At 39.0% G+C, this 69,891-nt stretch overlaps 1 protein-coding gene across 1 annotated transcript; it reads left to right on the top strand.

The window, feature by feature from the left end:
- The first annotated feature begins 6,020 nt into the window (after positions 1 to 6,020).
- Positions 6,021 to 56,329, top strand: LOC139730390 (secreted frizzled-related protein 5-like). Its single transcript, XM_071641254.1, has 3 exons — positions 6,021 to 6,892; positions 50,399 to 50,491; positions 55,189 to 56,329. The coding sequence occupies exons 1-3, from the start codon at positions 6,349 to 6,351 to the stop codon at positions 55,872 to 55,874; spliced, it is 1,323 nt and encodes a 440-aa protein (XP_071497355.1). The 5' UTR covers positions 6,021 to 6,348; the 3' UTR covers positions 55,875 to 56,329.
- Positions 56,330 to 69,891: the final 13,562 nt, after the last annotated feature.

A 69,891-nucleotide genomic window follows, 5' to 3' on the forward strand; every position in this document is an offset into this window, starting at 1 on the left:
ACGTTACTATAAACAAGCCAAACTCTGTTACTCTTGTATTGGAGCTCGTACGGCTGGTGCGTATAATGTAAATACAGACGTGTATTGGGAGGGGCTGCGGCAGCTCCTGCAGTGAACAGCAGATGTCGAAACAGCGGTCTTTGGCAAAGACTATCTTTGACCTCTCCATCAAAAGTCACATCCCTCACATACCGTCACGTCTCGTAACCTCTCGTCACCCCCTCCCTGATGCACAGTGGCAAACAATGGAATAGTCCATCCTCGACTGTAACAACTTAGTCTTGTACAATAAGACATTTTATCGCGCGTATACTTTCCCAATAACATATAATTTTGTTCTCAGTTCTTCAAAAGAAGCTAGAACACTAACAAACATTCAAACAAACAAACAAACAAATAAATAAGCAAAAACAAAGACAAAAAAACAAAACAAAACACACACACAGGAAATAACCACCTAACAAAGAAAAATGTGTTTATCATCGGATTTTTTTTTTTGTAGCCCTAAATAATATGTATTTTTAAGAACTTAAGATTTACAGACATAGATCTAATTTGATAGGCCTGAAATAGCGGAGGAAAACCCTGATGTAATGTATTATTGCAGATTATTTTCTCATGCCCTTTTGAGCGTGCACACGACGAGGCAGCTTTGTGTGTCTAGTATCATAATGTTGCGCGTTGTTTGTTTATACGCGTTGAAACAGGCATAAACTTTGATCGACACGTTCGTGCGTGCACACACACACTCTAACTGAACTTGGAGTCGAATATCGTGCTATATTTGGTTATCTCGTCTGCGCGTCTGTCACGGGCCGTCGTGAAACAACGCGGGCTGGTTCTGGCTCCCTTCGCTTCCATGACAACCAATGAACCATTGAGAGATAGAGTGAGTGAGGAGATGGAAAGAAAAGATGATATCAAACATCGATAAGATAGTGATGAGAGTGAGTGAGATAGACATGTTCGGATAGAGAGAGACAGAGAGAGATATATACACACATGGATCGATAGGAAGAAGGAAAATAGATAGATAGAAAGATAGATAGATGGATAGATATAGATAGATAGATAGATAGATAGATAGATAGCTAGATGGATAGATAGATAGATAGAAAGATAGAAAGATAGATAGATAGATAGATAGAAAGAAAGATAGATAGATAGATAGAAAGATAGATAGATGGATAGATATAGATAGATAGATAGATAGCTAGCTAGATGGATAGATAGAAAGATAGAAAGATAGAAAGATAGATAGATAGATAGAAAGATAGATAGATAGATAGATAGATACATAGATAGATAGAGATTGAAAGGTGGAAGGGGTAAATGGTACTCGAGGAGAATGAGAAGGAGGAAGAAATTGGAGAACGAAGTGTACGGGAGGTTGTACAAATCAGATTAAAGCACATTATATCTGCACCTGTATTGCCATGCATACATACGGAAATTATTCAAACAAAAACAACTACACAAACAAGCAAGCAAACAAAAAAGACGTTTGCGTCTGTTTGCAGCTGTGCTCTCCTGTAGCGGACCGCAAACAAGGAGTTAGTGCGGTGTCCATAAACGACACATTTAAAAAGTTTTCTTGCAAAATGGGCCAAGCGCCATTTTAAAACATTTCAAAGTAAGTCCGTCATCAGATAGAGCAAAAATAAGCCCATTCCAGTGATACCTCACTTCTAACAAAACAAGGAATATTCTAGAAGTTATGATTAAATATATCCTGCATTTTCTTATTATTTTCATTTTTTTTTAGCAGCTTTAAACAAATGTCTCAACAAGAATGGATTCAGCTCGTTTTGCGAGGAAACTCTTCAATTGTTTGCTTAACAACTCTGCACATCACCCCCCTCTCGAGTTCGCGCAGAAATGGTACGGTCCGGCCTCCCGTCTGTCAGGACCTGTCAACTCTTGGCCGCAGGGAAGGCATTCCTAGACAGCGCTGAGGGACTCTCAAGAGACAAATTAAACTAACCAATGGGAGTCAATTTCTACATTACATTGTGGTGACGTCTCCCCGCACTCCCCCACAGACTGCCTCGTAGTCTTGATTACATTTGTTTTCTTGCTTCAATCCTCGTCACATTATTTCCATGTTTCCGCCTGCTCTCTTAGAGCCCTTAAAGGGATGATATAGTTTTGGTTGAGATGGGGATCAGGTTTTATTTCCTTTTTCTGAGACAATAATGGAAACCACTTATGAAACTTGAAAGAGCATACAATTCTAACAGGAATTCACAGTTTATTTTTTCCGTAAGTGGTTCCCTACTTGTAATGTTCTACCAGGTATGTACCAATTAAACTTACAATCCTCTCTGTAAACTCATGTGATAGGCAAGAGAGGTAACATGCAAACAACCCATTTCTTTCATATTTGTTCTTGTTATAACTTTCATCTTTGTCATAACTTTCATGTCCTAGCAACATCTTCTTGTAAGAAGAATTCAAGAGCGATAAGGGTCTAAATAATAAGACTAAAACATACTCTCCCCCTCCCCGTCACTCGCGCGCGCGCGCGCGCTCTACTTCCAATGCACCTGTTCAACGCTCCAGTCTAGTTCCGATACTGTACCCCAAGTTGTCTCCCATGTGTTTGTTTGCGATTGTTCCCCTTCATCTTTAATCATCATCAATATCACTCGAGCAAATTATGTTTGTTATGTCGGCTTTTCCCTCCGCTTCTCATCATTTCTCTTCTTCTTGTTTTCTTTTTAATGGTTCCCTTTTTTTTTTCCTGGAGGAGGAAAACAGATGGGAACAATAAACTGCAACGACAACACGAATGGATTATGATCATTTCAGAGCGATCGGTTGACGATTGGTTTATAGTTTGAAGAAAATATGGATAGGGGAAAAAAAGAGCAACGAGTTTTCAAAACAGGCCCTGACTTGGCACGCACACGGGTACGTTGAATGTTTTCAGTAAGTTCGGCCAACCTCTCGCACGGCATTACGTCATACCGTGTTACAAATCAACTGATTTAATGCCATAATGACAATCATCACTTACTAGATAAAACACAAATATAGGGCCTACACACACACACAGACACAAACACACACACACACACACACACACACACACACACACACACACACGTGGAATGTACCCGACTGAACACTAGTGGACTATTATTACGTATATCCCTTCCACATTATGGTCTCGCACGTCAATCTTGTTGAATCTTGATCTGCATTTGAATGACTTTACATCTCTTCTTGAAATAGCAAATATTACATTTTTGACATTATGGTTGTTTTATCCCCTTAGTTTTCTGGTCGAAACGATAATTTTATTTTTCCAATGAAAATTGTAAAACTATTATTAATAGTCGATACTGAAGGCAACGCAGAATAAATGCAGTTGCACGTACTTAAAGGGAAGGCAAACCCAAAATGTGGATTGAGTGAAAGCAACAACATTAGTATAGAACACATCAGCGAAAGTTTGAGGAAAATCGGACAATCGATGCAAAAGTTATGAATGTTTAAAGTTTTGGTGTTGGAATCGCTGGATGAGACTATTAGAAGTTATGACGTATTAGTGGACAAAAGGAAATTCAACAAAAATTCATTTTTCTAGCATAATGAAAGAGCACTTGACTAACCACTTTCACAAAGCAGGGGGAATAACTGCTACCCTTAACATAATTATGTCAATATCAAGTTGATGGAATTTGTCATTTTCATGAAAAAATGGATTTTTGTGGAATTTTCTTTATATATTATTTTCTTTATTATTATTGTCGTCCACTCATACGTCATAACATCTAGAAGTCTCCTCATTTAGCGGTTCCATCCCCAAAACTTTAAATATTCATAACTTTTGCATCGATTGTCCGATTTCCCTCAAACTTTCACTAATGTGTTCTGTCAATGTTGCTGCTCTCACTCAATCCACATTGCTCTTTGGGTTTGCATTCCCTTTAATCTGGAGCATTATCCATGTATCAGATGATCTTTTATAGACGAAACATCGGTAATACCTCGTTTCCCGTAATAACCGCCAGCAGCATTTCTCTTGAGCAACTACCTCCCCTAAGTTCCTACTGAAAGGAAATGCCCCAAGAGGAGTAAAGCGTTGTGCAGTGTCTTCATACATCATGTACGTCGCACATTAACCCTCTGTATGCTTTGAATGCTGATTGTCACAGAAAACCCGCAGAGCAATGTACACAGTGTCCCTCCCCGGTACGGAAAGGATTAGCCTCTATATTCCATCATTCTCCAGGTGAGGTTGACATGATTGGGTGATCATTCACTAATATCAGTTATCGCTGTAAATGCCCAGGAACATCCCCCAATCATATCATTCCTCAAATCTTCCTTCCCGACACGAACTTATCCGTATCTGATAAAATTAGAAATCAGACTTCAATTCAGATTTCATGTCAAAAACCCTAAACTATAACAACAAAGCAAAAACGATTTACATCTTTATTGATGATAATGTTATATCATTTGGAAATGTGACAAATGTATCGATGTCATGTGCTCATAATGTTCTCACAATCACTTTACAATGTATTGTTACATCTATAGATTAAACAGTGAAACTAAGCCACAATAATTGTTGACCGCGCAGTGCTCATTTCAATTTCAGCAACTTGAACAATCAGTAGTCTCTTAATGGCTATACAGTAAATATGGAAACACTACGTACGTGCGTAGTACGTTCCACTGGCGATCTTTGCATATTCTAGCAAAATTCCATTGTATGGAGCTGTAAAGAGTAAAATTTACGCATCTTCATGCACAATTTTTCATGCAGACGCACACACATACACGCACACACACACTCACACATACACACACTTATATCTATATCGACATCTACCTGACAATCAACCAACCAATCAATCAATCAATCAATCAATCAATCAATCAATCAATCAATCAATCAATCAATCAATCAATCAATCAATCAGTCTATCTAGTAGGCCTATATATCTATGCTTACATGTTACACATAAGTATATTTCAAAGAAATTTATTGTTCGACTAAAGAGTCACTCAATCCTCAAATAGTCGAGATGGGCTATACAGGCAGCAAGATGTGACAGTCTTCTTCGTCATTTTTATACAATTTTTTTTTTTAAATTCAGGCTAACTAAACGGGGATTACATACTGAATATATCGTCAATCCTTCACAAGAAATGACTCCAAGATTAATTGACAGCCCATCAGAATCTCCTTCGATGGATTTTTTGGAAGATTTCTCTCTCGAGTTTCTGTGTCCATCAAAATATGATGGCCCTGACATCAACCAGCAACATGCCTCTTCCAGCGAAGGGAGACGTGAATCGAAAAAAAAAAAAAAACACTAAACGAAGGAAAAAGGAAGAGACACGATTAAAACAACAACAGGACAGATGACAGACAGACTTTGCTAGATCGAATTTTCCTAGACTTCAAAAGAGAAATGAAAGATGCTCATTTTCTCTCCTTTTTACTCTCCCTGTCTCTCTTTCTCATTCTTATTGCTTCTTTCTCTTTCTTTCAAGAGACCCCAGAATAGTCTGTCAAAACATTCGTCAAACAGACAACGGTGAACAGACAACGAACATACACGGCGGGATACCTACTTCACGCTTGCTTCCAGAACACTTGTTTGCAAAGTACAAAAAGTAGAAACGCCTCTTCGAAAGACGTTCTATTTTTTTCCTCTTCTTTTTTTTTAGGAGGGTAGGGGTGAATAGGTGCTGAATCCTGGCCCTGTCTTTAATGGTCTTTACGCCTGATTGACACGTGTAATGGGGTGTCCTGCCGCGGTTTTGTGTCATTATGTTTGGAAGAAAAACTATCGTTCCTGTTTGAAAAGCAAGGTCCCGTCCGTCACGAGGGGGACAAATGTACACAGACCGGAGCCCCATTGTTCGCGTGAAAGAGGGGAGTACCGGGTATTTAACACTCGCCGAACAATACGTACCTCACCGGAGGGGCTTTTCTTGTGTGCGTGTGCGTACTTGGCAGATCGCGCAAAACCTCAGCGCAGACGACAGTCCGTCAGTCAACCGCCACCATCGTCTGCACATCAGTCCTGTCCCAGACAGTCGGGCGTGGAGCTAACACATAACACGTCGGCCCGAGGTCTTCAGCATTCCTCATTAGATCTCGCCTTCACGGAGAGAGCGAAGTTTTCCCTAGCCCATTGATGCCCCCTTTCTTTCTGAGGACGATAACTCCTCCAAGAAGATTTTGCTCTCACGATCCCTACAGCACACTTTCGTCGGGACTGAATAGCATCTTTCGGCAGGGCTAGCGCTTTGAGACAACTCGTTGCTCCTGGTTACTTCTACGAGAGTGAAGGAATTAGTGAAAGAGGTCATCGTTTCGTCATGATAATGTGGGTGCTCGTTGCCCTGGCAGCGCTCGCTGCTTCGCCCGTGATGCCCGTCGGAAGCGCAGCCGAAGCCGACGGGGATTTTTCCCCGATGAACTCTCGCAACTATCCCCTCGAGCTGACGGCCCGGATCACCAAGCCGACGTGCGTGGACATTCCCAGCGACCTCAGCCTCTGCCAGAACATCGGCTACTCCCAGATGCGAATGCCGAACCTCTTGGATCATGATACGATGGAGGAAGTCAAGCACCAAGCCCAGAGCTGGGTCCCTCTGCTCATGCAGCGATGCCACGCAGAGACCCAGCTGTTTCTCTGTACCCTCTTCGCTCCAGTGTGCCTGGACCGGCCCATCTACCCGTGCCGGTCTCTATGCGAGGAGGTCCGGGGTGGATGCGCTCCGGTCATGGAATCGAATTGCTTCCCTTGGCCCGCCATGCTGGAGTGTTCCAAATTCCCACCCGACAACGACCTTTGCATCAAGTCTGATATGCGAGACCAGAACGGAACCGCCACTTCTCCAACATTTGAAATTTCTCCAGGTAAGTAAAAATTGATCATCAAAATCTTCTGAAAATACTGACCTGCTAGACAAATTAACATTTAAAACTGCTATTAAAATTCGTTTTCAGGATTGACTGAGTGCAGATTAATTTTCTGTGCTTCATGAAATCAGGGAGGTGGTTCCACCTCCCTGATGAAATTATGGTCATACTCCAGGAAGGGGTCCAACTCCCTGGCCATACGTCTTTTAACCCTTTCCCATGGCCTCCCAACAATCACGACAATGTCGTATATTTATACCTTTGCTCTGCTACAACTCTTCAAGCTCTCTGCACAATGAAATCATTCGCTCGCGAGAGCAACTGTGTGAAAATCTCACCGCCTAATTTGTGATTATCAAAGGATTGATGTAAGTCGGTATTACCCCCCCCCCCCCCAAAAAAAAAAAAAAAAAAAAATCTGTGTATGAATGCTGCATTCTTGCGAACGTATTTGTATAATTCCACGGTTTCTGTATGCTTCGAAGAGTAAGCGATTCTTATCTGTGAATGTACTACCGTAATATCATTAATCATTTTAATACATCCACTACGAGCGTTCTGTGAAATATTTAGAATCACTGCCTTAATAGCATGGACACAAACAAACTTCAAAGTTTTCTTGAACGAGTCCCAATTTCTGTCAGGGTCTCTGATAAAATGCGGCGCTCCTGCGCGCCGGCGGGACAGTAAATTACCGTCGAATGAGTGATGGCGTAAAATCATCGAGACCGAAAATCGGCCTTTATTCAGCGCTCTCACGCAACAGTAATTGATTTCTTCCACTTATCTTCCAAAATGGGTGAATTTAATTGAATGTCTCTCTTTCTCCGTCACTCGTCCTTTCCCCTCTGTTACTTCCTTCCTCTTCTCTTCACTTCTCTACCCCCCCCCCCCTCTCTCTCTCTCTCCTCTCTTTCTGTGTATACACAGTATGTTAGGGCTGCACATGATTTTCCCCGTAAAACTCATTTCTCCTGAAAACAAATTGGATTGCAATTAAATTGTCGTTGGTGGCGGTATATTCCTGACCGTATTGCACTGTAACAAGCAAAATGATGGCTTGGGAGGTCGTGTCGACATCGCTTGATTCATTTCTCAGGGTTTGAGCAGGTTTATTCTACCCTCCCCTTCTAAAAGCATGAGAGAGTATTAAAGGGACCGTGCAATGCATTGTTGATTGTATTGATTCATAATAACTTAATCATCCATTGTGTGGCCTAAAGAATATCTGAGTATGTGTCAAATATTTTATAATAATTTTTCTACTATTTCTCTTCAGATTACTTAGATACCCCCCCCCCCCAAAAAAAAAAAAAAAAACAAAACAACAACAACAACAACACTTCTTATAGGCAAATCTCGATAAGATATATGACACGTAATTAGATATTAATTTGGCCCCATAAGTGATCTTGAAGACCAGGTATCATGAACTTACACACCTCAATCATGCTTTTGCATTGTATATTGGCCTACAGTAGTTCACTTAAAATATAAATTACATCATCGTTCCAGCTTGATCAACGTGGTGGCAACCACTAACAACGATCCCGGAAAACATTTAATATATGTAAAGTCCCTCAATTTTCTTATACCGAGTCCGATTTGGACCTAACTCCTTCTATTCCTTTACTTTTTTATTTTATTTCTGATTTCACTACGCGCATTAAAGTGAATGATGTGGGGACAGGGCGTAAATGCGCTTCCAGGTTGTGTCTTTTCATTTTACAAACCTGTACTTTCGTATTCATTTGAGCTACAGTGATATAGGCCTATATCATTATACTTAATGCACTGTGATCTCCCTTTGTGCTTCGTGAATGAGGGCTGATATCCTTTAACTGAAGAAAATTTTGCCCTTGTACGGAGGACTTGCAATTTAATCGCAAAAATCTATTTTGCAGATCGACGCCAGTTTCAAACTTTCGTAAGTTATATCCAAACCACCTGTTACTCTGTAATCGAGAAACCAAACGACCACTTTATAGCGTCCCTATTTTTACGGGATCTTCAAGACATCTTCAAGGCAATTATTCACACAAACACACACATACTTCTTCCCATACACACAAACACACACACACTCACACACGCACGCACACATGTGCCTACACTCTCACGCACATACTCGTAATACACGCATCTGCAGTTCATGAATCCCATCAAAAGTGCAGTCGGATGGCCGTAAATCGATTGTCGCCAAATGACCTAATAATTGCGGGAACCAATTTTTACTCGATAAAAGCCATCATGCATCTTATACCATGTATATAATGTTGGTACGACCATGGTACGTCGACCACTTATGGTACGACCATGCAGCTACAGCGCCATGGTCACCCTGACGGGACGACAGATACCTTATGCAGAAATCCGACATATTCTTAAAAATGGCTTCGGAATTGTCGCGAAAATATTACTCTGTGCGAAAGATGCTTGGGAACAGTAAACCTCGTTATCATCACACAACAGGGAGTTGCAAAAGTAGTGAGAAAAAGGTCACCTAAAGTACATTGAGATATTTGTTTTATTGAGACAAAAGCGGAAGAGTTTGTTACGTCACCTAGGCATATTTCGTTACAAAGATATATCATAATACTAATATCGGATTTTTTTTTTTTTTTTGTCCTCTTGCGTTCACGAGGAAAGCGTCGGCATGATTGAGAGTATTCTGAAGAATTTAATCACAAAACAGGTTAAAGGGATCGTATAGTTTTCGTTAAGACGTAATTCAATGTTTTTTTTTAACATTTTTTTGTGTGAGATAATGAGAAACCACTTATGAAATGTGAAGGAGCATGTAATTCCATGAGGAATTCAACGTTTATTTGATGGAAATTGGTTTTGAAATGGCAGAGATATCCAAAACAGTGATTCTAATAAAGTGTGGGACCCACATTTTATTACGATCGCTTTGTTTTACTTTGTTTTTGGATGTTTCAGTCATTGCAAACCCGATTTTTGTCAAATGTGACAGTGCACCTCAAAACAAACATAAAGTCGCACACACTGATTTTGCGTGAGGACTGAAAATAAGTGAAATGGGTCAACCTAGCCGAACTTGACTTTTTCATATTTTCTGAAAGAGCAGGTCTTCTTTTACATTATGCTAAAATTGGGTATCATAAAACGGGCAGGAAAGTGTGTTTTTTAGCAGTTTATCTCGAACATTTTTGGTAGAATAGTGTGATTAGGTGTGTCTTTAGAATCCCCTTTTCATTTCTGAAAAAACCTTGTCCACACTCTTCACTTTCAACTCTAATAACTTTTAAAAGAATAGTGCTACTGCTTTGAAAGTTGGTATTGATTATGGACAGAATGTGTTAATGAGCCATGCTTAATTTCAGTTTAATTTGATAATAGTTTCATTGTTGTTACTCTGGTGGTTTACTTCCTGTTTTTTTGTCCCATTCATCACACAGCCAGTACGGTTTGGTAAAGATTAAGCGCTTGAATAGACACGGTACTTCAGAGCATCTTTTCTCAGTTCACGCTTTTCCTGAGTTTGTGCTTTCTTTCCAATATTTAGATAGGTTAGGAGAGTCCATTTGATTTGAGTTATACATCATTTTAAAGCTTAAAGTCTGGTCTTTCAGAATATGGTCTTGACTAAAAAATCATGTCTGGCGACTTTTTGTTTGTTTTGAGGTGCATTGTCACAAATAAACTTTGAATTCCTCTTAAAATGGTATGCTCTGTACTATTTCATAAGTGGTTTCTTGGTATCTCGCAAACAGTTAAAAGCCCAATTCTCATCTCCACAAATACTGTACCATCCCTATAAACGACAATATTAAAGTTTTTAAAGGAAGTCTACCGTCAAAATCTGATAGAGCAAAGTAAGACCTTTCCATGCAGTGATATCTTACTTGTTACATATGACACAAAGGACTCTTCTTAAAGTTGTGATTAAAAATGTCCCCCATTTTCGTAACATCAGATTTAGCAGCCTTAAAGGGATGGTACAGTATTGGTGGAGGTGAGAATCGGGCTTCTAACTTTTTGCGAGATACCAAGAAAACACTTATGATATAGTACAGAGCGTACCATTTTAAGAGGAATTCAAAGTTTATTTGATGAAAATCGGGTTTGGAATGACTGAAACATCCAAAAACAAAGTAAAACAAAGCGATCGCAATAAAGTGTGGGTCCCACACTTTATTAGAATCGCTCTTTTTTGGATATCTCAGCCACTTCAAATCCAATTTTCATCAAATAAACATTGAATTCCTCATAGAGTTACATGTTCTTTCATGTTTCATAAGATGTTTCTCATTATCTCACCAAAAAATGTTAGAAACCTGAAATTTGGTCTCAACCAAAACTGTACGATCCCTTTAATCGCAGATATCTCAAATCAATACGAATGGAATTAGCTCGTTTTGCTAGAAAACTCTTCCGAACGATTGAATTGTGCGGTTTAATGAACGTGCCATAAAAAAAACAACAACAACAGCCGAAATTCAGGGACAGAATGAAAACAAGCAAACATATCAACTTTAAGTCCGTAATTAATAATCCTTTGGGCTGAGGATGAAGAAAAAATGGTATGATTCAAATCAAGAGCTTCTATTATGATTAAGTAAGCTCTTTGAACTCAAATGACGTGCACGCAATGGATGTGGTAATCAAAGACCGGAAGTGTAATGTTTAGGTGTAATATTGTCACAGCAATACGCACCTTCACATCCAGTTTATATTGAATGAGATATCATAGGCGATATGCGATACGTTGGAGATGAGGTGAGGTGTGAGCGTGAATGGAGGAGAAATGCAAGATGAAAGAATCGCGTGTGCCGTGCACGAGGTAAACGAGAAGAGAGCGTTAAGATTAACTCGTTCATTCTCCCCTCCCACCAGTATGTATAGGCCTGCATATCACAGTATTAATCGCATTCTACGTGGCCGTACTGGGAGAGTTAATAACGAGATACGCAGGCCATGGATTATTATGGATATGTGTGTATGCGTGCCCAAATGATTTATATGTATAATGATTCAGAATTTCGTTATTTGTGCGCTTAATGACTTGAAACCCTTAATGAGCGAACTCGACAATGACGCAATATAGTTGCGACAAAAAAAAAGAAAAAAAAAGGAGAAAGAATAAGAAGGGAGAAAGAAAAAGTAAAAAAAAAATCATTACCCAAGAGTCAATCGAAATGTAATGGTTCGCTGAGAGTAATGAGTAGGCCCTAATGACTTTAGAGTGATATTGCAACTCATAAACTGAAGTACATCTAAGTATATATATTTTTTATTCATACGTTATAATCTCGCTTCTTTTCATTTTTTTCCTCTCTTCCTCTCCATTTACTCGTTTTCTTTCTTAAGATGATGGCGGCGATGTTGATGATTATTATTTTTACTGTTATTATTATTATTATTATTATAACAATCATTATTATCATCATTGTCATCATCATCATCATCATCGTCGTCGTCGTCATCATCATCATCATCATCATTACGTTCCTTACCACAAACACTCAGTTCAACCTTTATTTCCTTACACACTCTCTTTATGTGCTTTGTTAGCAAAGAAGAAAAATAACCGTGTCGCAGATAACCCCCAACGATCGAACATGGTTAATAGTCTAAATAAACGAAAACCTTTGTTAAATACTCCAGGTTTGCCTGACGTAACGATTATTGCTTGTGAATTAGTTTCCAACTCCAAGTATTGGAAAAACAGACCCTATTTCACACAACGATTTAATTGAAAACGATATCTCGTGACTATAGGTTCCCACGGGGGAAATTATCCATAAAGTCGATTTGAAAGCTGAGCTCCGATATCATTTCTATTATGCCAGAAGTAATAATTCGCCACAATGTTAACCAACAATTGGAATGTGTTCCCGAGCGATTGTTTTCGCACGTCACTTCAGCAGAATAATTGTGGTTTGTCATTTCATTATTATATTTTCCCCCAATAATAAAACAAAAGTAATAATCGGAATATATAAGAAGAGAGAGATGAAAGGGACAAGACTGCAATTTTGTTTGTCGTGATATTTGAGCTGTACAAAGTCGATCACTTCCCTCTCTCACGAGGTTGTTACGAGGTCGCATTTTATGGTCGGTTGGTCTGTCTGTCGCTCCTTGTTGCATGCTTCCGAAACAAGCTCCAAGTTTCGAGATCGTACCGGCGTAGTTCATCATTGCTAGCAGTGTAGTAGCATAGTCTTACATACAGTTATCTATGATTGTATATCTATAAATCCATCGACAATAATATTCCATCGGTTATCGATTGTAGAGCACTGCGGTCACAATGGGACAGTGGATAAGTCTTGAAACACTTGCAAGAGGAGATCCTGGGTTCGAACCTAACCTGGAGCATATCTCCGCGAATGAGGAGACCCACACTGTTTTCGACGCAGTGTGTCCCTCCAGAGAGGTGAAAGCTAACTTCCACCTAACTGGTCCCTCCAACGACTTAGCGGGCATACAAAATGATTTTGTGGGAATGCTTGAGGTATAAGAGGAGGGTGTATAGTTGTCTTCATAGTGAACAGTGTAAACATAGAAAAGGTTTCTCTTGAAAATACCAACAGTATCATTACTGTCAATCTCCTCGGAATAATACACTTCTTCGATAATGATAACGATGATGATTATGATAACGAGAATGGATTATCATAATATTAGTGATAATGATAATGATGCATGTACTCTCGCAATTCAGTGTTATCGTAATCATTGTTGTATTTCACCTGCAAGATGACTACAAAGAAAAACTTCATCGTAAGTGTAGATATTTTTCCTCTTTCGCTTCCTCTTTTCTCACAGATTGATTCGATTATGATTATTTTTGCCTGCAGATTTAAGAAAATCAACACAAACAATAGTCACGTGATCAGTCATGGCAGGTATTTTATTTATTCAAATAGACAGGCAAATTTTACCTAACGCAGAACTAGTAAAAAGGAATGAAGCATTTTCCAGTAAGGCTCTAAGCATTAGCTCAAGAGTAGAAGCTTATTCATTTGGAGCTAATCTTGAAACGGAAGTGAAAAAAGAAGCAAAATACGGACATTTTTGGCTCCGTTTGATTCCTTCCATTGTTGGTTGAAGCTCTTCACCATGCAGCTGTGATATCGGGTCTCTTCTGTGGTCAGTTTGGGATGACACACTCTTCTGTGTCTGTCTGTACATCTGTCCGTCTGTCCATCTGTCTGTCTGCCCTTCAGTCTGTGCTTTGTTTGGTAGGCCTATATTTCGGGCCTTTTCGTCACTCGTAGAAACGTACTCTTTATTCCTGTTACTTTGCAAGTAGAAAGGCTAGGAATTCTAGAATTCTTTAGTAACAATGTGAACTTTCCTTGCATTACAATTATTTTTTTTCCTGAGTTGATGCTCGATCAATTACGTCGAGGTTGTGTTGGTGCTGGAATCCTTATTGTTAATAATATCTGGATCTTATACTACTTGAAATCATATAATGAAATTGAGATCCAAGACGGTAAAATATCTGTTTTGCATTGATTACGTAACAGTGACGCACATTACTTTCGAGTGTATATAAACGAACATATGGGAAATTTGATGAGGACGTGACATTCAGTAGATAGGGGAAAGAGAAGTTAAGATGCAAGGGGTAGGGTTGGGTTGGGGGGGGGGGGTCTTGTCTATTTCCCAAATTTCACATCACAAAATCACGAATAAACTTTGGTGCATGAATGAGATGAACTAATGATAAATGTCTCTCTGTACGACATCCTTTGTTGTTGTCATCCTTCACCTACAAGATAATTTAAGATTGGATGACCCCCCCCCCCCCCAACCCATGCATGATTTGGGAGCTTCGCATTGTATTTCGTTATGGAGGGGCGTCAGTTAAGTTGACAGCTTGTCAAATTGAAAAGATCAAAAGAGTGATGAACATTAAATAAGAAGATCGGAAACGACTCTGTAAAGGGTAGGCTTCAAGATAGGATTCGATGCACCACCCCGCATCACTGGTAGGAAAAGAAAATGTGTCACTTGCCTCAAGAATATCAAACGAGCAAAAGGGAGACTTTAGATTAATGTCTCAATCGGCAACATTCCTTTATATTGTGTCCTGTAACAGTATCGTCGAACCAGTGCCACTGGCGATGTATGCGTTTGTGTGTGTGTGTGTGTGTGTGTGTGTGTGTGTGTGTGTGTGTGTGTGTGCGTGTGTGGGTGTGTGTTGACTTTGATTGGTTCTAGTGAAACCCTATGATGAGCTGGTTTATTTATTATTTTTTTTACTGCCTTTCTCTTTCCAAGCACGTCTGTGGTTTTGTGAGGTTTGATGAGGTTCAACAGTCTGTGTCCTCGTAGGATTGTGTCATTGCGCTCTTAGTTTGTCAAAGGCAGAAAGAGACAGACTCGAGAGGGTATGGGGGGGGGGGTAATTAAATGGGGGCAATTAAGAAGAAGGTACATGAATGGAAGTTATGTATGCACGTGTTCTGAGTTTAGGATGACAGGAAAAATTGGCATTCCCGCCACGTAGACTTCGTGTCGGCGGGGGATTAAACTCGTCCTCAATGTGGCCAGCACTGAATCACATTTTGGGGGAACATTTCCAAGGATTCGGATCGTGCCGCAGGACAAACTAATGATGAATCGGGAATAGACAACATCCCCCTCCTCTCCCCCACCCGCAAAAAAAAAAAAAAGTTTATAAAATGAAGAATCTACCTGGCCAATCCACCTGCCACAAAAAAAAAAAAAAAAGGCCGCGAGAGTTCCCTAATCTCTGCAGAATTTCACGACAATGTCCCTCGAGCAAAATGCAGATTGTCCTTTTTTCCACTATCACACACACACACACACACACACACACACACACACAAACCTGATTTTGTAGAGTTTCATGGCAAAACAAGTTAATTTCATTCTTGTTTTATTATAATTTATTTTCGTTTAAAATGCCAACAACAAAGAAAATATTTAGAAAAAAAAGGTAGGAGTTTATGAATCAAAACTTCAAAATATACTTTGTTTTCTAATAAGTGAGGTATGACTGGAAAGGTTTTATTTTGCTCTGTTATATTTAATGATAGACTACGTTATTGAAGACGACGCATAACCCGTTTTTGCGCTCAAACTTTTCTGTTTAGTTTGGTTTGTACGTCGACACTTTCTAATACGAAAAAGGAAACTGTTTGTGCAAAGCATGTTTCTATGTGTGTTTACGGGGATGTTTTGTTGTGTGCATTGGTTGTGTAAAGGTCATTTTATAGGCCTACATGACGTCCATGTATTTGTTTGTGGCGTTAAGGTGTAAACAAGTGTAGTGAACACCAAGGAACAGGTGTTAAAAGCACGCCGCTAGGTAAGATAATTAAACGGAGGTTCAAAAGAATATCCGATTTTGAGAATCTTAAAACAATCAAGATGAGTAAAAATAAATACTATTAACTATGATGATTTCTTTGGACGGAAGAGTTTTCACTTGCTAATTCCTGTAGACCAACTCTTCTAACATAATATAGTTTGTTCGCAAAAACTGATAAGTCCATATTTGCCAAATGGAAATATTTGCGATTAAAGATCAAGAGAAATAAAGAGAATAATAAGAAAAAAATTGCTTCTTTTGACCATAACTTCGAAAATGTACCTTTTTATGTAGTGACCAATATGTCATTTAAATGGTATTATTTTGTACTTTATGACAGAGACCGTACTTCAAAATCTTCAAAAATGGACTTATCGGTTTTTGCGAACAAACTCCTCATATTCTTAATCGTATTTATCCCCTGATCGTTCAATGTAGCACTAGTATGGTAATTTCAAGAAGATCGTGAACATAATCAACCTTCATAAGAATTGCGCACACACATTTACGTGTTTTCGAGCTGCGAGAGATTGAATACAAGTGATGTTCCAAGGTGGGAGTGAATGTGGAAAGTGTTACACTCGCTGAAATGTATGTCTTCCCTTTCAATACTCTCAGCTAGAGGAAGAAAAGAAGGCAGGGATATTCATCTGCGTAGACGAGTTTTCCTCAATTGCGTATCTTCACGGTGGATAAGAGTCGGCGCGTTTGAAGTCGCCGAAACCGACCCTCGCTTTATATTCAATTGCAAGGTGATGAGCGGGATTTGATGCGTGTTTAAAGCCCGCTTTCTCGTCTAGCAAGGCTGGAACGAGTCGGCGCCATTTGATGTAAATAGAACCGTCTCCCAGTTTATATCTAATAGTGATTATTCTACTCCATGCCGCTGTTCTTTCTGGCCCCCCTCTCTCGCTATTTCAACCACTGTCTCCCTCGTTCTCCTTCTCACCTCTTCCACTTGTTTTCTAGGGACAAGGGATAACTTGAACGCGACTCACAAAGTGATAAAGCAACTTTGGAAACTTTGTCGTTAAGTCAAGAAATATCGTTTACCTTTGGCTTTTCACCTGACGATCAGATTTCCATAAACTTTCAGCTGGAAGCGATAGCAGGTGGCATTAAATGTAGCCCGTGTGTTAATGTAGGTCAAATTCCTGTCCTCCAGACTAAAGAATTGAAAAAAAAGGCGAATCTACAGAAAAACTTTCCATTTATCTTCTCTTAGATTACAATGAGTCAATTTACGTTTCGTATGAATATCCCAAGTTTGATATTTGACAAATAGGTGCACTGGAAGTGGTAGCGTATTAATAAACCGATTTAGCGGTTTTGTTAGTATACTGTTTTTCTGTTGTTCAAGCTAGTATAGTCTTCAATGAAAGTCTAATATCTATAAACTCGTAAAGCGTCGTCCAGTCGTATGATAAATCTAAATTCACGTTGAATATAGGAAACGACTATTTCATCAGTCGAATTGTCATTAATACGTTTGCTGAACATCAGTTTTTTTTTAATCTTGTTGTTTTTATTAACGTACATACAGGGTTTAACAATATTGTAAGACAAACATAAAGATATATATTTATATATATTTTTTTTATTTGTGAAGTTCGAGGTAATGCTTTATTTGAACTTTTAACCTCACAGGGACGGCAAGAGAATTGTAAGATAATAAGACAGATGAGGAGAGGGAGAGAGATAGAGAGAGAAGGAAGAAGCACACTTATCGACAAGTTCGCACACATATAATTTCCTTCACTATCCTTAATGGACGTAGATACAGGCCGTTGTGTTGAACACGTCGTATAGTGTCACCGACCGCAAAGCATTATCTGAAGATTACGCTATTTGCTTTTTATTTTGGTCAGAAAGCACTTATCTGTTGTCATTGTTTGATTTATCTGTCTGTTGACATTCCGAAGATTACCTGGCTGATTGAATGTTTTCATCTAAATGGTGCGTTTAATCAGTGAATACATGTTTCTTCAGGCTATGTGCAGTGCTACAATGGAGCTTTACCCAGCCCTTTAATGATATACATAATATTCCTGATGGAATGTGGCCCCAACACAAATTCTTGATGTTTAGTCGATGTTTCGACAACGCAGAAGTACACTGGCGTAAATCAATTCTTTAATGGGCCGTCGAAACGAACAGTTGCGCGCCTGTCAAACCAGCCCTGCAGGGAATAAGCGTGATGATAGAAGCGGGAAGAAAAATGGAAAAAAGAGGGGGGGGGGGGGGGGGGGGGAGGGATTGGAACACAAACCGAGAGAATACTACCCTATGTCATGTGATTTCACACTGCTTTGAGGTAGATTTATATTCGAGATACATCACAAAGATGTACATGATATTTACACTTTGAAAGAAGAAGATACTGACACTCAAGACACACAGTATTCATTTAATGAAACACTGAATATCTTGCCCGCGGTTACTATGGCAACATTGGTTTTGCGTAACAGGTTTGCAATGACGTTCGCGCAATGGGCAAATGATATAGCAGCTAGAATATACTTTGCACTATTTGACGCTTACGTCATGAAGTTCAACAAGTCAGAACTACAAACGGTATACACAGCACTGTGAAAACAGAGAATAAATGACAATGAACTGAAGAGATGCGATGTTAAACTGACATAAATGACCAAAAATTTAGGATATCAGTGCAAACTTTCAAATAAAGAAAGTTAGGGAATTATCTCCCCCTCCTCAGCAATTCAGTGCGTAGTAAAGAAGGTAAATATAGACCCTCAATTCTCTCTTCCCCTCTCCCTCTCCATCTCTCTCTCTCCCTGCCCCGCTTCCCCCTTGCAAAATGTACCAAATTTTCTCCGTTTTGTTTAGGTCTGTTTCGCGAGTTTCTACCATTGCCACGTCCGGGTGAGATTGGGGTAAATTGAGAGCACGTGTCGGGCGAGATTCTCGGTCGTCTCCCGGGTCTTCCCCCATGAGTAACCCATTTCCTGTTTGCTTCGACCAACTTCAGAAACTTTTCTGATTCTCTCTCTAAACTTTGGCAACTTTAGCATTCAAGTCAAATGGTCAGACCGTTTCGACTGCTTATTCCTGCATGTAGGTACTACAGTTTATACCGGTTCGTTTTAGTTCCGTTCAATTAAGTTTAGAATAATGGAACTTTAAAGGAAAATAAAAAGTAAACATGAAACCGCTTGAATACCGTCACCCAAATTACAAATCTCGCATTATGAACATTACTTTTTTGTGCATCATGGTATTATAATCATATCTCTAGCCGTATAATAGCAATGGTCAATATGGAGCAGATTCAGAAATATAGAAATAGAGAAACGCGAATATGTGAGAATAATAGGCCTATACACCTGTATAATGATGATTGACGCATGAGTTGGTAATAGATTATCATGTTGCTGGCAACACCTGTATAATGACATGAATGTAATTATGCATGTTTGTATGTTTTCTTTCAAGGTACAAATTGTAGGTCTACATAGACCTGTTTTAAATAATTTGTGTTCTACTCAGAACAACTTTAACAATTTCATAGTCTCAGTCAAATTCTGTTTTTTTTTCATTGATTATCAGTGGCACTATAAAGCAAGTAGGACCTTCTAAATGAAGTGGATTTGGCAAGGAATTTTTTTTCGCGATATCATAGTGTTTCTGCTTTGCTTTGATATAATATGCTTTTCGTTGTCGCTATTGAAGCAATGGATGCTTGAAAACAAGTTACATCGGGAGCGACCATCACGGCTTTAAAGTCTCCTATGAAGGACTTGGTAATAATAACATACCTCGCCTATAGGAGCACAGCAACTGCAGCAAAGCAGGGGACTCAAACCAGGGACCTCACGGTTGCGAACTTCATCGGTTCTTCGTATTATTCGTATGATAACTGCGATCTCAAACATTTTCTCTGCGGTGATGAATGGCTGTTCTAGCCGCCAAAGCCGGTCGAAGGAACGTCGCGTCTCGCCAAACATAGGGCGCTACCTCCAGACAACTGCACTGTTCATCAGGTGTGCGCATGTCAAACCCCTCTTTCGGTAAACCGAGCGGATCCACCTTGTCGTTTTCTCTGTATGTGATGCACAAATGCATTGGGGAGTTCGACACGTGATGCTCGGCGTGTTAGGAGAATTTTTAATAAACTGGCTTTGTCTGTACATCTTCTGTTCTTCTCACGTATTTTGTTCGTAAAGCAGTTGCTTTGCTTCCCTGTTTTCGTCAGCAGAATGACGTCGGCCGTAGGATCTCGAGAGAAGCTCGAGATGAGGCATGTTTAATGTAACATTCGTGATAAGATGAGAGTGTCCTCTACTGCTCTAGAACAAATGGATAGTTAGCATGATTTAGAATTGTAAAGTTGGTGAATTTAGAAAGAAATTTGGTGAAGATCTGTAAAATAGCAATTGATCGATATCTGGATTGATGGTAACGTCACCTAATCGACTTTGCCATTGGTCATTGCTGGTGTGCAGTTTGGACTGATATTGATGCTTCGTGAACACGCGTGAAACGTAATAATTCAATAAACTTCTTTGATGTCCGAGTTTAGTGAAACGTGAGAAATAAAAGCATTCCGTTTGGATGATTCACTTTAATCATCAAATTCACCTTGAAATTAACAAAGTGTCATTGCGTTTTTAAGTCATCGGAGTTAATGGTGAGCGGCTCGCAGGAGCGGATCCAGATATTCCGTAAAGGGGGGCTGGGGCTATCCCCTTCATTTTTAGGGGGGGGGGGGGGGGAGGGGCAGGTGCGCCTCCACCCCCCCCCCCCCCCCCCCCCCCCCCCCCGAGATCCGCTACTGGGTCGCCCATCTCGCCCGCAAACGGGGTTCTGGGAAGGCACTTGTTATTGGCACAATGTCAAACATGTTGTCAAATACTCCGCAGTATGGGGGCAACATGGATGGGTGTGGTCGTCATCTTTCAAAACTTTTAGTGGTCTTTCCAAACTTTTGTGGTCTCTCTAATGGAGTTACGAGATGACCTGGTGGTAGCAGAGGCGGACAGAATGGTAAATGTTTATCATTGTGTGTGTTTGAGCTGTGTGTCAGTCCTGTCTGCTGCCCATTTCATTCCCTTACTCATTACTAAAAGTCTTCCTTGTTTCGAAAGAAGGGGGAGGAGGTCACCCTCCTCTTTCCTTGTGGGTTGTGGTCTCGCTAATGACGGGAGGAGGGTAACTGGCGGGAAGAGAGGATAAAATGATGGATGTTTATTGATCTGTGTGTATGTGTGTGTGTGTGTGTGTGTGTGTGTGTTTTTGCTTGTGTTGAATATTTTCTTCGTCGAAATTTGCCGTTTGGTTTCCTTTCTCTTTCCTTCTTGCGTGTGGAAAAAGGGAGGAGGAGGAGGAGGAGGAGGAGGAGGAGATGTCCACGTGTGGTGGGAGACGACCACAGTATACAGGGCCTCGGAAACACTTTGTTCTCCTTGTTTCGCCTTTTAGTTTCGCGAAATATTACGAGATGTAGACAGAAGTAACATATTTCTGATTGGTTAATGGTCTTTGTTGAGAATAAACCATAACCAGCGTAAGACTGGCAACAGACGACGTGTAATATCTCTGGAATCAAGATGAATAAATCTTCCTCAGTGACGTCGGGGACGGAAGAAAGAACTTCGAATCTTAAAGCAGAGCCATTAACATTGATTAAGGAACTTATTGAAATAATTATTGGAAACTTAGTTATATCTTACATAGGCCTATATTTCTATTTGTGTACATGTCTAATGTCGCTAGTGTTGTTTCTTAAGGTCTTATAGTAGATACGGGGGGGGGGGGGGGGGGTTAATGAATTAGACGGTTGCGATCCCATATAGGCTAGTACCTGCTGCTAGTGAGCTTTAAAATAAAGCTCACTAGCAGCAGCGTACTAAACAGTACAACACAAAACATCGTGTGCATAATGAAACAAATAATGATGCGCATTGAAAGCTATCCACCAAATCAATTGAATCTTGATGCAGTTTAGACCTCTATTTCGTCAACCAAAATAGTTCCCGGTCACTTGTACAAGTGTCACCATCATGCAAATTAGTAAAATGGCCGTATTATTTAATTGTTATTAATATTATGACTGATGATATTATTATTATCATTATATTTATCTTCATTATAACTCTAACTATAAAATATTATCGAGTCATTTGAAAAGTTTGATTGCGAAAGGAGTTAACTCCGTTCTTATCTTTATGAGATACTCCTACACGCGTATGAGCGATTAACTCTTCTAAAATCGAGAATATAATACGATATTATTGGATATTTTTTATCGTTACTTCAGTGATCCTTGATTATTATGTAACAAGTAAGGCACCACTAGAAAGGAGTTACTTTACTCTATCCAATGACGGACCTAATTTGAAATGTAAACAAAAAAAACTCTTTATCTGCTGACCTTTTTGGCATTGGATTTATGCTTGATTGTGCCTTTAATTGCCAATGATTCAGACTGCAAGTTAGACCTCGTCACGAGCGAATGCTTGCGGGGAATGATGGTTGGAACAGAATGTTTGAATCAATCAAAAATTGGAGTTACCAATCAAGGTTGAAATAATTACGCGACTGGTGACTGACGTCTAGCCAGAAACGCTGCAGGGTGATTAGAGAATATGTAGACAGAGAACAGAAATATTCAAAAAGCATTTGGATGTTGAAAAATGATACATGCCAATAATGTTCCCCTCCTCTCTTCCCGCATTCATTATTTGATAAAAGAAGAGAAAAAGAAAATAAATAATGAATAGAGCCGAGTCTGATTTCGCATCGCAGGAAAGTGACTCACATCTTTTTCAAAGGGAAAAGTTTATCTTTATTTCACAAAGGCAGTATAATGAATAAATGGTTACCACCTTATCTGCCCTTCATACATCTTGTCAATTCTCATTTCGCGGAACCGCGTTTTCTCGTTTGAGCGAGACAAAACGAACATGTCCTCAAAAATTGACAAATGAGCAATGTTCTCTCTTCATTATCCCATGGGGCATCACGGCGAGCTCCCTTCCTTCATGTCTAATGTACTGATTCGTTGGTTCCTTTACCCCCTTCACGGAGCTACGTGTAGCTCCATGCCCCCTTGTACTATTTTCCTTGATAACCATGTCAGAACCATGGAGCTACTGACATGCTAGAACGGAGTTGGAGGAGAATTTACTTCAAGGGAACTTCATTTTGACGAAAGCACTCCCACAGAAGACTTTTGCTGGATAGAAAGTCTCGAGAAATCAGTCAGAACTATAGTATTAGAATTTCTGATATGAGTATTCTATGCATGAAAATTAATTTCTCTGGTATAGACTACAGATGACTCAAGTATTTTATCACTGCAATCACGCGACTGTTCATTACCCTTGGATTTATACCCCTTTTCAATAATGAGTTATTTTACTCTTAAAAAAAAATTGATGTGTCAGCGTGCCGTGTGGAAATTGTTTCCTTCATCACAATCGTGAAAGACAGTTAAGTAAACGAAAAAAAAAGAGTCAATCAAAATCATACGTGATCATGTTTAACATTATAGGTCCTACATGCAACGTTTATGCTAAATTGCAAGACGTCAGTCATGTGTTCTGACGTTGATAGGTAATAACAACGGAATTCCGACGATGAGTGAGTGACACGATCATTCTTCGAAATGAAAATGTGACAAATGATCCGATGAGTTTTAATTGTGATCTGGATCGTCACGTGGTTTTCCTTACTAGTCTATGAACGGACATTTGATTACGTCATGTACTCATATCTCTTTCAATGCATTCGTGAAGAAGGCGAGCTCAGTTTATGTAAGATGGTCCTTTTCATACGGGAGAGGCATTATTGTTGTATTAAATGTTACAAGACAAACCCTAGTGAACAAGTAATATTTGACCATTCTCTGCTTTCAGAACTTAAAGTCAAGATGTGTACTTACAATCTCTACATTAGATTTCTCAGGAGCTGAGTCGTGCGTACCACGAGGATTGGTCTCCCGTGGTTATCTCGTAGTTCTCTCGTAGTTTACTCGTAGCTCTCACGTGTATGTCAATCTACATAGAGTATGCCGGCAATTTTTGGAACAATACCTGTCGTTGAGGTCGCCTCACCTACAGCTGCGTTCTGTCAGTTATCAATTTGTGACTACACAAACGCGTTTCAAACGCTGTCACTAATCACACTGTCCTTTGTTTGCGGGCACTCTGTTTTGTCTTGTAATATCTTCATGTGAGATTACAAAATATCGGTAACAACGAGACTTAATTAGCCCAATCGTGCTGGCTATTATCGAAAGGGAATGATTTGTGACGAGTGGAGGGCGCCACCATTGGCCGTCAAAGCACAAATCCTAAATTATTCCCTTGCTGTAGACTGTGATGTACAAATGTGTAAAACGAGGAAGGTGAAGATGTTCCTTTGCAGAACTAATATTTTAAAAGTGTTATCCGTCTTCTCACTTTGGCTCATTTTGCTAAAGTCTATAAACTTGCAGTAACTTCGGTTTTTCTGTTGGACGTCTGCAATACCCATTCCCAGATTGTATCAGTATATATATCTGAAACCTTAAAGGGAAGTGTGTAAAAATGGGGAAAAGAAACAAGAAAGGGGAAAAATGCAAGATGAAAAGTTCTCTCTTTTGTTCGCCTGTCGCCGCCGAGGGCGGTTAAACCCGGAAGGACAGTGTCGAGGGAACGGCGCTCGAGTAGCGGACGTCGCCGCCGCGGAAAGCAAACATTTCTGGCCGGAAAAATACACAGAATCGGCTGCGACTTTGACATTCTGACATCCAAAGAGGTCGGGACAGGAGAGTAGAAAGGGGAAGGCTGATTGGTGGTGGTGGGGGGGGGGGGGGGGGATCGTGAAGTTGAAGTATGGCGTATGGAGGGGGAAAGGAAAGAAAGTTCCTAGCTTTTAGCTTTATGTCAAGGCTGTGTGCAACCTTCCCATAAAAAAAGAAAATACCTCGCTCATTTGTTTTTCCCCCGTTAATCTGTCAAGATGATGCTGGCTCGTTGTGCACCCTCCTTGCCGAAAAAAGAAGAAGATAAGATGAAGGTGAATAAAAGAATGAGGAGGAGAAGGAAGAGAAGGACAAGGAATTGGGGAAGATGAATGATCAAGACGAGGTGGAGGAAAAATAATACCAGGACTGGAATTTACAAGACGGACAGACAGACAGCAGACAGACAGACAGACAGACAGACATACAAACAAACATACTGCATGGAAAAAGAACGTTAATGGCTGGAAGAAGAGAAGAAAATGATATTGATGGAAAATTATTTGAAGAGCATAAATAAAGAGGGAGAGGAGGAAGTGGCGTTGGACGAAATGAAAATGAGGAAAGAGAATGAAGATGGGGAAATCGGATTGCCGAGTGCATTGTATCATTTATATCTATAAGTTGCCATGTTAACACTAAATCTTGCTTTGAACTATGGCGTTACAGGTCCTACACTTACGAAAGGACAATCACGTCTTACGCAGGAATCGGTCGGGAATAATTTGAAAAAGGGATTAATAACTACCCTGATCATTGTAAGATTAACATAATGCTGTCTTGTGTCATAAAATGTGCGATAGACTGCGAATATAGGACACAGACTGGCTCCCATCCCCCCAATCTGACTGGATGTACGTCTGGAATTGAGCCTAACTCGGGCTGAGATGTGACCCCTCGCTTAGTCACGTGTCAGAATGCAGTGCAGAAAACGTCGGGGATTTACCTGTCATCAAATGACAAATGCAGTTTATTTTACTAAGCCCCATCTCACGATGGGACGAAAAGTGTACTCAGCTGTTATTGCGAACCAGTTTCTCCGTCCTCGTCATATGTATACTTTTATGTTCAAATAGTATCGGACGCCAAAGTTTCCCCTGAAAAGGCAGGCCCGTTCAACTTTTGAGCTTCGTCGTAACCCCATGCTACGAGTGCCGATTGGCACAAGCAGCCCCATGCATGGTGTTAGACATGCACACTCTTCAAAGTCCATGGCACAGAACGGTTTAGAGTTCCGAATCGACCGAGTGGAGTAGGTAGCTGCATATCACAGTTCCCTCATTCATTATGATGACGTCAGCCGTAAATGTTAATTTGAAATAAATGTAAACTACCTAACTGAAAGTCACTAAAGCTTGAGAAGGATGAAATATAATTTGTTTTATGCTGTTTGCCTACGTGAGTAAGACCGACATCTTGATAATCATTTCTCATGATCATTTTTAATTGGACCTGAACCCTTCGACAGTAATGTTACATTAAACCCAGTAAAAATAATCACCTTAATCGGATAGTGATATTTGTTATAGATATTTTTAGAGTAGCAGCATAATTCCCGAACGTTTTGTATGATGGAGTTTTACGTTATCCACGCAGACGTCATTTTGCAGCTCATTTATCACGAAGGGAGAGCCACCGCATTTGTTTTAAAGAGTGTCTTTAAAAATTGGTTGAATTTGAATAAGTAAAGAAACACTTAATTTTGCAAAAAAAAAAAAAAAAAAATGCAGGGGATGTATGGCGGCTAGCGTGCTTCACTCAGCGCCGATTTCAATCTTGCGCGGTTCCCCTCGCCCATAAATCACTCGGCCGAACCAAAGGTAAAAGTATGATGGCAAGCCGAGACATTTCAATTATTGTGATAATGAAGAAACGGAAATCATATGTCAGCCCAAGTCGGTCAGTCGAGGCGGCTGATTCGGGATGTCGCGAGCTGTTTTTAAGGTGACGGGGGGGGGGGGGGGGATTTCCTCGCAGATAATGACTGAATATTTGTTTTCCCTCAGGACGCCCTCTCTGATTGGATTGATTTTTGATTAATCCTCTTAAAAACCACAGTCTCAGATATTATGGCTTTGACGTTATCTTGTACAGACAAGCGTGGAAGTATAGCTCCATGAGACAAGTTTCTTACAGTTTCGAGAGAGTCTAACAGTCGTCACGGCAGCGTGCATACTCGTTGCTTTAAAGGGATGATATAGTTTTGGTTGAGATGGGGCTTCATATTTCCAACTTTTTGTGTGATAATGAGAAACTTCTATGATATTAAGGAGCAAACAATATTATAACAAAAATTCAAATATTATATATAACAAAAATTCAAAGTTAACTTAATGCAAATAATAGCTGAGATATCTGAAACAAAACGATGCTAATAAAACGTGGGACCCACCATTTATTAGGATCGCTTTGCTTTACTTTGTTTTTGGATATCTCAGTCATTCAAAACCGATTTTTCTCAAATAAACGTTGAATTCCTCTTAGAATTTTATGAACTTCATATTTCAGAAGTAGTTTTTAATTATCTCGCAAAAAGGCCAATCCTGAATCCTCATCTCAAGAAAAACTAAAACATCCTTTCATGTGCAGTCGTTTGTGTTCGTAGGCATATATGTTAGTCCATGAGGTAAATGAAATTCCTGAAAACTTCCGATGATAATTAGATTAAACTCCATCCGTGTCGCATCATGGGCATCGCCTGTAACCTTACTCCACACTTCATGATTTATTCCAATCAATGACGTCACCCACTACTTTAAATTTGAACACATTTGATTAAGAATATCTCTACAGTTTTCTTTGTACAGACTTTCTATTCTTTAAAACAATGTCAAGCAGGTCAATTTGCATGTTGTTCGTGTTGCATGTGTAGTTTAACAAGAAAACAAGGTCCTTATTTTCACTTTGTCACCCACGCTTGTATTGGTGCATTATTTCCATGTATCCTCTGGTACAATGACTCTATCACTGCAAACTGCAAATGAACAGTGTACTGAAGCAATTTTGAAACTCCGCCTCTCCCATAGCCCCGCCCTCCAGCCCCGGCCCCGCCCCTCACCCAGGACGGCTCTCTACAAGACGATGAGTGATAATAATATGTACTTGTGGGCAAATGTTATTACCACTCTGATAATATCGATGAATTTATAATGAATGACTTTGGGAGCATGCGCACTTGAAGAGTTTTAGCGCAACCGTGACACGACAACTAGCCGTTTGACAAGACTCTATATCAACGAATATTTGTCAAGACGAGTTTGTCACAGTGCAATACAGGAGACAGTACTCTTTCAGACTAGAGAGTTCTCGTATGCATGGATATACGACGTATGGACATGGAACGTTTTTATATGTCTGAATGGCAGTATTTTGGTACCTCTTATGAATGTCGATGGTTTGAGCATCATTTCGGTGATTATGACATACTGTTATCATGTCTGAAAACTCTCATATCCATACGTCGTGTAAGAAGGTTGGGCTTGTTTGCGAACAACCAAAAGAATCCAACGCAATGCCAAATCACGATGTATACAAAGCCCGCGCAAATTCTGCGCAAAGTTCGTACTGCGCAAGGGAGAGAATCATACATATTCATGAGCTTCTCATGAAAGAAGACAGTATGCGAAGTCTGATGCTGCCATTATTACGATAATCATTAACGTTACTGGATGTCCAAATGGTCTTGAATCAGCACGTCGTATGAATATTAGATAACTCGGTGTATCTAAAAGCGCCAGCGAGAACTGTCGGAAAAGAAAAAAATAAGCTACTCGTATCCTCATACGGGTATACCGCCTTGTCCGCAAATAGTTAGGTTTAAAGGACAAGTTCACCTTCATAAACATAAGGATTGAGAGAATGTAGCAATATTAGTAGAACACATCATTGAAAGTTTGAGGAAAATCAGACAATCCGTTCAAAAGTTATGAATTTTTGAAGTTTTTGTGCCGTACCCGCTGGATGAGAAGACTACTGCAGTGTATGAATAACTTAGATGTCACATGCGTACAACAATATAAGGAAAACATAAAGAGAATTTCACAAAATTCCATCTTTTGAAAAAAGTACACATTCCCCTGACTTTTGACCGACAAATGTTATGGGTAATATTATTCCCCCTGCATTTAGAAAGAGGCAAGTCAAGTGCTCTTTTATTATGCGAAAAAAGTGAAAATATGTTGAATTTTCTTTACATTTTCTTTATACTGTTGTACGCATATGACTCACAAGCTGTAGTAGTCTCCTCATCCAGCGGTTCCAACACAAAAATTTTAAAAAATTCATAACTTCTGCATCGATTGTCCAATTTTCCTCAAACTTTCACTGATGTGTTCTACTAATATTGTTGCATTTTCTCAATCCTTATGTTCATGAAGGTGAACTTGTCCTTTAACAACGAAATGTGTCAAATATCTCAGCCTTAAGGTGCAGACGAAAGGATACGACCAAAAGGCCTCCTCACTTCTTGCTAAGATTTATTACTGAGAGGAGAAGAAAAAATCTTCCTTCATAGCTCCGTGGATTTATGCATGTTGCATGTTTCAACTCTGACCTCATGAACTTGCCTCATGACGTCACGGAGCTCTGGATATATTTACCTCAGTTCCAACCCTTTGCCCTCGAAGAGTAACGCGCGCCGCGCCGCTGAGCATTCGTCTCGCAGGCGGGTAAAAGTTGGCGATAGTGTAAATTCAATTTACCTTAATTGTACAATGAAGGTAAAACTAATTTATGAGTATGATTTCTCATCATCAACAATTTAGTATGCTGTATAATAGCTCTATTACAATACAGATTTCCTTTAAACACAGAGGAGGGGGGGGGGGGGTTCCCAGAGAAGTGTAAAATACAAGATTTGACAATATTTAAATCAAACACTGTGCCATTTACTGACCACTGAACTTGCGACGTACATCTCAACATTTCATTACGTTGTAAAGTTCAGAAAGAGTGCTTGTACGTGTTTAATACAACCTTTAAATACATATCGTACACAAAGGGCCTTCGTAAAGTGAAATAGGAATGGAACACTGTCTAAATTGCAATGTTATTGGTAAACATCGGAATACATCTTATTCCTGAAGCACCCCACCCCACCCCGCTCTGCCATCCTTTGAAATATGTCATTTTCAGAATTCAGTAAGTATCCCTTAAGTAGGGCGGATTGAATTCATTTCTCATTCATCATGATGGGGGTATCATCATCCTGGCCCCTTACAACGTCTGACCAGTGGTCAATTTTACCTGCCGGGTTACATACGACCATCTTCGTATAGGATTGGTCCTATATGGACACTGAGGTCAGCTTGTGGTGATGTACGCCAGAAGGCATCTAGAGTTTTACACATTTCGGCTATTCATTGAAGTCAAAGATGTTTCCTCTTGGAGAAGATGATGCACATTGGAGTAGCGTGTTGTGGTTTGACGCTTAGACACACGTCATGTTGCCGTCAACTGTTGTCACTGGAGAAAAAAAGAAACAGCAAAAGAAGCAACTGAGAATAACAAGACAAAGAAACAACAATACTCTTGTCTTTTTAAAACCGATTCACATTCCACAGTCCGAATACATCTTCATTCTTTGTGAGTGACTATTGTTTGCCTTTTCCCCCAAAACGTCTAACTCCTTGAACAACTAGCCAAACTTTCACTATTTGAAAGAGAAGAGGCAAAGGTTGTAGTGGTCTGACGTAAACACTAGATGGTCAGCAAACAGATGGACAATACCGGACAGTAGTTCTGGACATTGTATTTGCACTAGCTAAAATGTGGCGAGGCGATTTCCGGAGGAGCTCAAATTTGCTTTTCTTCTCTCTCTAGACTCTTTCTCGTCCTGTGCAAGGACAGTTTGGGGTTATTCGGGGCAAGGAAGTGGACAATTAGTCAAAATCCAAAAAAGTTCTGAATTATATCCAGTCTACACTTTCTGTTTAATTGAAGAAAACACTGATCATTGATTGTTGACATTAAAGCTGCTATTGCCTCAATTACGACTACTTCTGCTATTCCCCAGTGATAATGGAATTTTTGAATACTATTGATGATTATGATAATACGGACACGGCGATGGTGATGATTGTGATATTGATATTGATAATCGCGTACCTGCTAACTATTAAATGTTTTATCTCTTGCATGGAAAGGACGGAGTTTCATTCAACCTTGCATGTGCTATTTTTGTTAACACCTGCTGCTAGTAATGCAACGAAGATAGGTGAAAATTTCTGTATTTGCATTGTTTTTCTTGAAGTTATTCCCATATTTCCTTGGTTTTATGGTTGGCAGAGGTAATTGTAATGGTTATGTTATAATAAAGAAACGGAATATTAATGATATGAAAGCATGGTGCCAGTATATCTATGAATATGATGTAGGCCTTAAAGCGAAAAGAGGAGCCTTCTGGTCTAAATATGTCATGGTCTGTAGTTTACAAGTCAATTCTACATCCAGATAGATTTTATTACCAAAAATGTTGTTTCGAGGTTTTTTATTTGTTTTTGTTTTTTCAGTCATAGGGGAAGATTCTCGAACCTGAGTCATCAGCGATGCGTAAAGTGCCTCTTTAGACGAGTGTAGTTTTCGTTTAAAACTGGAATTTGTTTCAAAGGGCAAGTTGGTTGACTTGAAAAATATAAAATCATAGAAATAGATCAGAGAAAGCGTCATTGAGAAGACGAGAAATTAATCTATAAATGTTTCTGTAACAGTGGTATAAACAGAAAGAACCATGATATCAAGAACACCTGTTGCGTTACCCACATTTATAGAACGTCGAAAACAAACAAATGAATAAAATGCAAGTGACGTCACTGCCACGTGACCATGTCGAATTTCTCTAAACCAATTCAGTCTATCAATCTTGTTTGATGTTTGTTTGTTTATTTTTTGTTTTGCCATCTGTACAAGATGGCCGAATACCCAAAACTAAGTTACAGTAGCTGGTCTTTCGTGGGGTCAAGGTGCGAGTATTTGGGACGGACCACTTCATCGGGTTATCAGGTGGTTGTGCAGTCTGCTCTTTGCGACGAAAGAATATGAGGCGGGATCTTTTATTACGTGCAAAATTTGTGACTCTGTCACACACGGGACCTCCATTTTATGTCCTATCCGAGGGCCATAGTATTTTGCCTCTAGTAGAGGGGACGGTATGATAACATACAACATTGCTCAGTGAGACTCCGTGATGGGATTCGGACCTCCGCCCCAATCCGATAGTTAAAGACACAGTTGCATTGGGTAGCATGGGGTAACATGGTCCGTTTTTTTTTTTTTTTTTTTTTTTGCTATGGGGTTCCAAAAGAAAGAAACCATGCCTGGTTCGTAAAAAAAAACAACAACAACAACAACAAAAACAATACCTTAAAGGGATGGTACAGTATTGGTGGAGATGAAAATTTTAACGTTTTGCGAGATACCAAGAAAACGCTTATGATATAGTACAGAGCATACCATTTTAAGAGGAATTCAAAGTTTATTTGATGAACATCGGGTGTGAAATGACTGAAACATCTAAAAACAAAGTAAAACGAAGCGATCGTAATAAAGTGTAGGTCCCACACTTTATTGGAATCGCTCTATTTTGGACATCTCAGCCATTTTAAAGCCAGTTTTCATCAAATAAACGTTGAATTCCTCATAGAATTACATGCTCTTTCATATTTCATATGTGGTTCCTCATGATCTCATAAAATAATGTTAGAAACCTCAAATTAGGTCTCTACCAAAACTATACAATCCCTTTAAAAGCATCAAAATCACTAGCTGAAGATTTATTTTGTTACAAAGTCATTAGTGCGGAAATGATATTGTAACAGAACCAGACATGGTTTCTTTGGCGTACCATAGCAAAAAAAAAAAACAAACAAACAAACAAACAAACAAAAAAACAAACAAACAAAAACAAAAACAAAAACGGACAGTTGCCGTTACGGTGTTCGGTGTGCCGAGACCTTTTACAGACGGAAAACCCACATTCGGCATCCTCAACATTGTATGCTATATCATGATAATCATACGCGATACGCGATACGCGAAGAGGAACATCGTCTGATACATCCGTACCCCCTCAAGCCTATTCGAGGATTATGATTTTTGTTTTGTGTATGGTTGTTCAATGTTTTTCCACATGCAGTCCGTGATCAGACGATCATACGTATCACGCAACAGCCATTCCTTTCGCCTCCGGGCTACGAGGTTGTGTGGAGCCTAGATTCAATTATGGCAGCCCGCAGCGCGCAGTATGACTCGCCTTAGACTGTTATTGTAGCGAGACGCAGTATGTATTATAACTGTGGTAACATTCAACAATGTGTAGCACCTGTGTTCGATACAGGAGCACGTACGCGCGCACGGTGGTCCGCCGTCAAACTAGTTTTCTCGTCCAGGCTCTTTTATGCCAAAATCGGAAAAAAAGAAAGAAATATCGCATTTTTCTGTAATACTATAGGCCCTATTTATAAAGAAAAAAAACAGTTAAAAGCAGATTATCTTGTTGTTGTTTCTTATAAATATAATGGACAATTGTTATGTGTTCTACATTTTTGAAAAAAAAAAGAGAGAAAAGATTATAACTGAAATATAAAAATGAAAGTGTAATGAAAGATACTTCGGAGTTTCCGGCACCCTAGAAAGAAGATTTTCGCAGTTGCACTTGCAAAAGTACATGGCTGCTATAATACCTCGCAGAAATGAGGGGCAATACACTTCAAACGACGTGACTTGAGTCTAGCGGTCGAGTGGGGTCTACGCCACCTGTTGCACGGCTATACCAATTGACACTATCACCCCTTGTCCAATGTGTTTAATGCGTTGTCGAGATGGGTAAGCCAGAAACAGCAGCGGAGCGGTGGAAATGTGGTATTTCGGAATTTCGGAAGCTTAAAGCGACATTCAACTCCTGTGATGTTTCAATTATTTGTTTGAAGTAAACATGGTAAACAAAGTGAGGTGCAGCAAATTTGGTGGAAGAAAGCGTCATCAAATCAGAAACAAATAAACAGATAATATGAGCTTCAACCAGTTATGCAGATTATGTATACCGATGATGTCATTGCCTGACTATTTTTCTTTTATTCAAGCAAAGGTAGAACCACTTAAGATCATATTATTTTTTGTCGCACTTTGTGCGACTACAAGGAACTCAGCAAAAAATATTTATCTTTCATAGCCAGGTGCCTCCGAAATCAGTCATCTTCACTTTAAGTCAAACGTAATGTAAAAGTGTGTTTCAAAGTCTTTGGGGAACTTGTAAGCTATGGCATCATAATCATCTATTTTTTTTTTCATACTGTGATTGCAACGACTGTCATCGTTTCGTAGGATTGCTATTTTCAAAATTTGAAATCCCTTTCTCATTTTATGTCCCAATCCCATTTGCATACTACAAATGTATATGGAACTTTACCACACTGTGTCATTTAACTACTCGGAGATGTTTTTTTGACTGTAATGCATGTTCGTTTGTTTGTTTGTTTGTTTTTAATTCATGGTGACGTATAACAGGAAGGTAATTTGAATATCCTTCTAGGATCATGCAAACCTAGATCGCAAAAGAAGGAAAAAATGCAGGTAGCACGTTGCAACAGGTATCCAAAAATGACACTCGCATTGGCAAGGTGAACACTCCTATTTTGAGCTTGCTGTGTAGTTCATCAACCACACATTAAACCGTGAATTTGACTTTGTGAATACGTACCGTCGGGTTCATGCGATCATGGGTAAATAGTTGGAAACATGGATGTTGGCCGAAAGAACGTGCTCCCGCAAAGTTCTGGAAAACGAGAAGGAAGTTTGCACCCCCCCCCCCCCCCCCCCCGTTTGTTTGCGTCTTTCACTACAGTGGAAACTCGGTATAACGAGATTCTTGGGACCAAGACAATTATTGTTCTCTACATCAGATATTTTGTTATATCAGTTGTAGTCAATAAATCAATACAAAACGAAGGAAATAAATTCCTTGGGACCGACCGGAGAAATTCGTTTGTTATATCAGGGCCCCGTTTTATCAAAAGATAAAATCGATTTTAACTTTCGTTACCACACAGGCTGCCATAGACTTACAGTTGAAATCAACTATATGTGACCGTGCATCACAGCACGAACAAAAAGTTGCACCCCTTGACTTTACGTGAGGACTCAAAAAAGGTGAAATGGGTCAACCGAGTCAATATTGAGTTTTTCATATTTTCAGGAAGAGTTATCCTTCTACATTATTCTTTAATTTGGGGTCATAACATTGATGATAAAGTGTGTTTTCAGCAGTTTCTCTACGACCCTGTAATTTGGGAGAATAGAAAGATCAGGTATGTCTTAGAGTCCCCTTTTCATTTCTTGAAATGCTTCACTTTTTCACTTTTAAGTCTAATAACCTTTGAAAGGATTACGCTACTGCACTGAAATTTGGCATTAATCACGAACAAAATATGTGTTATAATAGAACATATGCTTAATTTCAGCTTAATCTGATAATCCCTCCATTGTTGTTGCTCTGGTGGTTTACATCCTGTTTTTTGTCCCTTTCAACGCACAGCTATAGCGGCTTAATTGGTAAAGATTAAACGCTTGAATAGACCCTGTACTTCAGAGCCTCTTTTCTCAGTTCACACTTTTCCAGTCTAGAGTGTGTGCTTTCTTTCCACATTAGATAGGTTAGGGGAGTCCATTTGAATTGAGTTATACATCATTTTAAAGCTTAGAGTCTGCTCCTTGAGAATCTGCCCTTAACATAAAATCTATGTCTGTTGGTTTTGTGATGCAGGGTCACATAATCAATTCTAACTCTTCATAAAACATGGCCCTGGTATTTTGTCATATCTGATCTCTTTATATCGAGTTTCTACTGTACTTGGTGAGCGCCTTGCCATCGTGTACACACGTTGTCATATTGCAGGACCACCATGCGTGAGTACACGTGACCTGACTTATAGCTTACTGATACGATCAAATGATAATGCTTGATGAATTACTTATATATTGACGTACGTCACATGGACTATCATTATATTTCACGAGAGCGTTACACTCATACACACATGACAAATGCATTTCCCCCCCCCCCCAAAAAAAAAAAAAATGCCCCGAACGCATTCATTTACTCGAATTGAAAACGAATGTTTAGCAACAAGTTGAAAACATTAATCTTCGAGTACCGTCATACCAGAGCACAGCTTTAATTCACTTTACGTCCTCCTGCTATTGTTAGGCTTAAAGGGGTGATATCGTTTTGTTTGAGAGGGCGCTTTAGATTTTCACCTTTTTTTCTTGCTATAATGAGAAACCACTAATGATAATATGTGAAATAGCATAATCATGATTTTGTAAGAAATTCAAAGTTTATTTGATGAAATACGGTTTTCAAATAGCTGTTTTTTACAGAATTTCGCAGACCTTCGTTCTTTTATATTATTATGTTTTGTTGTTTTAGAAGTACATAGACCTATTCCTCGAATTGATACCGAGAGATGCTACGCAATTATTGCTCCTCATGCTAGATATCTGTTTATACACCTGTGCCGGACGGAATGATACGAACGAAGGATCATGGGGTATTGTATGCCCTTTGGAGAACGCATCTGAGGGGGTTTGAATCCGGAACCTTGCACTTTGAATCCCATCGCCCCATCCGCTCTATCACGGGTTATCTTTCTGTCTACTTTGAGTATTTTGTTTGCAGATACATGTATTGTAAATAAGAACAGTAGCTGCTACATGTAGGCCTATGTAGTTCTCCGGTTTGCCCATTCCTTTAGGACATGCACAGGAAGAAGCAGAAAAGGGGAAATGCCTATGCGAACACGACACGTTGTGTAAATGATCTCCGCAGACAGGCATTGGCATCAGCTTTCATCCAGCGATGACAATTAAACCATTGTCAATTCGAACAGGAACACGAGTTCCACTGTAAAATAATGTGACGAAAGTGATCATTATCTCCCCGAAGATGATATCAATTATCCCAGAAAGAAAATGGAAATCAAAATAGCAAACTCTCAAGACGAGGAAGCGTGATATCCAGTTTGTCATAATTTATCGCTCTGATATAGTGAAATATGACTGAAAAACTAATATATCAGTTACTTTAACCACACGGAGAGAGTATGTGTTTCCTTTAACTTTTATGCAGTTGCTGTCTCTTCTTTCTTAATTCTCTACTGTACACCGTGATAGGTATATTTTTGTTTCGTCTATGAGCTTGTTTGAGTGTAGACCGTACACTCCTACACAGTTAATGATCCGACAGTAAGCTCTGCGAATGTTTGTATTCATTAATTCTCCTTCTTAGAATTCGAGGAATTTAAACACATAAGAGTTTGCGTGCTATCTTTTAAAAAGAAATTACATGACCCAAGAGGACGCCTTGTCACCTCTCGGAAGTAAAGTGCATTCAACGATATTATTATTTGTATCGTTGATGAGGGGTTTATGACTCTTTCACTAATAACATACCCGATTCATTTCCTCATCTCATGTGTCGAGAAGAAGTGAATTTGCCGCATCAAACCACATCGTTTTGAAGAGAATGACAGTCGGATGTTTACAAGCGTCGCAAAGGGCCATAAATCCTGATGTTATGGCACGGTTTGTAATCGAAAGTTCCTTTTCTCCGCTTCCCGATTCGAATTGGTTAAATGGCGTGTTTTTCACTTTTATGGCCGTATCGTAAATTCCTCCCGCGGTAGCTCCTTTGATGTCTGAGCAGTATTCGTACATCTGGTATGTGTGGTGGCGTCCCACTTTCTTCTTGCCGGTGATTGTGATTACACGTCGCCATGGCAACCACACACATGATGAAACAATGCGATTTCACCATACACAGAAACCAAGGAGGTGGCATAAACGATTCCACTTACTGCCTATGGCCCAATCTACAGTTAATTATGGAATAGTTATTGTCTTTGCTTTAAGAACGTTTGAATATTACCATAACAGTTGATATACTGATTATATTTCTTTCTTACTGAAGACTGGTAAATTAATGATCAATTCCAGCAAGGGAACTTTCGATTGTAACTATGAATTTAATCAGTTAAAACGGACTACTACTTCAAACCCACACTATAGTGGTCACACACGTGTTGTTAATCGACAGTGAAATGATAGCAAAACAAACAAAAACAAAAACAAACAAGCAGGCAAAGAGACAATCAAACAGACAGACAAAACAAACCGCCCAGAGTGTGTTATCCCTGACCCACCGGTCACCCAAATGGCATGAATCTTTCAGTGAAATATTATTTTGCCAGGAAACATCCATAAGCCTGGCCAGCAATTGGGAGGCACGTGCTCAATACATGCAGGTTATTAATTAAGTATCTGGAGCCTACACCGGACAATCATGCTGGTGACATTACGACAATATTAAAGCAAACATACCTACTTCCATATTTTTTCCCGATCTCAGCTGCATGGGCCTGCACGTTACTGGTGTTTCCTATATTGCGTAAGTTACGAGATTATAAACAAAATATTGCTCATAAAAATTTATTTTCCGTGGTTTCTTCTTAAAGACGTGACAGACTGGAAAAGTCATGTGGATGGAGCGAATTTAAATATGTGTTTCCTTCCATTTACAAAAACAAATAAATAAAGCTAGAGAGTATATGAATTATTTCGGAAAAGGTGTACATACCATAGCATTTGTTCATAAATCTATCTGAATATTGGTCAACATAATGCTAACAAAAACTGTAGCATTCTTTCAGGATTTCCCATGCATATAATCACGTTTCCGTAACTCAGTCAGAAGTAAACCATCAATATTATGGTAAACGTTGTCTTTAATGAAAACACTTGTCGTTGGAAAAACCGGTGGAGAATTTCCCCTTCAGCTTGGAGAAGTCAGGCCCGCCGTTTGGCCCCCTTCCATAAGCCACAGACGGTGGTTATTAATTGCCAGCCGTACGTAGCGTACAGGTGCACACCAGGTACCACAGTGGGGAAAGAGTGACAATAATTAACTCATCTTATACTCTTCCGGCTCCTGAAAAAATGTTATCAATAGAGCGCGCAGCCTTCATGTGCCACCTCTGCGTCACGCCAGCCGACATGCGGATGATTCGTTGCGGGCGCTGTTACATAATAATCTTTAAAAAAAAAAGGGGGGGGGGGCGGGGCCGGGAAATTTCTGTTGCTTGTAATGAATTGCTCCCGGTGAGTAAAAATGTCATCATTATCACGAGTGTCGCCCAGACTAATCCTATACGGCTCCTTGCTTGTGGCTGCGGCTTTGCTAATTACATACTCTATTGTCTCTGTTTTGCTTTGTTTTGCCCTGTTTTGGGGGTGGCGAAGTAAGAGATTTGTTTGTATGTGTGTGTGTGTGTGTGTGTGTGTGTGTGTGTGCTTACATTATAAACATTACGTGGATGTCAAGTGTCTCCTTAAATGCGAAAGTTTACAATTATTGCTTGGGCTCTTTGCATTGCTCTGAGAGCCATCCCTCCGCGGAAGCAAACTGATGAAAAATCATGTCTATGTCGAATGCATGGAGACATTCCAATGATAAATCGCTACACGTGCACTACAGTATCAAATTGAGAGAAAAATACATTTGTTTTTGTTTTTGTTTGTTTGTTTGTTTGTTTTGTTTTGTTTTTTTAACGAGGGAATTGTATACGGTTTTGGTGCAGCAGTTGTGGAAATTTCAACGTATCCCGGAAATGAAACAATCGTCATGGTGTTCGAAATTGAAATGATTTTGTGCAAACGTCTTACTCTGGGCGAAGGCCGTAAAAGAAGATTGGATGAATCTGAAACATTTACATGTAGGTCCTATCTAGTTTATGTTCTTTTCACAAGTCGTAATTATTAATAAGAAACTCTTCTTTCCCATAATTAGGTGTGTTTCACATGTACATGTGAGACACACTCTTCAAATGAGCGGATTAAGAGTTCTGATAAATCAACAAATTCGATAAGAATGCGTCGAACGAATCAATTGTTATATCACGATTATTCCCACAGACTTTCAAATATAACGTTGATTCTTTCCGTAGACTCTCACCCAAATGTTGGAAACAAGACGGAGATAATAATCAATTAATATACTGCTATGAATAGAATGGATCAAATGAAAACTCTATAATATATTCTCAACTTCTGTCGATAGCATACCTTTAAGCTGTGTGCAACATTAAATACATTTTCATATTCTTTCTTATATATCCATCCACGTCCGTGGGTAAAGGCACGGCCACCACACACGTTATCAATAAAAAATCGAAGATAAATTTTGGACGTGGCATTTCAGTATTTATCTCTAGATGTTTTATAACCCAAGCAAACGAGCTCGTATCCCGGTCGTCAACACGCTACTATCACTTCAACGATAAGAACAATAAAAAAGATGTGTAACTCTCCGTTTGTTTTTATACTCATCGGATCGGTTGCAAAGGAAAACGACATATATGTGTGTATATATAAATAATATATCAACCCCAATGTTGTGCCCACCGACTTTTATTGGCAGTTTGCGTGATGTGATGCTACGTAACCAGTTCACTTTGATGAGTGCTCGTGAATGTTTCTGACCATTATATTCCTAAGAAAAAAGAAGAAGATGATGATTCAATATTATAATAAGGACTCAAGATATATGAATAGAGGCGTGGGAGGAACTGCAATAAACATACATACTTAAAGGATTACAAATTCACTTATGACAACTTGCATCATATGAATTTTACTAGTTATATGAGCTGCATCCTTGCTTCGTATAGTAAACTTTAAAAGAATTAAGTGCGCAAGCTATAAGTCATTCAAAATTATAATGTGAGTTACGAATGTATTTAGATTGACGATCGCATGTTCTATAGTGTGTTGTCTCGCATCCCGTATGGAACAATAATCTCATGACATCTCGTGATATTGTACTGATGCTTGTATAGAAATGTCAGATGCATGTTGATTATTAATAACATGCAATATTTTGCCAGTCACTTCTTTCTGTGTGTCAAAGTTGAGCAGTGCTGCTAGCTAATTCCGCTTGAAGCATTTTTTGTGTGTGTTTCTCTTGATTGATAAAAAGCCACAGTATTTGTAAAGCCCTTATATCTTGAAAGCGTCTCTATAAGTGTTGTTCCACTGTCTCTGCATGTGCACCCCCTTCCCGTTTCTTGGGGCAACCAGTCTCACAATATGAGGAGTTTATTTGCAAAAGGGGCTAGATCCACTTTAGGTACTTTAGAGAAAAACTGGTTTCTTTGTGAGAACTTGTACACAAGTGTATGGAAAATCAAAATCTAATTTTGCTATAATTTCCATTCAAATGTTTGTCTGGAGTTGACATTTTCACTGTAACTAACTCAAATGGAATTCTGTGCAGTGATGCTAATAACTCAATTTTGATCAAAACTGGATCTAACCCCTTATGCAAATGAGCTCTTCATATGTGGAGGATTCAGAGTAAGACTAGCGCATGACCAACTTTTACTCACAAAAACGTATGAATCACAAGAGTTTGGACTCTTTGACTACCCGATGTTCGGTTTGTTTACCAGATGTTTACAGGACTCTAGCCTGGATTAACCTCCTCACAAATAATTGTCTTGCTTTATTTATCTCGTTGTCTTCTCCCCCACCTTGTCTTGCACTTGAACCTCGCGCCCTCGACCCCGAAAGCAATTCGACCTGAAAGGTCAAAGGTTAACAAGACCACACTTTTCAACCCCATCTAACCCCTATAGCCTTCGAATAGTAGACATGGATCATGGGAATGTGAAAAAACTCCGATGTAGATGGGGACGAGCATGAATATTATCAACACAGTTTCGATCTGTCGAAATCAATTTCGTGAAAAATTCACACACCTTCGACTGTGAAAACCATTCGCTTCACATCCGCCTCACAAGAAATAGTATGTATTTACACGATTTCTCAAAAGGGCCGCACTTCTTAGCGCATTCTTCTATTACTCGTGAGGAATGTGTTGAGACTTTTTTTTTTCATGAGCAGGGGACTGCGTGAGAAAGACTAACGTGATCGTTTCGGATGTACCTCGAGCGCACTGCTGTGTGTGAAGTGTTTATGTCTGGACCGAGCGCATCTGTTTGTATAAGGCACGACACCAGTGTTTCTTTGAGCTGTCTTCCTGAGGCCCTACGGAAAAATAGTTCATATTTATACAACAATTTCCAAACCGCTAGGGACAAAAATATATCGCACAACGATGCTCAGACGGACAATAATGTACCCATGGGACGTATTTCCTCCTTGTTCGAGATGATTCCACTTGTGTCCGTTTGAGACGTTCCATTGTTGCACTGCCATGTCATATTTCGCGATATTTACTGTACATATGCCGAAAGACATGATACTGCGTTTCATTTGTATACAAGTTCAACTTCGAGAGATGGAGACTAGACAGAGAGAGAGAGAGAGAGAGAGAGAGAAAGAAACGAGAAGAAAATTGATTGAAATTATTGCTGTCGATGTCATAACCAAGTTAATTTTACGAATACAATGCAATATGTTTTATAATTGCACATAGTATATGGAAATATGTTCACATATTTTAGAAGGGTATTCTTGTCACTCACAAGTCGCTTTGATAATCGTTTAAATATCATTCTTTTTTTTGTATGAGGAATTCTATTCTGAGATTTGTATTGGCTCAAATTGACATAGATTGCAGCAGTTTTGACATAAACATGTTCACGCAAGTAAACTACATCATCCCATTTTTAAAACCACATATCCCATTTTTTCCATTATTTATCCCATATTTTTAACCGGATAGTAGTGCGCCCCCTTCCTCCCTGCTGAAAACAATAACCAAGGCAAAAAGGTTTCGTGCAGAAGTCGCATTGTGTAAAATAGGTGCATAGGATATGTGTGAGAGTTTACCAGTGTCTTCACTATAGTATCGTCATAAACATGATCTCAAAATATAATTGAAACTTTATTGTCAATTATACTTTTTGTTATATTCACCCGAAAAAAAAAAACAAAAACAAAAACAAAAAAAGAACCTTTGTTGACTTTCATTTTCCTTTCGCATTAGGAGGGTGACTCATTTGTTTTTGGGGTTTTTTTTATTCATTGTTTTCACTTTAAATTAACATACATTATGGCTAAATTTCTGTAGATGTTTCACGATGTTACGATGTTGACAGTTGTTTGTAGGGAAACGTGTATCATTCTCATCTTCCGATTGTCTGTCATGTATTTGTTTTTGTCACAAACCATCACTTTACTCAGCTTTACATTAAACTGTTACTTCGCGTACTACAGTGTATATTCATATTATTCTAAAACATTTAGAATCACATGTTTGTACAAAGCAAAATAGAATGAAATATCATACAAAACGTCTTCTGTATTCGTAAAGTAAAAGTTTATTACACTGTATACCAGCTTTCCGTGGATTCCTCGTTATATGTTTTTCTGTTCATTTTTTAAACATAAATTAGACTAGAGCTCGAAGGAAACAAAAAGAATATGAAGAGACTGTCTTACGGTGACACTCCTTGAACTTACCAGGTTTTTCTGGACGATCGTCTTACAACAGTTATAGCTGACTCAAAAAGAAAATGATAGCTATCATAACAGGCCTAGATGAATCGATAAAAGAACAGATAAAGAAACGAATATATTAATCAACCAAGCAATCGATCAACCAATGATTTGATAGATAAAGTCGGTTTACCTTTAACTCAAATTCTCTTGATCCACATACCTCTCCGCCCTCGGAATTTTCAGGACGTAACCGTTGTGGTTCCCTCCGTCGGGGGAATTCTAGCGGCACGCAACCTTGATGTATCGGGGGACCAGCCGGCTGGCTAGCGTGACTCGAATGCGATGGACAAACAGCAGATCTCGAAGCAAAGATAATATCATTTTGGGCAGCTGGTATGCGCGATATTCTACAACATGTTCCCCCGCCGTGTTGAAGTTCGTATGCTTCTCCTGTCTTGTGAAAATGAATAACCAAAAATAAAACAAACAAACAAACAAAACTAAACAAAAAATCCTATAACACAAACAATAACAGAGAAACAAACATTACAACCAAACCAACGTAGGGAGACAGAATGTTTTAGCAACATAAAGTAACTTTCCCAACTCCTCACAAGTCAACAATACCAATTGTTTTGTGAATGAATGATACACGCATTGAGAACCATTAGCATGATTAGTATAATCAACTCGACATCACCTACCAGGCAATTAAAGGAAACCTCCGGATGATTTTCAGATTTTTACATTTGAACAACTATAAATTAGTTGGACTGAGGACAGAGTTTCAGAATTTGTGATAATGGGATGAAGAATAAGACTATTTTCAAAATGTAGAACAAATTGCAATGAACAAGGATGATGACATGGCAGAGTCACCATAAGAATGCATGAGTTGGGGCTCAAGGAAGCTGAACAAAAGAAGAAGGCATGCACAGATTATACACAGGTGAACTCGCAAGCAAGCGGTATTGTGATGAAATTACACTGCTACATTTTTGAAATCTGTGAACCTCCTATGTCATCATCCTTGTTCAGTGTAATTTGTTTGAGGTTTTTCAAAGTATTGTTTCTCTGCTCAAGAACCACAATAAAGGCAGCAAATGTATACATGGAGTTGTCGATTTATGTAATACATGATGTGAAATTATGAAAATCGTATGGAATGTCCCTTAAAGACATGTAGGCCTAGCTATCCCTTTACATCCACGTGCCCTGCAAAATAGAGCGGCAAATAATACAAGGACTTGAATGTATAATAGTAGTCTTCCACCACTAAACCCATTGCCTACGGCATCCAAGAGAGTCACGTGCAATGTCAGTGAGAATGTCCTAAACTCGGACGGAAATGGCTTAGATTTTCTCACGTGGAAGGTCATCACATACTTACAACATGAACCCATGCTTATCGCATACATATATGTATTTTGTGTGGAAAAGCATGGATAGTTATCATTGCACTGATGTCGGTGATTACACTGAGGGTGTATTCTACGTTCATGCGCACCTGTACATCCTATGACGTCACTCTAATGCGACATCTACCTGAGACCTTGTACTATAAACCGACACGAGTCGACGCTTCGCTGGTCATTCACGCTTGAGCCCAATTAATCGTTTAATTCCCAGATCGAAAGCTCACACGAGCTCATGCGGTGACCTCAAAGTGATAAGCTTTAAAATTTGTCATCAAACGTCCTCTGCAAATTAAAATGACCAGGCTTTCACGATCGCTAGGAGCGGGCATGGTCGGGCTACTAGGCTCGAGCATGAACGCCCGGTGATGATGAGTGGTTTCAAACAGTGCGAGATCTCAGGTGTAAATCTCAGTAATCTGACGTTATAGTAGGTACAGTTGTATGGAGTGTGCCCTGCGTCATAAAGACTGAAGAGCACTGTACACGAAATAGGAGTTGGGCCTTGACTTTGCAGTTATAGGATTTATGCTACAAAGACACTGTAGGGGCAGCAATCAGATGTTTGTAATAAAACAAAACAAAAAAACCTGTATGTAAGATGCCTCCGAAGGACTTCATTGTAATCATGATGGTAATGATAATTACTTTGACTCGCAGGCTTCATCGCTGTCGAGATTCTGAATGTCTCTATTTCGAGAGTCAGTTCCAGTTAACGTCAACATTGAACCACAACAAAAGTTATAAGAGCGCCTCATGTTCATAATGGCAAACTACGGGTAGCTGTCACACGCGCACATACCTAGCCCGTCATTATGTCACTGTATATATGTGAATGCACGAAATATTCTACACACAATATCTTTAGAAAATGAAACTAGGTAGGCCTACAGGTGTACCTATGTCAGGACGGTACAAGTGCACCTATGGGTACATGTGTGCCAATGTACTGTTATATCAGAAAGTGATGTGTGTGTGTGTGTGTGTGTGTGTGTGTGTGTGTGTGTGTGTGTGTGCGTGTGTATGGCCGGAGAGAGAGAGAGAGAGAGAGAGAACGAAAGGGAGACAGTAAAATGTTCTAGCTTCTATGCTGTGTCATTTGCGGGAAAAGTATTCTGAAAATATTTAGGAAATTAGAGTTAGCAGCCCCAATTACAGCGGAATAGCCGTCTCGTGTGGGGACGATCGTTTTTCGGAATGTCAGCACGGAAGGCCGCCTTTTACTCATCTTTCATTCTCAGTCTGCATTCCCCGATATGATGACGATTAACCCATGCCTTCCCACTGGCAATTAAGTTTATTTGATGAAAATCGGGTTTGGAATGACTGAAACATCCAAAAACAAAGTAAAACAAAGCGACCGTAATAATGTGGGTCCCACACTTTATTAGAATCGCTCTGTTTTGGATATCTCAGCCATTTCAGAACCAATTTTCATCAAATAAAGGTTGAATTCCTCATGGAATTACATGCTCTTTTATATTTCATGAGAGGTTTCTCATAGTATCACCAGAAAAATGTTAGAAGCCAGAAATTAGGTCTCAACCAAAACTGTACAATCCCTTTAATGTGGTTCAGATTATTGAGTATCTGGGTTTTGGTCATAAGGGATGTAATAATGATGGCAGAGCCCAGCCTCTGGGAATACACTGTCGGCATAGAACATGGCACCATGTGTAAATGATACGATATGGATTATTACTATAATAACAATCTCCATTGGGGAATTTCTCCCAACCGCCCTGATTTCACTCATCCTCAAGGAAATAGCCAATATTTGTATTAAAACATCTTGTTATATGAGAAAAATGATTCGGCATTTGTGTCAATTTCCATTCATCACAATGATGAGAAAGCATCAGGGACATAATGGCAGTGTATAATACACCGGACGCATCATTGTGGAGGACAGAGAATCCGTAACAAAGTTCGGAAATCATCGAGTTACAGTTTGCTATTTGTCGAAGAAATGTTGGCTGCTACATTAATTTGATTTTTAATCTGATTCAACGTCACTATTTTATTGTCCGCGTAGAATCGTGAGTACGCCATGCTGTGAATCCCGTGTTTGGGATTCCTCAGTCGCAGAATGAAAAGAAGAAAAGAAAAACCCCACCAAAACAAAGTGAATGTACTTCCGTAAGTCATGCTGAAAACAATCCCATATGGGAAGAAAATATTAATCGCTTTTAAACTGCGAGCGTAGTGCGGTACCAGAAATACGCCCAGCTTTGAATGACTTGTTTCGTAACATTTTGCTGTGAGAATTGGCCCGTGTTACACGTGAAACAATGGATAAAAAGGGTGACATGTTATTGCGAGACTGAGCAAATACCTTTTTAACAATGATGCTCTTCATGAGGTTATTAGTGGAACGTCTTCAGGGCAGAGAGAGAACGAAAGCGCAGCATGCCATGATCCATCCGTTTTTAGGATTCATAAGTTTGTATCTTATCCAGGCCTATTAGAAATCTTTTTGTTTTCTCTTCTGCAGCTTGTTCTCTTCTTTTTCTATTTATCTTCCTCTCCTTTTCTCCTACTCTTCCTCAACCTTTTCCTTTCTTCCTCTGTCTTCCTCTTCTTCTCCTTTTCTTCTTCATATCTTTTTTTTTTCTTCTGCGTCATCTTCTTCTCCTGTTTGCGATCTAGTAACAATCTACTAAATTCTTCTGTTTTTTTATCAAATGATTATTATTTCACAACTTGAAATCAGGTTTGCGTGCGTGAAATGTTGCTGTGTCTTGCAATCTTCGGGCAAGTTGGGTGGCTGACACGTAATGCATTTAATGGACCTATGATCAAGCAAATCAATCTTATGAATTGCTCATTACAAATTTGTTCCTTGAAAACCATCAAGATTTCCAGCGGGTGACTTTCGAGATGACAACAACTGCTGGAAGTACAACGAGATTCCCCAGTATCGGAATTGTATGGTTGTGTACGGATGGATTAGACTGGAGTTTGACTGGATCTTCAGAGCAAAAATATCAAATTTTGATACAGTTAGATAACCGGCCTGTCTGAAAAGTTTTATGCAGGTCTATGAGGATTCGGTAATGAGAGGAGAGTTGTTACGGGAGATGGCAAATTTCGGAACTATTACAAATATGTCTGGCAGACTCCAGCGATAGACCTTGTCGACAGCCTTTCGCTTGACACTTTCGATTCGTATCAGAGTTTCTGAAACCTCGCCAATACAAGTCGCTCGTCATATTTTGACCTGGAAATGCCTTTGGCTGTGACGTAGTCTAGTATTCGAGATCCGTGTTGAATTTGCCTGTATATTAAGAGCTGTTAAGCAGTGACTACTCAATTGTGGTATACTATAAATTGACAAACGGTCTTGGCAGCATTATGTATGTAGGCAATATTGTGTGCCACTGACATACTTTCCATGTTCACAGTGTCTATTAAATGCTGATGTGCCTTTAACATTTTGGAATGTTCAAGGAGGCAAAAACTCGAGCATCTCTGTTTCAAATGAATAATTCCACCAGACGTTTAGCCAAATGTATACCGTTCAGAGTATTTTGTAAGTTATTTCCAATATTACATTGAAGAGGAAGATATACACCCTGTACCGCATTGCCTTCTTCCAATGTAGTAGGACTCACAAACATGAAAAGGAAAGTATTCAAGACAGTTAGCGTCATTTTGTTACGTGTTGAATTCAGACTAACATCACACCTAAGAAACTAGACTGCATATTGCTCTGAGTAAGTAAGCCCTAATAATTGGCTTACTTTCTGATTTCTTAATTCTGATATGAAATCTATTTAACAAACTACCACAGGTTTTTTCCTCTCTTTTTGAATCTCGTAATTGACTGATTTATCTTTCTTTGTAATAAACATATACCTGTAGTGTGTAAATCTACAGAAAAAAAAATAGTTGATCGTGATCTGTTGGACTGATTGGACCTTATGTAAGAATTATCATGAATATTGTCTGGGAGTTTAGTTGAGTCAATTGATTTCTAAAGTATTGGGAGAAGGGGGAAGAGGAGGAAAAGGGGCTGGAAAGAGGAGAAAGATAGAAAAGGGAGGAGAAGGAGGTGGAAGAGAAGGGGAGGATTAGTACAAGGAGGAGGAGGTGGAGGGAAGGTGGAGCTCAGGAGTGAACGATGAAAAAAAGTATGAGAAAGAGGAAAAGGAGACGAAGAAAGGGGCAAAAAAGAAGAAGAGGAAGGAGAGGAGGAGGAGGAGGAGAAGGAGGAGGATGAAGCGATGATGGTACTTTTGGTTGAGGTCGACAGATAAATTTTCAAACGGACAGGCGGACAAAGGGTGCGTGATAAGGACGGAAGCGTTCCAAGTAGTCACGTACTCACTTCGAGACATCGCACGAAGGGCATGTCAAGACATTTCAACTTTTCCTTCCTTGATATCAACTTATGACATCCCCCTCTCACCGAAACACATCCTCTAAGGATGGCCATGATGGCTGAAACAAACTGCATCCAGTGAGGGGAAGGCAGGAGCCGCCTTGCTCGCGGCTCATCATCCGTAATCAGTAATGGGCTGAGATTGGAGAGGACAAAATATTGGCGTCTCCTCTCAAGTCTCGATCTCTCGATGTAACCGACGCGACATTTAGTGATCTCCCCTCGACTTTCTATAGGTACTTGTCTCCGTTTCCGACGAATTTGCTTCCCTGAAAAAGTGGCAGCTGTCTTCGTCTGGAAGTTTCTATATCCACCAGAGTTTTCGGAAAGAGTTTTATTATGTGTTTTAAACGTCTCTACTGAACTCAATCTACGAGAAGACATTTCCATATACATAATTAAAATTCTAATCTTTTTTGAAATTCTCTTTAAAAATGCAAACAACAACCATGAGAATATCAATTAGTTAGTGTGATGACAACAGCCCGAATCTACAAGCCTCAAGAACAAGGATCGATTTATAGTCTCCTGCAAAACGAAATCCCGTTCATTGCCATTAGGTAACAACAAAATAAGAATGTTTACAAAAACATTTTTTTTTCGTAATCCAGCTGGAAGACGTAATAGCTGCTTTCATGTTACATGTCTTTATGTTCGTTACTCAAACTTGAACCTCACATTGAATATGGTGTCCAAGTTTGGGTGACGGAAAAGTGAGACATGATTTTGTGTCAAAAGTTTTCTACTTTCTATCCATGTATATCGATCGCAATAATACCGACAAGGCTTGCAATTTACTTTGTTGTTTCTTTTCTCCTTAAAGCAGAACTTTGTATTGAAATTTAAATTCCGGACAGAAGACTGACGGCTCAATAAATGCATGTTTCTATAGTTCCATACATCAATATTCTTTGATACTTACGATTCCTCTTCTCTCCCTCGTCATCTTTCGTTTGTTCATCTGCGTATTCCATGAGACAGATCATGTTGCAAAATGATGTATAGCTGTTTACTTTTATTAACCTAAAACTGTATTTGCTTGTTTCATAATCCGTTTTGTTTTGTTGTTTTGTTGTTTTTTTAACAAAAGAATATACACTATATACACCTATGACAGTGATGTCAAGACGTTCATTATATAATTGTAGTTGTTTCATACTTTCTACTTGCCTTTTTCTCGTCACAGTCTTGGGTGAGCGGTACATGACTCTCTTCACACAATGCCGCAACGACAGCACGCCCGAGGTTCTGAGACAGAAATTCTGCACTTCTGATTTCGGTGAGAACTTAACTCTTTACTTCTATGTCTTAACCCGTTTAAGACTAGTCCCTAACACAGTCAGACTGGACGTCTATAAAGAATGAGTGTCATAGCATATTTGACTCGTTGTTAACGGGTTAATAGGACACCATTATTGTTCCCCAGTCGTCTAGCAGTCAACGTTAAATTAACCAGTTCACATAATTAGTTTGTCGCACATGTTGAAGTTGTAATAGGAAGAAACATTTCTAAGATCAATCAGTGATATCAATACTATCATTGTTTGTTTGTTTGTTTTTTTGTGTGTGTACAGTTGATAAATATGATACCACGCTCATACCCACTTCTATCAAACGAAGCATAAAAATTGTATTCGCCGTTGCCATGGCTATACTTGGAAAAAAAAAGAAGTTCCAGAATCATGCAAGTCCCATTACCTGCACCAGCCACATCATTCCTCGTGCATTAACCTCCTCCGTATTGCATTCTCTCTATAAATCACTTTCGTTGTCAAGTTGGTGGAGAAACTTTGTCATCAAAATGCACATTATCGTGAATACACTCCATAATTATGCAATACGGTATTGCTGCACATAACAGCCCAGCGAGCAGATCGGAACTGATTGCAACACAAGGTGGCGCTGTTGAGTGTCAAGACAGCCTGCGCTTAAGCCCCAAAGTGCCCAGACTGAACGCGATTTACACCGTCACTTCTATGGGAAGTGATCGCTTTGTCCGAGAATCAATGATTTTTTTTTTTTTTCCAGAAGGTGATCCTCGGAGGGTTCAGCCTGTGATTTATCAATATTCACGTAGACAATGGAAACTTCTACACGCGAAAGCATGATGTAGCAACACGATCTTGCAAAGGGAAGCTAAGAAAGAGGTCACTTTTATGCAGTCTTTGTAAAGATAAAACACACACACCTATCCATGGGCACTCAGAATGTTACGCATCCTGTTGTTTTGTTTCATTTTCCCTTGTTTGTTTGTGCAAGATATTCCGACTGATACTTAGACTTAATTTGATAACAATACATCGACAGTAGCGACTGAAAGGGAATTTAGAGAAGCAAAGATTACGAAACGTGACATAATGGCAGAAAAAGAAAAAAAAAAGGAAGAAAAGAGAACAATGAATGAAATTAATCGGAGATATTCATCCTATAGGCCTATGTGGTGTACGATCAGATTATAATGTAAAATATGCTAATATTCACCGTCGAAGAAAAGAGCTGAATGCATACAAGTTTAATATTACAATGGAAGTATAATTATTACAATTCAAGAAGTAATATCAAAGAGAATATTGAATAAAAATGGTTGAAGCTTAAAGATGGCATATTCTACCGCCATCACCTCGTTTCTGGTGATTGTATTGCTATCTGTGAGAAATGTTATTGCTTTTTTTCATTATAGGTCCTATTCTAAATCATGCATTTACATAGATCATGACACAGGCAGCTCTTTGACCCTTTGATACTATTGTTTGACGTAATGTTGAACTCTTAAACTTCTGCAAACCAGCAGGGTTGATAAAAGTGTGCTGCTACCTTTAAAGTGCAGAATTAGGATTTGCTGAATGCTGAGCATTTTGCAGTGGAAGCTCTGTGGAGGTGAATTGTTATCACAACAAACAGCGGCACCACTACGGTATTCAGTAATCAAAACAAGAACTCATAACCATGGAGATTTAGTACCCATTTTAGCGGATTTATCTGCAAAAATAGGCAATTATCGCCCCAGTCTCTGACCCAAATTCGCTCCCGTGATAGCTCGTTTGATCAACGAGCTTTGTTCGCTGTTGTCTGGGGGCAAAAACAATGTTTTCGCATAGTCTCGCCATAGTAGCTTTAGAGATTTTCGATAATATCATATGCCAGCGAAAAATGGCCTGGGTCTAGCGAAAAGACTTCCCTAATTGTTCTCATACTTAGTGTGCCAAATCTAATGTTAATAGGAAAGTCTGGTTTAACATCGAAAGTAAGCGTGGTATCTTTTAGTACATGAGAGTGTAAAGTTTCAATCAGTCAAGGCTAAAGGTATCATGGAAAGATTGCATCACGGATTACGATAACGGAGTTACCATGACATTTCATCCTAACATGCAAAACATTTGCTGAATAGAGGGTATAAAATATCATCTTGCGGCAATTCGTATGAAATAGTAATATTCTAATAGCATTGCTATTTCATTGACTGAAGTTTATAATCACTTTGTATAGGAATTACAAATGTAATGTGAATAGTGATCAATATTAGAAAGTCAATTCATTGTTTTAGAACTAGTAATTGACGTTTTCTTTTCTTTTGGATTTTAGGAGCGACGGGGTATACATGACATGATATGGAGACATTTTATTTGGATAAATGACATGTCTTTGCAGATCCGAAAAAAAAAAATAAAAGAGAAGGCACTTTTATTTTCATTGGTTTCGTAGGATTATTTTATTTTGTCATCTGAGGGACATATTCAAACAACAAACGTCTATTTAATCCGTTTTCCGTGATGTAAAGGAAACGACGAACGAACGTCAATATCACAATTCAACAGATCGACGACTGACAGTGGACGGTGTCTCTCTACAGTCTTTTAAAACCATCACCCAAATATGCAATATTTCCTAAACATATTTCCGATTTAATGGATTCTGACCACTTTTCGTTCTCGTAAAAAAAAAAAAAAAAAAAAAAAAAAAAAAAAAAAAAAAAAAACGTGTATAAAAAGTCTGTAGGAGAAGACTAGTTGTTGTACTTTGGGGGTAAGTTGTTTCAAGATGACAACTGAGGGCGAAAACAGGGAGAAGACGTCATATAAACAAGCACATGAAATATATAGGGCACGGATATACCGCAGAAATAATATTCCGAAAAGGGATGGCGTGATTTAATTGTTGTTGTTTGATTTAGCTTTGCGTCTCTGGATTTTTCCGGGTATTTCGGTAAAGATGAATGCCAAGGCTGGAGAAGAATGGATTTCAATGTAAACGAATGAAAATTAATAGTTCCCAGATGGTATTATTTCTCTGGTCGTGTTTTTTTTTCCGACATACATTTTGCACCTGTCCCTAGTTCTCGTTTTTGTTTTACCTTAACCCATCCCATTCATGAACCTGTGAGCTTGTGTTTTAAGTCTATTGGGATTTCAGAATCCAGTATAGAACGGGTTAATTGAACCGAATCGTTTTTCTGTGGGAAGCGAATTTTGCTTTATAGTCATGACCCGTCACCGTTTACGCTTAACGAATGCAAACTTTAATGTTAAAGACTGTAATAGTTATGTAAATGCAGATGGGTGATTGGTATGGATGAAGTTCTGAACCTAAGATCCGACATTACTAAACTGTCTCCCCTAAACATGAGGTACATTTACACATCAGTGGAGTCTGTGCTGCGATATTATCTTTTTGATGTTTGTTGATTCCGTCTTTATGTGAAAACTGAATGTTTGTTTGATATGTTTTCTTATACACGCATACAGATTATGAAAATGATAGTAATATCCGTTTCTATAAACTGTATGTTATCATCATTATAATTGATATAGTGATAAAAAAACATAATTATCTGAGAAACCCCCTGTTTAAATTTCAGAGTTTAAAATAATTTCAGAATTCGACTCTGCGCTTCATACAGGATACAGGGCTTTGCGTCCAGTCCAAAATTTCAGCATTAGAACTACGTAACATTCAAAATAATTTGATTTTGTCTCTGTGCGTACAAATATCATTATCTCATTACTGTATCACTCCGTGTAAACTTACTTTTTATGAATAAGATTCATATTACTTCTATGAAAGGTTTTCCTTTGCAAATAAAGTGTTAAGTCATAAAGAGTCTCTAAGAGTCCAAGCAGAAGCAGCAAATTTCGAAAATCAATGAGTAACGAAATTTGTGAGGATTGCATGGTGACCGGCGATATATGAGTTAGAGAGATGTTGCTTGAAGAAATTTTAGTTTTGTTCTGCGTTATGTTATTTTGTTTGTCTCAAATTTAGTCACATTACTGTAATTATCATAAGTATTATTATTCATATTATTTTATCATATCTTATTACATATTAATATCATTGTTGTTATCATTTTCATTATCATGATTATTTTTATAATAAAAAATATTATTACTCGCAATATTATTCTAATTGCTATCAGAAAGCAGAAGTGACAGGTCAACGACCTTTGCTTCTTCTTCCCACACTGAATTTGTGTGATGATTTGTACGTAGTGCATTTTTAATATTGCACTGATAGGCCCTATGCTGTTTCATTATATTTTGTTATTGTTATTTTTGTTTTGTTTTGTTCTGTATTTTTTTTTGAATAAAGATGAGGTAATAAATGAAATGATATGAAGAAAGGCGGAGGGAGAGACTATTCTGCTCGAAGGAACGAAACAGTTTCAGCTGCAGCAAATCGATATAGCGCCCTCTACAGACTGCTAGGAACGACACGATCAAAATTGACTGATTCCCTCCCCCCCCCCCCCCCCCCGCGCCCCACGTCAATGGCTGTTGTGTAAGAAGAGGGAAGTGATGGCCGGCTTTGATATTCGAGTGCTTTTAGTGCACGATATTTCTGTCCGCGACAGTGCTCTGGATGCATTTGTATTGTGTTGTGTGTGTGCGTGTGTGTTTTTTTTTTCGATGCATTTTATGTCTTCCACAGCAAGGAATGTCATTAACTTTCTTTTCCTTTCTCTTCTCTTGCCCTCTCCAGTTTTAAAGATGAAGTTCAAGAAAGTGCGAACAAGCAAAACTGACGGGAAGAAATACCTTGGCGACACGAACCCCAAAAAGATGGAGGTGCTGAAACAAGGAAGCCTGAAGAATAAAGACCTGAAGCGGCTAACGTTCTATGTACGTGAAGGTGCCAACTGTCGCTGTGACATGCTGGAGAATAGCCGGAACTACCAACTTATCATGGGCCATCGGGATCGTAACAACCCCAAGAAGCTTTTCATTCACTTCGTACACAGCTGGGAGAAGACACGTGACTTCCGGCGCGCCATCAAAACCTTTGAAGACCCCGACGGTTGCGCCGACCTGGCCGAGATGACAGAGAACGCGAGCGAAGGTCGACGACACGAGCCAACCGTAGATGCGGACGCGTCTGATCTTGACGCAGTTGAGGCCGACGACCCTCGTGCAGCTGCTGGGACGCAGAACGCTCAAACGGCCTCCATGACCGAGCTGACCAACGCGCCACCACGTGAGGGCGTGCCAACAAACGCGGAGCAGGTCATGTCAGACGAGACGCCGCCGACGCCAAGGCGGAGAAAAAATGGCGCAAGGCGTGATAGGCGCCGCGAGCGAGGAGGTCGGGACAGGGAAAGGAATGGCCCCAGGAAATCCCGCGCCCGCCGGGAGCGGTATGTTCCCGTCAAAAGTGGCGGGCAGTTTTGAGGTCTCTTTTTAGGCCTTTGCTGAACGGTAACATTACTTACAAGGTGTGTCCGTCCATGGAGGATACATGTATTTGATGCAAGCACACTGCTATCATGCTCGCGGGATGTATACGACTCTGTACGAAATCCAGTCCGTTGTTCTAGCGATGGGGCACGTCGTCGCGGCTGAAGACGCACAGTGTCGGACGCTGGGTGCATGGGCACCGGACAACTGACTAGCCCGCCCTCAGCGTCATCATGTGATTACATCTTTAATGAGCGGAATCTGACATATTTTGCGTCGTCGTTACTTCCGTTCTTTAAAGTAACTTAAAACGATAATGATTTATTCTTCTATTATCAGTACAACTAATTGCTTCTCCCTCTGAACAAGCTTTTCTTGCAAGACAAGTGTATAATCTAGACAATCATTAAAGGGGATGGCTAGTAACTGATCAGTGGGAATCAGTGGGAATGCTGGAGGATGATTGTTCCAATCCTTGTGGGATTCATTTAAGAGTACACTATATATCTATTCTTGTGTGAAAATTATTTGCTTTAGAATGGTCTAATATTCAAGTAATGTGCAGTTTAATGTTTCCAGGTAAGCGTCCCTGGTCAGTGACGGGGCATTAATCTGCACATAACTTGAATATGAGACCGTTCTGAAGCAAATAATTTTCACACAACAGTAGATATATAATGTACTCTTAAATAAATCCCACAAGGATTGGAACAATCATCCCTCAGCATTCCCACTGATTCCCACTGATCGGTTACTAGCCATCCCCTTTAAGTGTAAGACGTAATGTGTAATGCACAATGATATTTTAGGCGAAACAATCCTAAGATTGAGGTTATACTAATGAAAATCGAACATAACATTGCGTGTCATTCCTGAAAAAAAAGAAGTACCTAAGATATCGCACAAAGAATGTCCTTGAAGATTTTTGCTCTTTCCTTTCCTTCATTATCTGAGATTGCCGAAGACACTGCATTTAAGTCTTTGATGTTACTTGTAAGGAGTTAACACAGGGGAACAAACGCTGGGAGATTTCTTTCGAGCAAAATTTACACGATGGCATTGAGCCTTAATGGAGAGGTTGTCCATCCCAATGTAATCCTTATCCATTATTGCATTTTTAGAATATTATAATTTATTGACATCAAGATCAAGGAAAAAAAAAACATTATAAAGTTTAAAGTTACTACCTTTTGGAACTAATATGCACACCAAATCCTGCTGTCCCATACTAATGCATGTTTAAATAAAATGTTGATATTTCGTAAACAAAGAACCAGAGACAGAAGAATTTATCATCTCTGACGTGTATGATATCGATGACATGGATGATGAAATCATTCATTTTGCTAAATATCGCAAGCAAGCCACTAGTGTCAGTTCACTAAAACATTGATATATCTTGAAAATATTCAGATGTAATTATTATGTAAATACATATCGAAAAGTTGTATTTCAGAGATAAACTTTTGATAGCTCCACGCAGTCTTTGCTGAACCGTTTAGTTGAGACGGCGGGTTAAAAGAAATCGCGGGACATTTCGTAGCAGTTTAAAGGTCTACCGGACCGGGGAAAGAGGTTCAACTGTGCCGTTGGTTTATTTCTGGCATTCGGTCTTTTTCATCGCAGTTATTGTTTTGCTTTCGTTTGTTTACTTTATGTGGCATTTTAATTTGAAAGGAGATTATTATGCCGTCTAAGTGTTGCTTTTCAGCATGCGTTTTAATCTACAGCCTTACGAAAAGACGATAACAGATGATAATGTGATGACGGTACTCTGGATTGTAACAAAGTTTATGTATGCATTTTTAAGTGTAAATACATAGTCGTATACCGCAGCGATTTCGTATTATAGGAGGAAATTACTACGTGCTTCTTTTCTAAGAAACGTATGGTAAAACCATACCATGATATTTTGTACCTATTTTGTATTCACTTGTCTATGTAAAAAGTTTATGTGACATATAAGAAAGCAATGGGAAGAATGGATGTATTGAAAGCATGAAAAGCATGAATTTGTTATTTTGTGCAGGTCTGCGTTTCCATGGTAATTATTACCGTTGAGAATTGAATATGATACATTAATTTCTCAGCAGTTCAGTGTGAGCTTTCTCGCAATGTTATTCTTCGATGCTTTATTCGTTTATTTTCAAGTTCATTTTCTCTGCAAAAAGCAGCCTTAGCGAAAGGATCTCATTCTAGTTTTGTTTCCCCTTTACTTTGGATTGATTTGTTCTGACGATCTTATGTTTTATTACAGTTTATTTCAAATCAGCATTTCGCAAAAAAAAAAGTGAGGTATTGAATACGTGTAATAGGAACGACTCTCTACTCTATATTCATCATAACTCAAGCTACACTTAACGGTGGCGGTATTTGCTGTCACAAGGAGGTTGAAAGGTGTAAGCCTTGTGTTACACACGACTCTTGAAGATGTACACGTGCATTGTCTTCTGTATCCTAATTTCATGCACAATTGTATACACCCGACATCTGCTTACATTTAAATCCTTTAAGACGTCATGTCCCACGTGTTGACACCAGTGTTGCGAGTAGTGCTGGACAGGGGCCAGATTCACGATCGGTTTGTCGCCTGGTTTTGTTTCTGGTACACGCTATGTCCCTTACGACTTTTGTCAAGGTGTAGAAAAATTTACATCAAGCGTGTAGTTAAAACTCAGTAGTCCAGAAACACCAAAGAATGTGAGTTTCCATCCAATCTCGTAATGTTATGTTCTCCCTCATTCGATGTTACAATGTGATTCGACAAGGAAAAGTACTTATAACCATTGTTTGATACTATGCAAATTGAAAATACGTGTAGCGTTTATGTTCGCTTAGAACACTTATATTGCATTGGACTTGTGTATTTTCTTGCGTTTTTATTCTTTTCTGTGTTTTTTTTTTCAGTTTGTTCAAGTGACTATAACGTCGTGTCAGCCTTACTGTGTATCACGTAAAGTAATAACATGACAACCGATTGTATTCTTCTCACGAGATATGACCGTTGTTAAGTGACAAAAAACCCCGAAATATTGGAAGATCTCGCCTTCCGGCCGAGAGGTGGCGCCATTTAAACTCGCAAAAGAATGAGCACTGCTGAGTGTCACATTTATTGATCTCGCCAAACCAGGTTCATTTCCAGTCCGGCCGACCGGTAGACTACTCCTTGATGTTTGCACTCAGCCAGCTGGCTTTGTTGGCGATGGAGTTCACGCCCAGAAATTAAGGGTGATTAATCAGAAACACATCGGCGCTTTGATATCTGGAAATGTAAATGGATCCCTTTTCTTTATTCTACACGCCCATAATGCTCGTGTAGCCCTCATCATTAGTATGACTCATGTGCTCACGCTGAATGATTGCGTTGATATAATTTTGATCACGTTTTTTTCACGATCACATTTGTAAAGCTCAACTGTTATCGACTTTGTTGTGCATTGACTCGACGGCTGCCGTAACTTTGTGTGTTCAATGTAGACTAGATGTACATAATAACACTTTACACACCAAATAAAGATAGATCTGGAAAATGCAAATCGTCCGAAGTAAGCTGGTCTTTTCTCGAGTTTCCTTCTAGTTGTTGTTGTTTTTCCATAGGACGTATCTCCATCGAATCCTTCTATCTATCTATCTATTTATCTATCTATCTATCTATCTATCTATCTATCTATCTGTCTATCTATGAGTCTCTGGTCTGATATTCTGGTATTTATTTATCTATTCAGTTACTTATCTATCCTATCAATTGCATTCGTCTTGTACTATCTGTTTTTTTTTCTATTTTTCTATCTATCTCTGTCTGTTTCTCAATCTCTGTTTCAATGTTTGCTTGTTTGTTTGTTTATTTATCTATTTATCCTATTAATAAATGAATGAAGCTCATGTTCCGGTTAATGTTTGCTTTGAACATAAAAGTTAATGACACTTTGAAGAGCAGTGCAGTTTCTTTGTAGTTCCCAACACTATAACGAAGTTGAGATTATTGTCTTCAATATTGCTAGTCATTTTTAGTGGTAATGGTAGAACAAGCAGAGAGTATGGCGCATTAATGTACTTAAAACCCAAAACAATTTTATACGTACATTTATATATATGTTTAGTGAAAACAAGTAAAGCCAAACGAGCATGTACTTTAAAGGGAAGATACAATTTTGGTTGAGATGGGAACTCAGGTTTGTAACTTTTATGCGAGTTGATTAGAAACCACGTGTTTGAAGTATTAAAGAGCATGCAAGAGGACTTCGTTAAGTTTGTTTGATGAAAATCGGTTTTGAAATGGCAGAAATATTCACAACAAAGTGAGACTAATTAAACACTGTTAAAGATGGGATCTATTTCTTTTTTTATCAGGACCACTTTGTTTTACTTTGCTTTTGGATATCTCAATTTTCATCTAGTAAACCTTGAATTCCTTGGTATGATAATAAATGTTTCATTTAAGAAGTTTCTTATTACCTTGCACAATTCAATTAACACCCGAATCCCCGTCTCTACCAAAACTATACCATCCTTTTAAAAGTTCTATTAACCATTCGCCCCTTTTTAAAGTATCAACAACCAACTTCATTTCATGAATATTAATATTTGTCTGTCAATAATCGACGCCACTGTTCTCACATTACAGTCATCGATCAATCCAAATATTACATGGTAGGGGTATACCTGTCTTATCAAATGCAAATATATTTATGAAGCCATTAAGTATCGGGATTTGCCTTAAAGTGCCTATTCGTCCAACTCTTTGTTTAAAAATCAAATGCATGAAGGCATGACTTCGCAAGTGGTTTCACGTCTCACTACAAGGAAAATGAGTATGTTTTAAATGGCAGTGTTGCAGAAGTGAAATGTTTGGGACAACATAACAGCATAACGTTGATTTTTCATCTTTACAGCGATTAATGGCTCTATGATAATTATGAACTATGTATGCTAGTCTTAAAACATTGAGGTAGTAGCGAGCTGGTGGTCTTATCGCCTTGTCCAATATTTTTGTGATTTTGCTGAAAACATGTGAACTATGAAAGTTCCATAACTTTTTTTTTTAAGTTTTAAGTTAAATCATATTGTTTAAATTTTCTGCCTGTAATCGATTTCTTTAAATTCAACATACTACACTTAAGTGCAACGTCCCTTTGATAGGGAGACAAAGAGGAGACTATACATCACCCAACAAGGCGAGTCAACATGGAAATGATATTTATTTAGTCGAACAGCTGCGCCACTAGATGTGTAGGAACTCGACAAACTTGACATGCTCTTCAGCATTTGTTTGCCTTTCTTTGCCGCAAGTTTGCAAACATTTCAAAGCTATACACCTGCTGATGTAAATGAATAGAACGAAGTCATACGAACATTTTAAAGCGGTACGAAGCCTTGTAAGAAGCACGTGCTTTCAAAATGTCCCATGCTTTTACTAGTCAGTGTCATTCGGCACAATCACGTTTTCAAAAAGGTAAAGGCAATGATGTCATAGATTCAAAAATCTCCCACAAATCTGTTTTCTTATTTTGGAAAGAAAATTAATAAGTTATCAAATTATTGCCCCTCCAAACAAGAGAGAGAGAAAAAAAAAATCAATCACAGACTTGTCTAGAAACCAAGAGGAGAGTTGTAAGGTGATAACTGGACAGGTAGCTTAGACCTTATTGATGATATCATTATCATAAATATCAGTTGTTTATTGATATTGATAGTTGACTAGGTAATTGTTTGTTATATAGATACTGCGTTTTTCCTGGGGGGGGGGGGGGGCAGATTATATTGTTTTATGCCGTCGTCACAGAAAAACAAAGGAATTCATCTGAAAACATTTTAAGAAAAAAATTGCTTTACATTTTGCTTCTTCAGCAAATTTCAGCCAAGAAACGCCTATTTCATACATTATGATAGTTATTGTTAATTGGAATTGGAACAGAAAAATACGCAAAATCTGACTGACATGGTTGTCAGTTTATGGTTGCCATGGCATCCAGCAATATCAAATATAGCTAAATTATATTTCAAAATGTTTGGAATAATATTTTAGGAAAAGTCACCAAATGTGGTGGTGGTGGTGGTGGGGGGGGGGGGGGGGAGGCACAATGTACCCCCCTTGGGCTTTATAGGGTTAAAGGTAAAAAAGCGCAAATGACAATGTAGACGGTCGTGACAGGGAGCAGCTGCCATTGCTGTCTAGGGTGCGTTCGAGCGCTCTAAAGCGAACCAAAGCGAACTGAACTAAAGCGTACCGTACCGAACTGTGCCAGTTTGGGAGCGTTCGAAAGCTCTGTGGAGAAAGCGTACCTCTCGAGTTATTTTTAGAAAAGGTCACGCTTGTTGTAGCGAGAAGGTCATTCACCTTGCGCTTGACCTACTTACAGCTGCCCCGAACAAAGAGAATGATGTCTTTGCATTGTGACGTATGCGCATGATACGCGCATGCTTTACAACGAACTTTTGGTACGCTTTGGTACGCTTTTGGAGCACATCGGGAAGTGATCCACTTTTGGCTCGGTACAGTACGGTACGGTACACTTTAGGAGCGTTCGAACGCTCCTCTAGCGCGGTACGGTACGGTACAGTTCACTTTAGGAGAGCGCTCGAACGCGCCCTATAGACGCTTGGCTTGCTTAACATTGTGCAGTCATTGAACGATAGATGGCAGCACACAATTATTTACTCTCCATTTATTCCTATACTCATACATCAACCTATCCAGTTCCAAGTAGAGATTATTCAAACATTGTGACCGATAACGCACCCTCCTTGTTATATGCCGCTATACTAATATTGATTGGCCATTGCAAGAAAGTGGCGCGTGTCAAACGATTGTTTACCCACCTTTAGTCTCGTCATTGTGTCGCCTGCTGCCGTATCATAATTTGGACGTTGTATTATCAGACACCTGATTCCGAGCTAGCAGTCACATATTAAAACTCCAATTCTATTGCCTTGGTAGGGGAAAATGCTCATTAGGTACTACAGTTGGAAAATTTAAGGGTAGTCGTCCGTCAAATCTGTCCGTTAGAATTGTTGAAGTTGTGTCAACGGAAGTGAGAGAATTTGCATATCTTTGACAATGGCGAGCTTTATTACATTAAAACTAGAAAGCGCAGGAGCATGATGCAGTAAATTCTTTTGTGTATTATCAGCAATACTTGACTGCACTCTTATTTCATTTCGTATCAATGAAGTAAAATTTTTGATTCGCCCCGCTGGGTTGTAGTATCAGAAAACAGGGTGTCGACTGTGTTTTGCTCAAGTCCTTTTGTTCAAGTGAATATAACGTCATGACAGCCCTATTGTGTATGAAGCAGAGTGATGACATTACCACCGGTTGCATTCTCTTCAGGAGATATGACTGTTGTCAACAGTTACGAAAAAAGCAAGGCATTGGTAGATTTCGCCTTCCGGCCACCAGGTGGCGCCACATACACTCACAAAACAGTGCCGTATATTAAGAGAGTCTGGCCAACTCGGTTTTCGGCTAATGTGTTTTGAAGCCTGTGATTGGTCAAAAGCTGGTCCCGTGACCTACAGGCGCCATGTCGTTACCAAAGTCAATCACGCGGGCGCGAGCAGAGCTCATACGCAGTGCCCATTGTTGATTACGCGTAGCTATACGCTCTAATATTGCTTGCCTTGGGACTTCCCCTGAATATCAGTCATAATGCAGTGGGGATATGTCATTGCCGTTGTTGTCAGCTTTATTGAAGTAGAAGGTACAATACGAAAGATATTTTGATATCTTACTGCGATAACCTTAAGATTCGTCATGCCTTCCTACACAGCATGGCGTTGCGCAAACCGACCTGGCTCTTTAGAGCAATGATGCAGCGCTTTCCGACAGATCCAAAACAAAGACGAACATTTTGTTTATACAAATAAGGATAATTTTCTACTGTTATTTAAAACTTTAGTAAGACCTCATTTAGAATACGCCCATGCGGTATGGAGTCCTTATTTGAAAAAAACAACAACATAAATACTTGTATTAGCTTTAGAAAATGTCCAACGGAGACCTGCAAAATTAGTACGTGAAATAAGATCTTTATCTTATGAACAGAGACTGGGGCACCTTGGGCTTTCAACTTTATAGCATACCGCAGGGTGAGAGGTGATAATGAATATTTGAAGTTTTTAAATTTTTTTCAGAAATATGATCAAAAGGTAGAGCCTGATTTGGGTTTAATAGGAAGAAAAGCACTGAGAAGACATAGTAAAAAGTTATATATTTTTCGGTCCATGTAATCATCTATTAAGGTAGCGTTAGGGATTCGGAAAAAACAGATATATCCATGAAAACAGCTATTGTACTTCACGATAAAATGTACTGTTCGGAGGAGAATAACACAAGCCACAAAATTGAGGTGAATCCCTGCGACATAAAACGTTTTAATCAATAGAATTACATCATAGTTACAGAGAAAATTACAAATAGATCTTACTGCAAAACGACAAAGCAGGAGGGTAGAATATCTAAAATAGAATAAGTAACTAGTGAATCGGGAAAGAGAAGAGGTAAAATTTATATCTTGTCCATTTTCTAGCTAAAAACTGGGAAAGCCTATTAAAAATAGCACGATGGCATTATCAATGCTCTAAAATTAATTCATACATCGTTATTGTCCTCTGTTAAATTCATTTGTGTTTTTGTCTTTTTTTGAGGGGTGAAGAATACTAATTCTTCTATTTTTTTTTTTTTTTGGGGGGGGGGAGCGGGGGCATGAAGAATACAATTCAATTTTCTACTTGATAACAATGTCGCTCCCTGACACACTTGCCCCCCCCCCCCCCCCCCAGAAGTATGTAGAAATACATATTTGATGATGTTCATAATTATGTAGATGGTCACCATCTTTCAATTGATAGCTTTACGAAATTACACCCGCCAGTATGTTATTTTTTCGATCATGGAACACCCTGTACAGGTGATTGACATGTAGATGGCGCTGTTTATCCTGTCGGTCTCGTTGGCCTTCTTTGCCTACTGTCGGTCTCGTGGGCTTTCTTTGCTTAGTGTCGGTCTCGTGGGCCTTTTTAGCTTATTGTCGGTCTCGTGGGCCTTTTTTGCCTACTGTCGGTCTCGTGGGCTTTCTTTGCTTAGTGTCGGTCTCATGAGCCTTTATTGCTTAGTGTCGGTCTCGTGGGCTATGTTTGCTTAGAGTCGGTCTCATGAGCCTTTTGTGCGTAGTGTCGAACTCATGGGCTGTATGACTCCTGAGCCGTATAACTCGTGGGCTGTATGACTCATGGACCTATAATTGATGTCGGTCTCGTGGACCGTATGACTCGTGGGTGTCGGTCTCGTGGGATGCCCCCTGAAAGGATGTCCCTCCCAAACCTACCCCCTTTATCTCTCCCTCTCTTCCTCCCCCCCCCCCCCTCCCTCTCTCTCTCTTTCTCCCTCGTCTCTCTACACTGTCTACGAGAAAGAAAAGTCAAGCAACACCGTGCCTTTGGGACGCCTGCGCGAACACGCTAACCCCTAAGCGCACACGCTAAAACCATAAGCGCACTGTACGCTGGGTAACGACATGGCGTCCAATTTATGAGTTGGCCAGACTCTCTTAATATACGGCACTGTCACAAAAGAATGAGTGTGACGTTTATTGATCTCGCCAAACCGGGTTCATTTCTAGTCCTGTCGACCGGTATACAACTACTTGAAATTTGCACTCTTGACAAGTTGGCTTTGGTGGCGATGCGATTCACACCCAGAAATGTAGGGTGATATATTTTCGGTATCACATCGGAGTTTATTTGCAAGTGTGAATTAACCCCTTTTCTGTATTCTACAGGCCCAAAATGTGTGTGTAGCCTACGATTTTATCAAACAGACTCATTTGCTCCCGCTCAATTGTTGTGTTCATATCATATAAGTCACATTTCACTCGATCATGTTTGTAAATCTCAAATGTTATTGGCTTTGTTATGCATTGACTCGACGGCTGCCGTAACTTTGTGTGTTCAATGTAGACTAGATGTACATAATCACACTTTTATATACACACCAAATAAAGATCAGATCTGGAAAATGCAATTGTCCGGAGTAAGGTTAGTCTTTTCTCGTTGTTGTTGATTTGCTTTTTTTTTTTTCCAAAGTTGTCTCCATCGAATCCATCCATCCATTCATCTATATATGTATCTATCTATCTACTATATCTATCTATCGTACTCATCTATTTGTTTATCTTTCTAACTATCTATCAGTCAATCTATCTATTTCTCTCTGTTTCTCAGTTTCTCTTTCTATGTTTGTTTGTTTTCTTTTAACAAATTGTTGAAGCTCATATGGCAGTAAATATTTGCTGTAATGTTAAAGGGAACGCAAACCCAAAGAGCAGTGTAAATTGAGTGAAAGCGGCAACATGAGTAGATCCCATCAGTGAAAGTTTGAGAAAAATCGGACAATTCATGCAAAAGATATGAATTTTTAAAATTTGCTGTTGGAACCGCTGGATGAGGAGACTACTAGAGGTTATGACGTATGAGTGGACAGCAATACAAAGATAATGTAAAGACAATTCAACAATCAACAGATCCTTTTCTAGCGTTGTGAAAGAGTACTTGACTAACCGCTTTCAGAAAGCTGGTTGAATAGTTACTACCCTTAACATAAGATCAGTATTAAATTGATAGAAATTGTACTTTTAATGAAACATGAATTGTTGTGGAATTTTCTTCATATTTTCTTTCTATTGGTGTCCAGTCATACGTCATAACTTCTAGTAGCCTCCTCATCCAGCGATTCCAACACCAAAACTAATAGCACAACGAGAACAGTGTAGTTTCTCGTAGTTTCCAACCCGACATCGAAATGAGATTATGTCATCATCTTTATTGCTAGCATTGTTAGTGATAATGGTATGTAGTACAAACATTCAATGAAATTAAATTCAATTCAAAGTTTATTTCATTTTTCGACAAAACATATAAGTTATACTTCTTTTGACAACAGAGAATAAGGTAAACAGAACATTATGTATCGAAAAGAATGTAAAACAATTGAAGAGGACCTTATAGTAATTTTACATTGTACAACAAAAAAAAAACACTGAAGTGATCGAAATAAAGTACATGTATAACTTTGCTTAAAGTGCGAAAAATGGAGAGACCTATTAAAAACACAGAGCTTGTAGGATGTGGGCCCCTCTGGAATAATAACATCAATGGAAAGATTAATTGAAGCATCATATATACAAACGGAGAAAAAAAAGAGGAAGAAGTCTGGAAGCCCACAGAGAATTAGATTCACACAATAATACACTTACTATCATAGACGTGAACAACATAGGACATGACTAGACAAGACAACAACTGCTGGAGAAAATGCTGCACGGGACAAAACGGGATGGACAAGACTAACAGACTCGAACAAACATGAAACAAGACTAGACAACAAAACAACTACTGAAGAAAAGGCTGTACGGGACAAAACGGAATGGAAACGATTAACAAATAGAAGATTAAATAGCAAACGAAAATGCACAACAGAGACAGCGATCTTCGACAGAAGCGTGTCAAAAAAAAAACAGATGATAGTTGTGGAGAAAAAAAGTGATATTGTAGCGTCTGAAAGGAGAAAAGCAAGGAAATGAAGGGACGTGCGAACAGGAATAAGACAGAAATTCAAGTCTTTGACTCTTTTGGCGAAAGCGTAGACGGCAGCAGACATCCAAAAGATTACAATTTATTCTTCAAAGAGGAGAAAAAGTGAGTAAGTCTGTATGAGAGAAAGAAGGCCAAATGGCTAGTTGTGTCCTGCATAGTCATACGACTGCAATAGAAAGGACTTCAGTCTCCTCTTGAAAGAATGTATCGATGGGGCGTTTTTTTATATCATGATTCAGAGAATTCCAAGAATTTGGGCCTATATCATAAGTGTATTTTTAGCAAGGATCGTGCGTAAGAGGGGTAAATGAAATTCATTGGAACGCCTAGTGGGATATTCATGAAATGATTGTTTTTTTAGGAACATAGAATCAAAAATAGATGGAAGCAAATTATAACAATACTTATACATAAATTGGCCTAAATTGTACAAAAACAAATCTTTAATTTTTAAGAGCTTGTTAGAGGCAAACAACGTGTTTGTATGAGAACGTACAGGGGAATGGCAGATAATGCGGAGGGTTTTCTTTTGCAAGAGGGACACTCTTTCAGGTAAATTCTGATGCGTGTTGCCCCAACCTAAAACTCCATAATTCAAATGAGGCAATATTAACGACGAATATAACATAAGTAATGTTTTTTTTTGTGGAATATGAAATTTCAATCTATTAACTCTTTATGTGCCACGTTCGCACGTCCGACTCAGTCGACGGCGTGCCAACTTCGCATATTCTGCTCAACAAACAAAGCCGCCAAGACCGATCGATAAACCGCTAATTACTGCTAATCCCGCGGCACAATGAAAGCGTTTCATGTGCTTTTGTTCCTCTCGTATACGACTTGCATTCTATGTGGTGGTCGACTATCAAGCAATGTTCCCAACTAGATTTGCTCGTACATTCTAAGTTTCTGTAACGGTTTTATGTGCAAAAGTCATGCCTTTACAGTAATGTAGTAACTGGTCATTCAAAAGAACAATTGAAAATAGATTCGTCATACAATTTATATCGTAACAAAGCTTGACATTCCTCTTTGACTTTGTCTACTATTATGCCCATCTTAACATAAATTTGTAGAAGTCATACAAATCGGAAAAACATAATTCTTTCTCAAAGCATGACTACCTTCGTGTCTCAGAATAACGTGGCACACAGGGGGTTTCCACCATGGCACATAAAGAGTTAATAACACCTGTGTTACGCGATATTATATTACAAGTATTATCAACATGTGATTTCCAGGAGAGTTTATCATCTACAATGACCTCCAAGAATTTAATTTATTTTGATACTCTTTGTAGATGAGAATCATCTAAAACTACATGTGTGTTTAAAACTATCAACAGTATTGCTGAAAATCATATATTTCGTTTTTTGAGCAATAAGTGATAACTTATTAGCTCTGACCCAATTTGTCACTTTATTCAATTCAATGTTAATTTTGTGAACAAGAAAATCAATATCATTATGGGCAAAAAATACGTTTGTATCATCTGCAAAATGAATAAAAGAGAGATCATCAGATACACGACGAAAATCATTGATATAGATAATGAACAATAACGGTCCTAAAAAGACTTCCCTGTGGGACGCCACATTTAACTTCTCTGATAACTGAATCATTGTTTTTAATTGTAACAAATTGTTTTCTATCGACCAAATAATTCTTGAACCACTCCAAGGCCTTCCCCACATTTAACTTCTCTGATAAGTATTGGAACATTAATAATTCTCGGAGCCAGCATAGTTTTAATGCTAGCATTGTTACTGGTAAAGGTAGAACAATCATTAAGTGAAGAGCTTGCTTCCTAAGACGCTAAATCCAACATTTATCAATGAATTGAGCGCCTTTTGGTTGAAAGCTCTTTGAGTATAGGACATTGATTTAATTTTGGGAGCCAGCACAGTTGTCTACATTATCTACGTTTAGGTTGGTGAAAACAAGTAAAACAAAACGAAAATAGCTTGATACATACCTTACAAGCTCTACCACACACCTGCTCCTCTTGAATACCAATAAACAATATAATTTCATGAGTATTTATTTCAGTCAACCATGCGTCGCCACAGTTCTGTCCAAACAACAATTGATGGTTGAGCAAATATGTCAAAATGTCAATATGTCAATATATATCAAAATGCAAATATAGGTATAAAACCATTAAGTAGTCTGTTCCTGCAACCGTTTGTTTAACCTATGCATGAAGACATGGCTTCACAAGTCTTTAAGCACCCAAGTTTTCACTAATAGGCTTTTCTTTAAAGGAGTATTTCTAACATGGAAGTGCTTTATAATTCAAATCTTTGAGGACATGTAGTAATGATAGCCGTGTAAACTTGAAAAAAAGTATGTGTGTTTGTGTGTGTGTGTGTGGTTCTTAACAGCGATTGATGGATTTTTGATCAATACCGGTTCATGC

Source organism: Diadema antillarum, unplaced genomic scaffold (assembly GCF_040938485.1).
Source record: "Diadema antillarum isolate AM-2024a unplaced genomic scaffold, OU_Dant_1.0 seq00000309_RagTag, whole genome shotgun sequence".
In the NCBI taxonomy this organism is placed as follows: Eukaryota; Metazoa; Echinodermata; class Echinoidea; order Diadematoida; family Diadematidae; genus Diadema; species Diadema antillarum.

Excerpts from the sequence above, each read along its gene's own strand:
- LOC139730390 (XM_071641254.1), top strand. The coding sequence starts at position 6,349 with ATGATAATGTGGGTGCTCGTTGCCCTGGCAGCGCTCGCTGCTTCGCCC. Across the intron at positions 6,893-50,398 it reads AACATTTGAAATTTCTCCAG|TCTTGGGTGAGCGGTACATG; the intron begins GTAAGTAAAAAT and ends TTCTCGTCACAG. Across the intron at positions 50,492-55,188 it reads ATTCTGCACTTCTGATTTCG|TTTTAAAGATGAAGTTCAAG; the intron begins GTGAGAACTTAA and ends TGCCCTCTCCAG.